Here is a 63,439-nt window from a genome sequence, read left to right on the forward strand (position 1 = left end):
AAAAAATGGCAACTGAAATTTTTTATTTTTTTTATTTTATATTTTCCATGAAAGTAGTATTAAAACTTTCCAAAAATAGTCCATTAAAAAATTTCTTAAGGGCACTCATTAATAGGACCATTATAATATTTAATTAATCTGAACCATTAAATGAATTCATTTCAAACATAGAAGTTCATTTTTTGGCAGTAGATGAGTTCCCTGTATATTGATATAAAAGAGGATTGTTAAAATAAAGGCATGGTAAAAAAGAGACGATGTTGAGAGCTTCCTCCCCTCAATTTTAAGAAGACAATTTAGTGCTCAATTTTTGTCTACTTTGAGGTGTCATCAATCAATCTTTACATATTCGATAATTTTAAAAGCATGAATGGTATAACTGTATAAGATAAAATCCTTTTGTTTTTTCTTCTTGAGGAGGAGCTATAGTTTTTGATAAAATGTGGAAACTTTTTATATCTTTTCATATTTATTTGTTGTTAGTGCAAAGGTACTTTCCTCAACCTATGAAAGGAGCAGTATACAACAAAAATCATGATTGAATGACTAATGCATTTCTAAATTTGTAATATTTTAGTATTTGTTTGGGATCCGTTTATTTTGCTAAAACTGAAATCTTTTTGCTGAAGGTACTGTAGATAAAGGTAAAAATTAGTTGAAATAGTAAAGCGGGACTCATAAATAGTATCAAAAAGTGCAGTAGGACCCATGAATATAGTAGCAAAAATAAACTGAATACTAAAAATAAGCTGGCAAAAATAATTTTTGCCAAATGCACCAAACCATAACCAATAGATTATTTGTTGTTACTCTAAACTTTAAAATAAATTCATTTCAAAGGTATAAGATTCTTCCATGAAAAATTAGTTGATGAATAATCTTCCACAAACCATACCCGATAGATAACGTAATGAATCTATGAAGCAAGTTTGTTATTTTATGGTCTGTTTGGATGTTAAAAAATGGAGGGGGAGTAGAGTAGAGGGAGGGAGAGTAGTCCAATTACCTTATTTGGAAGATTTTTAGGGAAGGAGGGGGAGGGATTTGGAGGGGTTTGGAGGGGTTTGGACTCCCTCTAACCCCTCATTTTTAATTCCTCCAAATTGGAGAGATTTGGAGGGAGAGTAAAGTAGATAAATTATTGTCCAAGTAAATTCCCTAATTTATCCTTTCTAAATTAACAAAATTACACACAGATTTTATAAATAATGTTTGATTGTTTCCTGAGAAAATTTAAGCATTGACTTCCTGTTCGTTTCCTGAGAAAAAAACCCACATCCGGTCCAAGTCTTCTCCTTCATCAATCGGAAAATCCAACCCCATTTACGTTTGTGCTAATTTAATCAAAAGAAAACGTCCTTTTCTTATTAAACCTCATCAGTGATTCCGATGCCACCATAACCACGCTCCTCCAAAACCAATTCCGATTCCATCTCCGATCCGAACGAGTCGGCGTTCATCTTCGTCGAAATCATGGGTGGAAGTTTACCTTTGTCTGACGTCCTCGACTTGAAGAAAAGAGAGAAAAGCGAGTGATTTGAGTTTTCGGTGATGGAACAAAGCATGGTGGCGCGTCGCTCCCATCGGGACCCGACACGAAGAAGCGGCGCGTGAGCCACTTCTATCAGTCCTCCGCCAGCGGGTCTATCGGTGCCGCCGTCAAGCTCAACAGTGGCGACGCCGATATCGCTTTCAACTGGGCCGGTGGGTTCCATCCACCATGCGAAGAAGCCTGAGGCTTCTGGGTTTTGCTACTTCAAAGATATCGTTCTGGGCTTTGCTGAGATTCAATGAATTTTTGAATTTATTTTTATTTTTGTTAGAATTTATTTTGAGGTAATAGAAATTATTTTATAATAATAGTTTTATACTTTTATAAGTAGTATATGATGGAATTAAAATGTTGATTAAATAATTATTTAATCTAATAAATTAATCATAAACTAATATTGTAAGTTCATTTTTAAAATAAGGGTAAATGTGTATATTTAAATTATTTCCTCTCCTCTCTCTCTATTAATTTTAAAAACATCCAAACAAGGTGAAAAATAATTATTTCCCTCTACTCTCCTCCCCACTACTCCCCTCTCTTCTACTCCCCTCTACTCTCCCCTCCCTCTAAACTTCCAAACAGGCCATTAAGGTGCATGCCAAATGAAGGCCTTGTAGCCACCATACAATGCCGGGACGCAAACGTTAGTACAAAAATTTAGCTTACAGATTTTCTGTAAACTTACTTAATCCCCATACCCCTTCAATTGTATATTTAATTATTTGTCTTAATTTCTTCTAAAACTTAAATCAACTTAATTTTTAAGTAGGAAATATTTCTTTTAGTTTTTATTATTTTGATCACTAGTTTCTTCTGAATCTCCTTAAATCAGTGTATATTTATTGGGAACTATCTCTTGGGAAAAGTTACCAAATGTCCTAAAAACATTGATTGATTTGGTTTAGGAAAAAAAAAATTAGAAGAAAAGAAAAAAACCAATTTATTTTTTTGAAAGCTTTTATATATACACCAAGAAAGTAGTATCAAAACTTTCTAAAACAGTTTATTAACAAATGCCTTAAAGCACCAACCCTTTCTTCCTTACTTTCTTTAAAGTCCAATTTAAAGCTTTAAAGTAAAATGCGTTTCCAACATTTACAAACATTTCAAACTCATATATGATCAGGGCTGGCCCTAGGCTTAGGCCAGTTAGGCCATTGCCTAGGGCTCCCTTACTACAGAAGGCCCCAAATTTGGGGGCAAATTTTTTTATTATTTTTTATTTTTTATATATAAATAATTTGGGAGATATTAAAACATTTTAGTTTACATAATTTTTTACTATTAAGAAGCTCAAAGAATTGAGTAATGCTAGAGATAGAAATAAGACAAATTTAAATAAATAGATCTTACAAATAGACATGTTACTAATCACAAGTAATTCAAATAGGAAAATGTTAAAAACACTATAAATTTTACTACATAACTTTTATTTATTTAATTATTTTTATATATGTGTGTGAAACTCTCTTCTAAAGACTTAAATTTCGGTCATTGCCCCCCACACCCCACAAGAACTTATACTTGTGGAGTGATCACTGTACTAAGAGTGCGTGGTGGTTTCCATAACTTTTATTATTTGATGTGACAATGAATATGATAGGTGGATTTCAACAAACTAATGAATATATTTTTAAATGAATATTTTGATTGATGATATATCTTTGTAATTCTCATGTTGTAAATTTTATAATATTTCTAGTATTTTTGTAAGTCTTATGTCATTGATCACATTCATTACAACACTAGTTTGTAGTAAAATTTGTTATAACTTTAGCATTTTCTATAAAAAAAAGAAATCACATTAAAAAGTAAAAAGAATAGATTTTAAAAAAAAATTATTACATAAAATACTAATTAAATATTATTTAAGTGATAACATAAAAGCCTCATTGAAAGATTTTGCTTTAGACCTCTGAAACACTTGGGCGGCCTGTACGTGATTAGCAATATAATAAAAAAAACTTATAGAAGCTAGTTCTATGGCCAACTTGTTTGGACCGAGTGGCAACACAAGCCCAGAGTAACTTGTCAAACATTCTAGGTATGGCAGCCACAGTTAAAATAGCGTAATTGACCTGCACGCTGTGCTGGAACAAGTTCTACATTTTAAAGGTATAAGAATCTTGTAAATATGTCCAAGTCTTGTAGTTCAAGCGGCACTTCTTGACCTTTTTAATTGAGATATTCGGGATTCGCTCATTATAATTATCGAATTGTAAAAAGATAAAAATAAAAATATGTAAATGTAGCCACCATTTGACGACACCAGAATGTTAGGGACTGTTTGGATTGGCAATTCTCATCACTCAATTCTCAGTTTCGATAACTCAATTTTCAAAAATGGTGGGACCCATCTCAATTCTCAAAAAAAAGTTTGTTTGGCAAGCCATAACTCAGTTTCCAATTTTTTGTTTACATCACTCAATTATCTGATTTTTGAGTTATGAGTTATGGAAACTGAAAACACCTTTTGGCTGTTTTCAGTTTCCATAACTCATAAGTCAATGACATTTTTGTAATTAAACACACATGAGGGACCCACTCAACAACAACTTTTGACCAACTGACTTTTTTTTTTTTTTCTTTTCCTTTCTTCTTCACTGGGTTCGGTCTTCACTGGTTTTTTTTTTTTTTTCCTTTCTTCTTCACTGGGTTCGGTTCTTCATTGAGTTTTTTTTTTTTTTTTCTTCACTGGGTTTGGGTTTCTGGGTACTGAAAAAAAAAAAAAAAAAAAAAAAAAAAAAAAAAAAAAAAAAAAAAAGCTGCACCGTGACAGGTGTGGGCCCCCAAATAGTGTGAAAAATAGTGAGTGATGGAAACTGAGTGATGAAGGCAAACAGATATGAAAAATTGAGTGATAAGTTATGAATGATGAGTTATGAGTGATGAGTGATGAGTGATGGAAATTGAGTGACGGAAATTAAGTGATCAAATTTTGTTGGCCAAACAGGCTGTTAGTATTTGGTGCAAAAATTTAGTTTCATGGCAGCGCCTTCAATCTATACTTCAAAGTTCTTCGACATTGCATAAGACTTTGACATTGATGAAGAAAATTCAAAGATCCCCTCTGCCCTTAAAAAGGTACACAACTTGGACTGGGTTGGCATAGACTAAAAACAATCATAGCCTAATACATCCAACTGGAACCAAGCATGAAATTTTAATTTGGGAAAGTCATAATACAGACCAATATCAACTCGGACAATCTGTCCTATCTTGTTTGCCGAAGACAATAGTGAAGTCTTAACCCAAGCCCAAATCAATATTTAGAACATTCAAGTTTGGTTCCTCTCCTATTAAATCAAAGTCATGACAGAAAGCACCAGTCAAGTTATACCTTATAATGCCATTCACATTGGCTGATAAAAATTCTGATAATATAAACTTCAAGATTACTCATCAATAGACAGTGAATCTCTCAATTAGATACAATATTTAACTTTCTTACATCTGCAAAACTCAAGAGGAGCCACCCGCCACGCCCAGTGGGCTGGCACCTAAAAACATCTATGGCCGGCCCTCTAGAAGTTCTTCCAAGTTCCCCATATTTGGCCCATTTGGCCATTTGGTCTGATTTTTTTTAATGCTTAAAAAATGGGTCTACATGTTTGACCAGCAAGTTGACCTAACTTGACCCGGATTTAAACATGTTGGGTTGGGTCGACCTGTTTTTATTTTGAGGAAAAAAAATCTTTAACCTGGATGGGAATTTCTTCGAGGTTTTGGTTGGGTTAATGGGTCTAGGTCCAATTTGGCAAGGTCTAACTATGGGTTTGAGGGTTGGTCAGGGTGGGATGGCTTGAAGGTATTTTTTCTATTCTTAATGAGGGAATTCAACATTAAATAAGGTATTTATGAGACCCCACGCGCGGGGTGGGGGGTGCGGGGGACGCTCATAAGAGTGCTATAAGAAATAGAAACCAAGTGTTTTGAGTAATGGTAACAGAAAATATACATAAAATAAATTGTAAATAAGTTATTTATTTAAAAAATTTATTGAATTATATTTATAAATTGTTGGAATATTCACGTGAGTAGTGCAGTTAGTAAAGTCCCTTAGTCCTATATTGGATACTAATTAAAAAAATAAATTGTTAATATAACATAATTGAACCCAAATTCATTAACTTAAACTTTTGAGTAAAGTAATGGTTAATATAATATACGAACCAATTGAAGTCTTCCCAACATATTATCTCCCCAACAAGTGGTATAAAAGCTCATGGAACAACTGGCCAAGTGTTTGTTAGAATAAGACTATAGGAGAGATACCCCAAATCGTTGTATTTGCGAGAGAAAACTATTTGGGTGTATTTGAGATTTGAGTTTTATGAGTGTCTTTACACTATCTTTTAATTCTCCAAATTTATTAGTAGAATTTTCTTGTTGTTGGCCCCCATATATATTGACATAGGCCAAAGGCATCCTTAATGTTCTCATTGTACGAATTTGTGTCTATTTTTTTAAGGATGAAGTTTACTTGCTATTTTGAGAAATTCGAAGATTGTGATGTAGCAAACTGTGAGTTGTGAAAAAAAAAGTGATGAGTCATGTGAAAGGGACATGGGTAGCTTCAATTGGAGTCCAGGGATGGGAACCCTGAATTGGACAAAAAAAATTATATATAATATTTAATTTTTTTCTTGTTTTGACCCCCTAGAATAAAAATTTGAGCACCCTGACCATAGATTTTTTTAAAGCCGAATTGAAATAAACTTGAACATAATCCTCTTAACAATATCTTGACATTAAAATAAAAAAAGAAAGCTTAATAACATACCAATTTGATCTAAAATTTGGGGAAAAAATTAATTAGCCTAGCAACAAAAGTAAAAATTTGTTAATATTAAAACTTAGAAAAGCTCATTTAAATCTTAATAAATTTGAAAAAAAAAATTAATCAAATAGGAGATTAGTGGATGAATGATTGCTTGGTTATGTATATAGAAAGAGATGTAACTCTTATGATTGATAATAAAGATATCATGCAACAATTTCAAAATATGAAATATCGTATAAGACAATTATAAAAATTGATGTATTTAGGATTTTTTATATTTATTTTTGTGATGTTGATATATTTAAGTGTTCATATTTTAAATTTTGCATAATTTATGTTTCTTATTGGCTATTGGAAAAAAAAAAAAAAAAAAAAAAAAAAAAAAAAACAACAACAACAACAACAACAATCTTGGAGTGGCCACTGAAAAGGGATAGACGACTCACAATCTACTACATCTGAAGTGTGGGAAAATTGTGACCAAAAAAAAAAAAAAAGTCTTGGTATTAAAATTACTCTGCCATTTTACGTAGTTCATGTACAAGCCCCAGGATATTTCATATTTTCACCAGAGAACTGAGTAAGATACTACGGAGTCCGCACTCCCTATCCGCAAACCCCACAAGTCTGACTCTTATTTCCACTATGAATTCTGCATGATGCAGACAGGTCGCAATGTACCAAAAAGAAACAAGCTTTGCACATAAATATGTAATCATGCATCCACTCACAGACTCACAGTGTTATTGTATGAGTTTATCTTTAAGGGGAGTAGGGACAACAATATTTATTAAATTTTAAAAAATTGCTATTATCTGTTGGGCCATTGGCTTTGGCTACGATTGTCTTCACTCCATTAAAGTCAGAAAATGCTATCTACAAGCTGTCATGCCACCATTGGTTGGTCCTATGTTCACCAAAAAAACTTTATTGTCATTAGTATATTTCATACAAAAATAAGCTACGTAAACATAGAGTTGTATCTAAAATTAGTAAAACTTTAAACATGAAAAAACAAATTGACCTTTTAAGCTAAAACAATTATATATGAAACTAGTGCCTCTTTCATATTTATAGAAAATTGTTTTCATATACTGTTACATGAAGAGATTAATTTATCTAGATTCTCTTATCTAGTATGAAAGCAAAATGATTTTTATTTTTTTTAAGCATGTGATGTTTGATTGTTTTAAACTATAATTTTTTTTCTCTCTTTCTTAGTAAGTAAAAGCTCTCATGTAAATGCAAGCTTTACTGCACATTTTAATTTATTTAACAATTTTTTCAGGGTGTTTTATTATACTTTACTGAAAATAATAAATGAAGGTTATTAAATCCACACCAATCTCCCCCCCCCCCCCCACCCCTAAAAAAAAGAAAAAGAAAAACAGGACTACTTATTTTATCATATAAAAAGCACTTTTTATGGCACAATGATCTACAAAGGAAACTATCTTCTTATTTAGAAGTCTAATGAAAAAATATAAATAAATCTTTAAATATTTTCATATAGTTTTTATTGATTTACAGAAGCATATGATACAATAGATACCTAAACGTAAAATTAATCAACATTAAGTGATCTATTTATACTAGCAATGGATGGGCTCATTATAGTGATTCAAAAATTTCATTGTTGTACGCTTTTTGCAAGTGATATAGTTTTAGTTAAACTAGACTTGAAATTAACATCATGTTAAAAATTTAGAGAAATACTTTATAATCTCAAAGTTTTTGGTTATATATAACTAAAACAAGATAGATGAAATCTAAAGTATAAACAAAGATTGTAAGACTTGATGATGAAGAGAGTCCAAATATCAAGATTATTTGATATTTTTTATTATTAATAATTCATAAAAATAGATAGATTGAAAATTATGTAAATCATACGATGAGTAACATGGTAGATGAAGTAGAGAAGCACAACAAGAATAATGTGATTGTAGAATACTTATTAAGTTTATGGATAAATTTTGTTTAGATTACTAAAAGACCAATTATAGTCTATAATACTAAATATTAGATTGTTAAAATGCAACATGTTCATAAAATGAGTGTAATTGATACGATAATGCTAACATAGATAAGTGGAAATATAAGGAAGATAAAATTTGAAATGAGAGTTTTCGTTCAAACATAGAGGTTGCCCATATTGAATACAAAAATGAGAGAAAGCCACCCCCGCTCTATTAATCTCACCTCTCAGCCCAACTTTTGCAGCAATGTTTTTGTGATTGTTTATATAACCAAAAAATAATAATAATATTAAAAAGAGGTAACAAAGAAAACTACTTTAGATATAGTAAAATGAAATAAATACATGTTCTCAACTTCTTCTATTTGAGAGTTTCAATTTATGACATTCACTCCTAATTATAACTCATTAATATTAAACTAAGACACCAATCAGTTTATGGTGTAAGTGAGGATTGAATCTTAGATCTCTTATTCAATCATCACAAATTTTACCAGTTGAGCTAACTAAAACTCACATATATTCTCAACCTTGATTAGTAGTTGAGGATCAATATTCAATCTAAACATTTTGGGGAAAAAAAAACCCTGTTACTATAACAAATTATCTTTTCCATCCTTGATATTTTAACAAATATATGAATAAATTATTTTTATTATTTGAAAGACAACAAATATACACATAACCATCTAATTTAAAGTAGCTATCAAATCACGATTTCAATTAAAAAAATCACGATTTTAATGCAAAAAGTGGGTCAAAATGGCCAAATACCACTATTTACTGAAATATATATCAATTTACTATTATTTCAGAAATATATAAGGATTTACCATTTTTTGGATACTTGAATTCATGGAACTCAAGTTTTCCATAGTAATCGAGTTTTATGAACTCGTGTTCTTTAAAAAAAATAGCCTTCATGTAACTTGAGTACCATAAAGAAATTTAAAAAATTTTCTAAGGAGCTTGAGTTCTATGGAAAACTCGAATTCTCCAAACTCGAGTACCCAAAAATAATAAATTTTTTACATATTTTTGAAACAATGATAAATTGATATATATCTGAGCAAACGATTTTATTGTGCTATTTTGGCTGCAAAAAAGTATGTGTAGGTTTTGTATATAGTAAGCATTGCGCACCATATTTACCCTAAAAAAATGGACAACTGAGTTGAAAAAAAAAAGGTTTCGAAAGTGATGAAGAACGTGGCAGGTTATAATTGATGGGTTGAAAACTCCACCCTGAACCACGCCGCACAAGATGAGTCCCTGTCGGGCATAGGTGGACGCGTGGCTCACGAGCAATGCCACGTTGCCACTTCTCTTCAGTGCCAAGCTTAAAAAGTAAAATAAAATAAAATAAAAAGCCAAAACCCATTAATTTCTTCTTTTCTCTCTCTCCTTCTTTCTTTCTTTTGCTGTCTGTGTCACTCTCTCTCTCTCTTCCACTTCGAAATCTCACTCATACATAATATCTTTCTTTCTATCAATCAATCTTCACCTCCTCGACTCTCTCTCTCTCTCTTAGAGAGAGAAAGTGCTCTTCATCCTGATTCTCATCACTTCCTCTTATCTCCTCTCAGATTCGGATCCATTCCACTTGCTCCGAACCCGACCCGCTTAACACCGATCCGGTTTCTTCGATCCGATCCGATCCGATCCATCCTTATCGGAGCCGTACCACGAGTCTTGTCCGTCCATAAACCCGTAATAATTCGGGTATCTTTATTGAAATTCAATCCAGTTCTAACTTATTTTTTAAATTTGTTACTGTTTTGCTTTTGAATTGTTTTCGTCGTTTCATGTTTGGTTGCTGAGAAACTGTTGGAAATTGTAGATAGACTGAGTGAAAATGCGGAGTGTTAATGTTTTATGCTGTTTTGCTTTTGTGTAATTCAGCTCAATAATGCTAGGTCGGTTTTATGAAGCTCAATTTAGTGAATGTTCAAAATGAACAAGTTTGAATGAAATATATATATATATATATATATATATATATTGCTGTTATTGTGCTCTAATGGAAAATTTAAAGTGCATGGATCATTTTTGAATTGAATTTTGTGGTTACATTTGTGGAGGTTTCGCCTTTTTGATCTCATTTCGTAGTTCGTTCGATGTTTATATTGGTGTTATTCTGCTCAAAGGAGATATTTTGATTGTAGTATTCTATGTTCAAGTGCATTAGAAGTGAAAGATTCAACCTTTTTGATAATATATTTTCGCGTGTACATTAGTTTTTCAATTTCACGATGAATTGTATGTGAACCAAAGCATGTACTTACATTGTAGTCGATTACTGTTCTGGGAGATAATATTAATAACATTTCGTAGTTGATTGAATGAAAGATCATTTTTTTGGGAGGATTGTCTGAATTGAATTTTGTGTGCGTGGATCATGTCTGAATTGAATTTTGTGTTACATTTTTGGAGTTTTTTCATTTTTGATCTCATTTCGTAGTTCATTCAATGTTTATTTTTCTGTTATTGGGCTTGAAGGCAATATTTTGATTGTATAATTTTATGTTCAAGTGTGTAAGAAATGAAAGATTCAATTTTTTTTTGATAATATATTTGCGTGTACATTACTTTTTCAATTACCCAACGAATTGTATGTGAACCAAAGCATGTACTTACATTGTAGTCAATTATTGTTTCGGGTGATTTGGTATATGATTTAGTAATGTTCATAATTTTATTGGCAGTGTACAAGAGAAATCTGGTGCTGGAGGCCAGATAGGTTGATTATGCAACTGTTGCATAGAAATGTGATTGCTCAAGCTGGGTGTATAGGAGTATTTTCCAAAAGCATAGTGCAATTGTGTTGTAGGAGGAGGAGTTTGCATGTGGGTCTTGGATTAAATTATTTGTGGAATCGCCAGTTTAGTACTAGTTTAAGAATGATGGTTGATGCGAGTGCAACGGAAGAACGGCGACCCATTATTGACGTGTTGCATGAGAAGGATGAAGATGGTGGATTTGCTACCGGAGGGTGGAAAAGGTTAATACTGGTCCTTCTTTATCATATGTGGTTTGTATGTACTTGTTTTGAATTATAGCGACAAACATTCTTTGTACTCATTGAGGTTAAGTAGAACCATTTGAGCATTGTTTTGGCATCATAGATTGCATATATTTTGCTAGTTAAGACCAAATATGTGCAGTGTTCTAATTGTATGCACTAGTGCATGTGCCTTTCTTGTTGACCTGTTTATTTTATTTATGGCATGTTTGAATGGCCAAATTTTTATTACAGAGCCAGGTGAGCCAGGCATTGAGTTGGTTACAATTTATTGCACTTTTAACTTGTACATATAAGAAAAGTGGAGATTTTAGTCCAATACCAACCTTTAATATTAGAAGTTGTAAGATTGGTGCCGTCCAAAGGGAAAAAAAAAAAAAAACTGAAAATAGCATTGCTTATATTAGCAAACAATGAGGTATTATTAGAATTTTGTGGAGAAAAGTTAATCTCAATCATAAGAATTTAAATGATTCTATTCCTTCTTTCTCTATCCTAAAACGGAATGAGAATTATTTTGTTATCTTTCCAGATCTCTATGTTTCGTTTTTATGAAATCACCTTCACTTTTCTCTCAGACTGACTGACCCTGAAGTGAATGGACACAAATATCTCATGTTCAGGGACAATTATTCTATTACTGATCAATCTAAATATGCTTGAGTGGTTGCATTCTGTGCTATCAGTGTACCTATTATCTTGTGAGACCAGAATGCACTAATCTTGAGTCTCTTGTCTAATTGACAGTGAAGATGCAAAACTGAGCTGTGGATATTCAAGTTTTAGAGGAAAGAGGGCAACCATGGAGGATTTCTATGACATTAAGACATCCCAGATTGATGGGCAAACAGTCTGCCTATTTGGAATATTTGATGGTTAGATTTTCTCTTATCATTCTTGCCTTAGAGAAGTACAACAATTTGTAGGAAATCATTGTCTAGCACATACGGAAGGTGTCCTGTGTGGTTCCATGTTAAAGGATGAGTACAAACTGCTACATTGGAGTTATTGTCTGAGTGTTTTCCCATATGCATGTTACCAACGAGGCAAATTATTGACATTATGTGTCTTGCTGTTCTTGTCTTGACTGATGCATATTGAATAATAATCTGAGCTCAGGATGTCTGGACATGTGGAGTGAACCTAGAGTTTTGGATCATGATTTGGTTATTCATTGGTTTTCACCTAGAAACTGCCTTTTATAAAACTTTGGCCAAGTCTGTCAGTTATTGTTTCTGTCTGAGTAGCCATGTATTTAATAAACTAGAATCATCCAAGAACCATAAAACCTAGATATTTTATCATTAGAATTGTCAAGCCACACTGATGTTTGGTCATGGACCTCAGAGTTTCTGCTTTATAAGGTATTGACTCTGGGTCTGTTCACATAATCCACTATCCCAACATTTCAGTTTATGTTTAATAACTTCCAGCTGGAGACTGAAGCCACTTTGTATATGAGTAGGATATAATTTCTCTAACAAATATGACATGTCTTACAGGTCATGGGGGTTCTCGTGCAGCTGAGTATTTAAAGGAGCATCTTTTTGAGAATCTCATGAAGCATCCAAAATTTATAATTGACACCAAATTGGCTATTAGTGAGTTCAAGTTCTCTGATTAGTGATCCCTCATTTTTATGTACCATTCTATGTGAAAGAACAGGGTTATGCAATTGTTGCATATCCCTTGTTGTTGGTGTTCTGTTGCAGGATCCCATGTGGCTGGAGATGTTAAGTTCAATTTCTGATTCAGACCAGATGAAGCAAATGGCTTCTTCTCTTTGTCAATGCCACTGGTTCACAGGGTTTGGGGTCCTGCATGGAATGCTTTTGCACCTTTTGGTTGTGGGTTTGTTTTATTCTAACTGGTAACTTGGTTAAGCTTGCAGGTGAAACATATCAACAGACTGATGCTGCTTTTTTGGATTCTGAAAGAGATACATACAGGGATGATGGTTCTACCGCATCAACAGCAGTGTTGGTTGGTAACCATCTATATGTTGCCAATGTTGGAGATTCAAGGACAGTAGTATCTAAGGCCGGCAAAGGTAATACTTACAACTCTGTCTGCATCACTTAATACATGTAAAATATTGATTGAAATTTTAATGGCAGCCAGTTTCTAGTTTGATGGTTGAGCCGTAACACTGATGATTTCTAGCAATTACTCCATGAACTGTACATCTAAATGAATATTAATAACTGTGGAGCCGTGAGGGGGACTTCTAAAGGAAGCTGCTTTTTTCCTTTTCAACAGCAATCCCTTTCTCTGAAGACCATAAACCAAATAGAATTGATGAGCGGAAGAGAATTGAAAGTGCTGGGGGCATGATAATGTGGGCAGGTAAGGTTATTTGCATATAATCTGTCTTATTGAAACAAAGAAACTGATATTCTGTGTGTATTAGCTGTGATGATAATTTTCACAGCACAGTATGTGCTTTAACTGATCTAGAAAACATGGGTTAATATTTTAATGGATCTTACCTTTGAGTTCCTTGGGTTTACCCCCAAAATTTTAGGACTAGGGCTTTTTTATTGTTTTTGTTGCTGCCATTGTTACCTCTAAGTTAGTTACTGCTGCAAAGAGTCAGGCTTGTCAAACAAATTGGAGATGTTGGTACTTTTACTGAATGGTCAGAGAAAAGTTCGGTAATCTGTAAATAGAAGCTTTTGCAGATTTCTAGGATAACTGGATTGACTAATGAATTGGTGCATTAACGTTTGGAGTGCAAATGACAAGCCTTTCTCCCCTATTAATTCTGTCTTGTTATTACTTATTTAGTCAATGGCCGTATCCTTTGGCTGACGGGCGCCTTAGCTGATGTAAGCTAATGCAGCTAGAGATGGAAGGTTTGATATGGTGATACTCAACCATGGCTTTATCTGATTTTATTTTCCTCTTCCCATACAAGTCTCAAATCAGAACCAGGCTGATAATCCCATCCATATCAAACCTGATCCATCATATATGCTACAAACTCTTAACAGGGATGAAATGGATTGAAGCTAGTAGTTTTCTCAACTAACCTGTTTATATAGGTAACTTGCATATAACTTATATCATAACCAAGAGCCTTATATTTCAATTGGAACCTCCTAGTGTTTCCAATGGAAGCAACTAGGGTTCAATTCCCCCCTCCCCATTTATCAAATTAAAAAAAAAAAAAAAAAAAAAAAAAAACTTAAATCATTAATATTAATATTTAAAAAAAAAATTGTTTCGTATTTGCATATAATGTGCATTAATAAATGAACTAGCATATATGCAAACCTCACTTATTAAGCTATGCATATTTGTATTAATAAATGAAGTAGCACTTACTTATGACTTTTGGACCAAATGGCATCTCCTCCTCCCTGGACTTAGGATGAAGTCTGCGGTCATTGTTTCCAAGTTCAAGTGAGACCATTGTGGTTAGAACAACAAAGCATTAGCCCCAAAATTAGGGGTAGGCAAGTGTGACCATTGTGTATACCTAACAATAAACAAATATATAAATAAATAAATGACGTAGCATTAACTTCTTTTTCCTTTTTTTTAGTACAATTTTGGCTTTTATGTAGGGTTTAGGGTTTGATTAAATGCAAAGGGGCACAACCCCTGTATACAAGATGTGTACAAAAGCTACACCAACATTAAGCACAGAAGGTACTGCTTCTCAAACGTATTGGTAAAAGAGAATAGACCGGAAGCAGTCATCCTCTCAAATTGAAATTTGAGGAATAAAAGTTTGAGATCTAGAACAGACTTTTCACATCCTTCAAAATTTTTATCATTTCTCTTACACCAAATGCACCACATGAGATAGTGAGGGATCACTTTCCAAATCACACTATTGTTGCATCTACCAAACCTGCCTTGCCAACTTGCTAAAAGCTTCACCACACCTCTTGACATAGCCCAATGGATCCCAAACAAAGTAAACACCATACTCCATAGCTCTTGAGCAACAAGGCCATGAAGAAGTAGGCAGTCTGTAGTTTCCCCAGCCAACTTACACATGCAACACCAATCTCTAACAACTACCCGTCACTTCTTAAGATTATCAATAGTTTGGATTTTCTCCAAAGTTGCTATCCAAAGAATAAAAGCTACCTTAGTTGGGACTTTAGGCTTCCATAAACTTTTCCTATATGATTTCTTTCTATTTTGTAAGATACTATGTGTTCATCATCTTGAATAAATAACTTTACTTATCAAAAGAAGTTTATAATAGGATTCGACTTTGAAAGCATTCCTTGGAGATTGATTCCAGCAAAGTGTATGCACTCTTCTGTTTTACATGATTGGAATAAATGAGATCCATAAATGATACAAAGGACTCTAGCTCCCAATCCTATACCATTCTAACAAAATTGATATACCAATGATGGGTCTCCCCTGAAAAAAAATCTAAATGATCTATAGTATCAGGTGCTATTTGAAATATTTAGGGAACGTCTCCCTCCCTCAACGGTTTCTCCCCACACCAAGAGTTGTGCCAAACTTTGTGGGAGCCATCACCCACCCTAAAACTAGTGAACCAGTCAAACTATACCAATTATGCCCTAATGTTCTTCTACAGGCTCACCCCGTGTGGCCCTTGAACCCTGGACATACTGCCATAATTGTGATTTACCACCCTCCTCCATAAAGTCTCCCTCTTAGTTGCATGCCTCGAAAGCCATATCCCTTGTAAAGCCTTATTGAACAAGACTAAATTTTTGATACCTAAACCAGGAGTGGTTCACAAACTTGCTCCAATTTACCAGGTGAAACCTAAACTCATCTCCAATGCCACCTACAAGAAATCCCTTTGTAGCTTCTATGTGTGACGAGCTACTCCCATAAGAATGGGAAATAAAGACAAGTATTAGGTAGGTAGGCTGGATAATGCGCCCCCCCCCCCCCACAAAAAAAAATATATATATATATATATATATAAATAAAAGACAAATTGCATTGTCAACCTTCTGATTGTCTTCTTATCATTTTCTGTTGCATGCTTGGGATACTTTTGGTGTTCAATATATATCAAAACTTCACACCAGAAGGAAAGGACATTCTTCAAATACTCAAGTGCATGTTGTGTTATTCTTTTCTAACTCTAGGCCAATAGAATGTATCTCAAGAATAGTCCAGTATAAAGATGCCATTTTATGTGTATAAATTTGTCTACTTTTTGTATATGGTGGTGTGATAATTCTTCTGAATAGCTGAACTTAATCTGCTGGATTGTGTTGTTAGGAACTTGGAGGGTAGGAGGCATATTAGCTATGTCTCGCGCTTTTGGTAACCGTATGTTGAAGCAATTTGTTGTTGCAGAGCCTGAAATTCAGGTGATCCTTGAAATTATCTGATTGATTTTTTACAGTTATCTTTTGGATAAATGATCTCATTGAATTCTTGCAGTTCTCTAGGGAACTGCCAATGACTCAACTGTTAGCAGTGATGCCTTTCTAGTTTTTCCAGGAATATCTCCTGGATGGGAAAATATTTTTTCATGCTCAAAATGACTGGCATCCACCTAAATCATAGAGTTTGTTATAATAATTTTGGATTTTGGGTTGATATCCTGATATAAAATATTTTAGCAATTCCTAATGTATATATGTTCTTTCCCCCAGGATCAAGAGATAGATGAAGAATTTGAATTGCTTGTGCTGGCAAGTGACGGACTATGGGATGTCGTACCCAATGATGTAAGTCCAGCTCTCTCTCTCTCTCTCTCTCTCTCTGTGTGGCATACCCACACACACAGGGCACATGAGTTTGCATGTGCATGGTTGCACATGCTTCTGTGACTGATGATTGACCTGATGGATATTAGATACCCAATCAGTGGTCCTGCATTTAATTTTCTACCTAAAATAAACAAAGAACAGGTCTTCTGGGTCTCCCAATAATGTGTAGTAGACACTGGCAAAAGGGAAAAATAAAAAGATAAGGGCTCTTGAAGTTTCTCAATTTCATTTCATAAGAGGGTGATAACTCGAAACTAGTTGACATGTCATGCTGTGTTCAGGATGCTGTATCTCTTGCCCTAACTGAAGAAGAACCTGAGGCAGCGGCTCGGAAGTTAACAGAGACTGCTTTTACCCGTGGCAGTGCAGACAATATAACATGCATTGTGGTTAAATTTCACCGTGACACAGCAGATCCAGCCAGCCCCCAAGCATGATTAGAAATTTTCTATTGCATGTGTAGATTAATTAGCATTTTAGATGATTAATTATTTGAAATCTGCACGTGCATATTGGCTGAATGTGCATATCAACAGAGGCAATTTGTTTATTCATTAGGTACATTTTCAAATCTGCTTGTATTGAGAACATGGTCTTTCCACATATTTGTATGTTGAACTGGTTTGGTTATTGTCTGTAGAGGTGTCATTTGGATATTTTAATTTTAATAACAAAGGCCTGATGCTTTGTCTTTTGTTAGAATCTAATAAAAAATAAGGAGATTTACGTTGTATGGTATTTTCTTGGGTACTAGGTGTAACAAACTGTCATGTCTTTACATATTACTTGGCTTCCAAGCATCAAGATGTCTGGTCAACCTACATTCCCCTTAATTGGGAAATATATACTGGTGACAAGGAGACAAAAGACTTGGAGCCTGGGCACGCAGGTTGCTGTTTATACTGTGACAAGTGTAGAAATTTCACTGCCTATAGATGCGGTCTGGGTATTTAACACTGGCCATTTAATGAGGCATACTTGAGAAAATGAATTTTACCCCAGTTAAAGGGAAGAAAGGATGTTGAGTATTTGGCAAATGTTATGCCTCTCTTTCTCACATGGGAGTAGACTCCATAAGCGTGAGATCTATTTTTACATCAGAGGAATGTTAAATATGTTTGTTACACCATATGCCCTCTCTTGTATGTGAAAGGTGAAAGGAGCGTTTTATATATATGTGCCCATTACACTATATGCCCTTCTGTCATTGGAAAGGGAGTGCTAGTTGTTGTAGGGTATTGGACTATAATGTGGAAGTAAAATTTTGCATTTTTACTAACAATTCATCTTTTATTTTTTGGGTAAAAAACATGTGTTACGAGTCTATTGCAGAAGATTTTTTTTTTTTTGTTTTTTTTTGTTTTTTGTTTTCTGAGAAGGATTGCAGAAGAAATTTGGGTGAAGTTGTTTAAGAAAAAAAAATTGTATTAAGGTTCATGATGCAAGTTCGTTCAAAGTGGACTACTACATATTTGTTTAGCTGAATACATGCAAGTCGTTAACTTTTTTACTTTTAACTAAAAATGTACTTGTCGTTTAGTAAAATGGTGCCAAATGCCAATGGTAGTCTCGTAGAATGTGTCAGCAGACTTAAAATCACCCTGTGGTGGCACAAGTGAGTTGAGTGGGGAGATTTTTTTTTTTTTTGGTTGAATTTTTCTCTCCATGCCTTTGTTCAATGTGCTAAATGTCAGGGTAGTGAAAATATAAGTGAATACTATCACTAATACAACTTCTACTATTGTCAGATTTACGATCTATATGTAACACATGTTTATATTCTACTTTGATACCAGTTACAGACAAAGAGGAAACTATGGAATATCTTTTTTTTTTTTTTTTTTTGTTCATCAAAAAAAGAGAGGAAAGTATGGAAATATGAAAGAGCTTTTATTATTCGTTGTTCTTCTTTACAAAGTATAGCGTCTCTTATATATCCAAAGAGCGATGCAAAGGGACAAAATACAAAAAAGAATGAGAAGACTAATAAGACTATAAGTGTTCTTAAAGTACAATGAATTATATGAAAGAATTTCTAACACCCCCCTTCTGACTAGGCCATCCAGCTGCAAAAGTCATTACTTTTGTGTGTTTTGAACACCTGTTTTTCTAAAAAATGTTTTTCACTGACACCGTGTAGAGCAACAATTCAACTCTCATTCACGCATGCAAGGCTTTCAAAATCGAGATCATACGTAGGATCGTAGGAGGTAAGTAGGATCGTGGATTGTAAGATCTTACATTATTTGAGAGGAAAAAAAAAAAAAAAAACCCACATTGGTATCTTAAATAATCATATAAATTATACATTCATTTATAAAAAAAAAAACCAAATATTTGCATTCATTTGATGTAATTACCATACATTATTATATTCATTTGTAAGCATCATTTAAAGAGGCCAAAAATCTCAAAACGTGACATTATTGAGAAGTTATTTTTTATTTGGGTCTAACTGACACTCTATCTCTCTACATTAGAATAGCAAAACTTGGTCTATTAGGATCTTATTTTTCATTTAGATTCAATTGAGCCTTTTGTCAAGTTAAAAAAGATTGCACAAAACCACGATTGTTTGAGATCATCAAAATCATACGATCCTAACCGATTGCAAAGATCTTTGAAAGATCTAGATCGTTTTGAGTAGATGCGATCGTAAAATCGTAGGATCGTAAGATCTAAATCAGGATTTTGACAACCATGCAGGCATGTAATTTATGCATATGACATGCACTTTATGGCTTATGCATTGAACAACTTAAGCCTCAAAATTTACATTGATTCATTAGTCAGACGCTAGCCAAGTACCTTATCTAAATGATGACAGGAAATGTAGTACTTTGACATTAATCCCACCTAATCCTCACTGAAAGGCTCAAATGTAGAAGAGTTTGCTTCAACTAAGGTTTTTTTTCCTCAGCTGAGAGCCAGGGTCAGCATACATTATGAAATCCTCAGCTGAAACAAGGAAAAGACCATCAGCATCAATGGAAGAGATCATATAAAAATAAAGGTTTATACATTCATTGAATCTTGGAAGTCGATCAAAAGCTCCGTATCATATATCTTGTTAGTTAATGCAAATAAAGTTATATAATACAATTTGGGGGTTGGAATTGACCTTGCAAATGATGGGATTTGCAATCTAACATTCCCCTTAATATTAACAAAAGAAATCCTACACTGGTAGTGTTTAAAACAAGCTAAAACAAGTTTGACTAAGTTGTCCTCTAGATTAACCAAAAGTAAGTGAAACCAAAGTTATTGTAATAATAAGCAACAATAATTAGGAATATAATCCTTAACAAAACCTAACATCATGCATAAATGATTACGATGACATTTTGCAGCGAAGAATGAAGATAAAAACAAGTTTCCTAGAATCCTAAAAATTAAATCTACAATCTTATTTAGACACTGCAGTACTGCACCAATTTTGCGTCTCTTTCTTGCAATGAAATAATCTGCCGCTTTCTCCAACATAAGATTCATGAAATTTTATTTTCTAAAAATTATAAAAGTTTCTTATCACTTTGAACAGATGAAAAACCAATTAATGACATGTATTAAGTACCCAACGACCATCTTGTGCTATATCGAGAGTCATCTGAAGGCTTTGAGGTTGGAAATACAAAAAAGTAATCTATAATTTAATAGCATGACAACTTGCACAGCTGGGAACAAAACAATTTATGCAAAGCTTTAGACAAAGATAACCACATCTCACCTTGTGAAAACCCCATTCATTTAGTGATGAAAAAAAGAAGGTAGTAAGATAGTTTCAAAATTTCAATTGGTTTAGCTACCAAAGCTTTAGAAAAGTGACTCCCGGAGAGAGGTTTGAACAATGCCAAAAGCCACAGGTTATAAAACAAGAAACCAAGTCAACTTCATCCAACCTTCTGCTTTACAAGTCACTAAAAATCTGTATAACAATTACTGCACTCCTGCCACAGTGTGATTTCACCACAAGCCAATTGCACAATTGCCTTAAAAACAATAATAGTAGCAGCTAGCTTACTAAGTAACATAGCTTGTCTTATGGCTAAAAAACAGGTTTTCATATCATTTATTATTTTCTAAATAACAGATAAACATCAGTCTGAAAGTAAAAGTCTTAGTTCCAAAGACCCAATATAGGGATCGTTACCCACTTGATTAATCTAGAACTGAATATCTTCTACTAATTCTAAGATAAGGGTAATAAAACCTTTAACGTGCTCATTTCACTTCAAAGCATCGGGATTGCTTCTTTATGTCTTGTTTCTTGATCCTCCTTGAAGCTGCCCAGGATGTATAACCAGGACTAAATAATTCGATGACAAAAACTTACAATCTCACAGCAAGTCAATTGTTACCTGAAATATTAGAAAAAAGATGATGAATTATGCCATTCAACCAAATTGTCCAAGAATAGACACCATGAACATAAGGATTGTCAGAACACACACATATTACCTTACACAGAAAGCTACTCAACTCAACTAAGCATCAGTGCCAAATATTGTTGGCTATACATAATATATTTTTCTTTTTAATCCACACATATTAATATGTGTGGATTAAAAAGAAAAATATATTAGTAAAATTGACAATCCCAAAAACACTACTTATGAAACATAAAGAATGGAAAGTTGAACAATCTAAAGAACATGACGTTTTCTTTCCCTTCTTTTGTGAGAGAAATTAAAGAGCACAAAGTCTCTAACAGGCTTTACCACATAATAGCAACATATACCAAAAGAGTAACATATTTTCCTATCTGAGATTTCAAATATGGATTATTAATTAGAAAACACCATCCACTGGAATTGGTAAATAAGCAAAATGGGTGACATGGAATCAAAATTATCATTGTGAAAGTTGGGCAGGAACCGCTATTACTTCTTTGGGCCTATCATCAAAGCACTCAAAAATATACCCCAAGAAAATATCCCTTCTATTTTCAGAGGAACTAATTTAAAATCCGATATGTTTGCAGTTGATCTCTTCTTGGCTGCCAATTAAATTAACTGATAGAAATATTCACATGGGCAAGTAATGCAATACGAAGGGACTCCCTTTTTTTTTGGGGGGGCGGGGGGAGATAAGTGAAATATAAAGGGATGCCTTAAAAGTGAATTGAATTTCACAACAAAAATGAATGGTTGCACTGTGCTTTATGAGAAAGTATACTATGTTTCGGTAATACCAACTCAGCATCTGTTTTAGTATTTCTTATCCAATAAATGAGTGACACCTATTTCAAAATACCACATCAGACTACTTCAATAAATGACTAATTTATCTTCTAGATAGTATAGAAGATTGTGATTAATTTATTGGAGTAGTTTGATGTGATTTTTTGATACATGTGTCATTTATTTATTAGATAGAAAATACCCAAACAGATATTGAGATGATATTACTGAAACATGATATACTTTCTCATGCTTTACACAGCACTAGAAGTCAACTGCCCATTGCTATGAATAAAACAATTATTAAAATGGCAGCATTTACATAAGACAACCTGCAATTAATCCTAAACCATCACCTGTATTAATGAATTGCACTCTCATCTATGCACCATTCTTGATGATGATGTACAATATTACACCTTCCAATGCAATGCAAAACACAAATTGGACCCATTCATTTTCCATGAGATACCAAACGACCCCAAAAGCTTTGAATTCAATTGGGTAGCTCGAAGAACAAAACTGTGAAGTTTCTATGCCAAGTCACACTGGCTAACCAAGAAAAATATTTTAAAATTTTTTTGCATCGCACAAAGTCACAAACTGCAACTTTATCAGCCTAGTCATGACAATAGCATATCAAACAATAAAATAATAATAATAAAAACACTAAATTTACGAATCTTATTCCTCAAAATTTAAAGTTGTAAGGATAATCTCATTGTGAATAACATAACTTCATACCTCATGCTCCCATCTAAAATTAAACAAGAAATAATAAAATAAAATAACAAAAATTAAAACCAAGATTTGTCTTGCCAGGAAATGTGATTTTTCTTTTCCTTTTCTTATTGTAAATAAGAAAATTCAACAATAACTTTAAAAAAAAAAAAAAATCAAAGAACTTCATACAGATAGCAAGCAACTAAACACAACCCATTAATAAAGACTCTAGGAAGAACTTCATAACCAATGGTTTGGTTCCCAAGAAACAAAAAAAAAAAAAAAAAAAGATCTTTTACTTTCTTTTCCCAAGCTTTTTTAATTATATAAGCAACTAAACACAGGCACACATCGAACTGAACACAGTCAAGAGAGAGAATGTACCAGCTCAGTGAAAAATGGGTTTGGGGTTGGAAATATTATCGAAAGTTCTGTTCTGGACTGTACTTGTTTCTTTGTTTCTCAGAACAAAAGCAAAGCAATGAAGGAGAAGAACTCAATGGCTGCTTTTACTTTCTTTCTCTCTTTGTTTCTTGGGTTTAATTTGTTTTTGGTTATGATTATGAATATGGAAGAACAGGTTTTGGTTTTTTGTTTACGAGTGGTCCAAGTGCGCAAGTGCAACACTGTCACTTCTGAAAAGTTTAAGCGGTTAGCGGTGTGAACTGTGAAGTCTGGTAAAGAATGAGAAAGTAATTAGAAAGTGAACGAAAGTTACATGTCCTTCACAGTATTTTTCCAATTTTATGGAATAAAAAAAAAAAACTTAAGGTTTATAACATAAATTAAGACTTAAAATTTTTCATAAATATAAAAAGAAAATTGCCAAAATTTAATTATTACAAATTTTACAACAAAATGTTATAATGTTACAATGAATATGATAAATATACTTTAATAACATAATAAATTAATATTTGAATTTATTTTTTGATAGGTTACCATGGTTACATATCAATTTGTAAAATTTATATAATAATATTTGTAATATCCTTGAACAAAGACCGGCAAAACTTTCTATCGAAATTTCAATTTTGCACAAGCGAGCCTTGATTTTTGATTGAGTGAGCTATTCAGTCTTGCACAATTTTATTTTATTATATATTTATATATATATTTTACTTTTGGTCAAATATTATATATATTTTAAGAATCATTCAGTCTTGCACAATGAAGAATAGTTTCACTCTTAATTAAACCCATTTTGGACCTATTTATAAATTCAAATCGAGTAACTCAAATCATTGGCAGAGTTAGGATTTGACTCTACTGGTAAAAGTAATTTACAAATATGTGCACGTGCATGTGAATATAATATGGTATTTGAGACAAATATGAAATATTTAAAATTATTTATGTGTATATTAAGTGATATTTTAATGTGAGAAAACCCACAAAAAAGATAACATATTCATTATTTTTTATTAAATTAATGTATCTTAATTAAACCCATTTTGCACCTATTTATAAATTCAAATCAAGTAACCCAAATCATTGGCAGAGTTAGAATTTGACTCTATTGGTAAAAGTAATTTACAAATATGTGCATGTGCATGTGAATATAATATGGTATTTGAGGCAAATATGAAATATTTAAAATTATTTATGTGTATATTAAGTGATATTTTAATGTAGAAAACCCACAAAAAAAAGATAACATATTCATTATTTTTTATTTGTTATTAAATTAATGTATCTTAATTAAACCCATTTTGCATCTATTTATAAATTCAAATTGAGTAACCCAAATCATTGGCAGAGTTAGGATTTGACTCTACTGATAAAAGTAATTTACAAATATGTGCATGTGCATGTGAATATAATATAGCATTTGAGACAAATATGAAATATTTAAAATTATTTATGTGTATATTAAGTGATATTTTAATGTAGAAAACCCACAAAAAAGATAACATATTCATTATTTTTTATTTGTTATTAAATTAATGTATCTTAATTAAACCCATTTTTCATCTATTTTTAAATTCAAATCGAGTAACCCAAATCATTGGCAGAGTTAAGATTTGACTCTACTGGTAAAGTAATTTACAAATATGTGCATGTGCATGTGAATATAATATGGTATTTGAGACAAATATGAAATATTTAAAATTAATTATGTGTATTGTGGGTTCCTTGGATGTACTGATTTATAGCCTTTGGCTTTTACACAGCATCCTTTGGAGTCCTTCACTTCTTACATAACATCCTTTGGAGACTGATGGTCCGCTATTCCTTCGCTTCAAAGCTTATAAGGCAGAAAGTGGGGGAATATTCTTTTGATGTGAGACTCTAATGGATGCTGTGTAAAAGCCAAAGGTTATAAATCAGTACATCCGAGAAACCCATATGTATATTAAGTGATATTTTAATGTAAGAAAACCCACAAATAAGATAACATATTCATTATTTTTTATTTGTTATTAAATTAATGTATCTTATTAATTGTTATGAATTGTGCATTTCATGTTAAATTTAATTAATGATATTCACTATTATGTGCACGGAGGAACATTATTCTCAAAATATTGAATAATTACTCTTTGAGAAATTCTTTCTTTTTGGCACATTCATTAAAATATTGAATTAATTACGTAGTTTCCTATTCAATTGAGATATATATATTTTTTGAGATAATTTTAACCAATGACTTTCAATTTTGATGATAAAGAGCTATCATTAAAGACATTATCATCAGACAAAGATGATAATGATAGCTTTTTATCATCAGATCAAGACATCAATTGATTTTTTCATATAGGTGGAGATTAAACCCTAGATATTTTATTCAACTATCAGAGACTTTACCTCTTATTTATTTTTTTTTTTAATGAAATCTTTACCAGTTGAGATAACTAGAAATTTTTGATATATCATATACTATAACTAGCCTCTGAGCACGCATCTTTTATTTTTTTGGGTAAAAGTTTAAGCTGCAGAAGTTATTAAGACTTAGAATTCGTATCATGATTGCCCCAAATAATTATCTTATCTTTATAATAAGCAACTATACTCTCATTAATCATTAAATTAAATTACTTTATTCTATTAATGATTATAATAGTTTAATTTAGATAAAATTCTATTACTTAAGTTTCAAGAAATTAAAAATTCCACCCCAACTAAATTTTAATTGTCTTATTAATTATTGAGACGGTTTAATTTAGTTAAAACTATATTATATGAGATAATTATCTAGTTTCAAAAAAATTATAATCCTACCCAGACTAAAGTTTTATTTTTACAAATTTCAAGAACTCTAAAATACAACTTAATATTTATTTTGATTACATTAATCATCAATCATAATATTTGCAAATATATAATTTTTCATTTCACATAATTTTTTAATTCATACTATTATTTCACATCTATACAAAACAAACATTCTTATTATCAATTTTTTTTTAAAAAATATAGTATCAGAACAGTATACACGTACTAAAAATGAAAAATTATATAACTTACTCAAGTGGTTTTTTTGGCTCATATACCTGCACAATATAACCATGACAAATATATTTAAAACGGTTCTTCTACGACCCCCACAATTTTCTATAACTTAATCAAGTGGTTTTTTTAGGTGAATGGTGAATTGGCATTTTTACATGGATTAATTATTTTTCTTTACAATTTATAATAGATAATTTTAGAGTTGTGATAAAAATTATGACATTAGATGTGTCTCTAAACATTCTTTGATTGGAATATATTTTTAAAGGCCCTACATGAGTATTGTATTATTATTTTAATAAAAAAATCTTAAAAATTCAAAAAATATAATTCTTCAAAAAGGAAAAAAAAAATTTATCAATTCAATTTCGTAAAAAAATTAACCTTGAATGCTTCACAATTTTTAGCATCCTCAAATTCAATCCCAGAGTTAAAATTTAACCCTAGTTAAGCATTTAGATTCAACACTACATAAAATAAACTTCATTAGGGTTAACCAAAAAAAAAATATTAAACCAAACCCATACTTACTTTATTTTTCTATTTATTGTTGTTATTATTAATATTATTATTTATTAAAAAACAAAAAAAAAGTTATTTGGGCATTTGAGAATTCCTTTCACTCTCCCATGTTCTCAACCGGTTTTGACAAATGGGTGACTCTGCATGGTTGATGGTCTTCTCAGATTCAAAATTTCTTCAAGACAGGTACTTTCTCCAAATGGGTATTTACTAAACTCTCTGTTTTTCCATTTTTGCCTCAAAGAACACATCTTTTTTGGCTTTTAAATTTGTGTGTACTGTCTGAGAATATCACAGAATCTAGGGTTTTCAGTTTTTTTGAAAAGCATTCAATGATTGGAATTCAAATTGTGTAACTGAAATTTGACCGTTAAGAGTATTCTGAATCCTCTGCTCCTGTAGATCCATGGCCAACATTTTTTTGTTCAATTTTGGAAAAAAAAAGTTTGAGTCTTTGAAGTTGGTGAATTGAGTCTGTGAAATGCTTTTTAGCTTTGTTTCTTTACTCTTCGGTTTTGTGTGGTTTTGGGGAGTACGTTGAAAAGGGTGTGTGGGAAAGTAAAATGGTGAAGAGAAAAAAGTGAGATTTGATTTGGTACATTTTGTGAGCATTTTGCATGGTTGCTATAATTCTGTATAAAATAATTATTTAGTTGTTTTTTGATATGATTCTCAGTCTTATCTGGGTTTTTTTTTTTGGTTGTAATTTCAAAAACTTTTTGGAGTTGAGGATTGAGTATTGAGTTTATAGGACTAAGGTAGTGAGCTGATTTATTAATCTTTATTTTCTGACTGGATTTGTGATCCAATTCTAAATATAACAAAGATTGAGAAAAATCCTGCAATGATGATAGATTTGTGTATGTGCCTATAAAACTAGAAGGGTCGTTTTGTGTATTTGTATGAATGAATTAATTTTTTCATATTCTCTCATAATTTAGATTGAATTTTGGGTTACTGTTGCCATTTTAAGTTTTGATGTGTTGGAGATTGGACATTTTGGTCCTTTTTTTTTTGATAAGTAAAAATAATGAGTAAAGTGAAATAGGTCCCACTTGGAGTCGAATCCAGGTCGCTGGATTCAAAGTCCAGATTGCTAACCACTACACCATGGAACCTTTCTTCGACTGGATATTTTAGTCTATTGGACTGTTGTGATCTTTAATGTATTTTGTGCAATGACGCTCCCAAGATTTAAACCAATCACAGTGAATACAATAACAAATCAACAAGCACATACATAGAGAACACAATAATTTATGTGGTTCGGCAAATTGCCTACATCCATAGATGGCAATGAGGAGAAAGTTTCACTAAGAAAATAGGAGATTACAAAGGCTCTTCAAAACTAAAGTTTGGCCTGGTATAAATAGATGATTAGAGTTGGCATTAGGGACTTCTATAAGTGAAAATAAATCAGCATTGTTGGGGAATCCTTATACAAATAGAATTGTAAAGCCTAACTGAATTCAAGGGCACGCACATGTCAACAATGAATTATCAGATTATCTTCTATAGAAGACATTGTGGAGGTGGATGATATAAGGTACTATTAGCAGAAAGTGAGTGTTTAAAATTTGATGCAGATTATTAACACTTGGTCATATGGTTCATGGCTATTGTTAAGCACATGAAACTTGGATTTCCAAAGACATAGTTTATTTTCATTTGTTCTTTCCCCCTTGTTAGCACTTGTCCAGGGGAGAGTTTTTAGTGTTCATTTTGTTTTTCCTTTTTAGTTGAGATTTCAGACTTGGCAAAGAAGAATCCTGCCAAGATTAGAAACACCTAAAAGTCGAGGGTGTAAATACTTTTTGAAAAGGCTAGTAGAAAACATTTCCTGTGGAATAGTATTTGGAGTGGCAAAGTGCCTAAGAATGTGGCCTTTTTTATGAGGATGGTTGCTTTGGATAGACATGGACTATAGACAAACTTATTAAGTGGATTATAGTTCTGATCAATTGCTGTTTTATGTACAAGGTTAGTGGTGAATTTGCAGACCATCTCTTGCTTTTTCTCAGTTGCTCCTGATTTGTGGTCCTTTTTTGTGTGACTTTTGGGGTGCATTGGGTATGCAAAAAGGATGATAGATGTCTAGTCTTGCTGGAAAGGGTTATATGGGTGGCATTATGTGGAATGTGGCTCATCATTGTCTTCTGTGGGTGATTTTGAGGGAGTAGAACAACCAAACTTTCAAAGGAGTTGAGAGATCTATCATTGAGATCAATTCTATCTTCTAGTGTCTTTTATATGAATGTTGTTCTATGCTTGGGGGTATCTTGTAACTCATTTAGCTCAAAGCTCACCATTTGAGCTTTCCTTTCTTTGATAAATTTCTTTGTTACTTATAAAAATGGAATGGAGATGGGCTGTTAAGAAGAAACATACTCATAAAATGAGTGTAGTTGAGATGAGAATGTTAAGATGGATGAGTGGAAATACAAGGAAAGATAGGATTTGAAATGAGGAAATCTGCTTAAAGATAGGGGTAGCCCCTATTGATGAAAAGTTGAGGGAGATTCGCTTGAGATGATTTATTCATGTTAGAGTGACTAATGCACGGGTAAGAAAGAGTAAGTTGATCCAAGTTGAGAAAACAAAAAGGAAGACCAAAAATAACATTAGTAGAATTAATAAAAAAATGACATGTCAATTAAAGAAGTAACGGAGTGTATGACTTCAAATAGAATAGAATGGAGGAAAAGATTACATACCTTAGCTAATCTAGTTAATCTATTGAGGATCTATAGCTGACCTCAAAATTTTGGGCCTAAGGCTTTTGTTGTTGTTGTTGTCGTCGTCGTTGTTGTTATTGTACTTATAAAAACAGGGTACAAATGTCATGAAATGCTACTTTATTTTTTCATTTCTACAAAAAAGGGGGTTCTCTTTGCCCCTTATATTATTTATTTGTAGCAATGATTACCAAATTTTTTAGATTTGTGATTTTTTCATATCTATTTTTGTGAGGATTGATAGGTGTGATATTTGCATGATTTTTTTTTTCTTGAAGTTCCCTTTGGTAAGTTATCATACATAAGGCACTTACCTTCAATTTACTATAATTAATTTGAAAATACAAGCAGTATGGTCGAGATATGAAACATGGTCATTTTTTTATAACTTGGTTTGATTATACATATAGATGGGAAGACTGATGGAAGACTGATGAGGATGTTTCTTATAGAACTAAGGGAAGGTGGATGAAATTGGGAGGTGCATTTGGGTTCTAGTTATCACAGGATCCATGTGAAACTAAAGGGAAAAAATTTATGGAATTCTCATAAGGCCATCTATGTTTTATGGGTCAGACTGTTTGACAATCAAGAAGCAACATGCCCTTAAAATGACTGTAGTGAGATGAATTTGTGGGGTTCGCATCATTGAGGATAAAATGAAGGGAGACTATTTGAGGTGGTACAACGGAGGCCTACAAATAGTCCCATAAGAAAGAATGATCATATTAAAGTTCAACGAGCAAAAAGAGTAAAAGGGAGGCAAAATATGATGTGGATTGGGGGTAATTGGGGACATGACCATAGATATAGCTGAGTGGTTAAGGGATCCAAGATTCCAAATAGCTGACCTGAATTAGTTGTGGCTACTGTTTAGTTGAGTTGAGTTGAAAATGCTTAGTATACAAGAGAGATTTGATGCATGCACTAGGCAGCATCCCTTCGATGTCTTATATAGATTTTATTGGATTTCCTTGTGATTTGCATTCTTTGAATTGGGCCTGTTCACATCTATATATGTGCCATTCCCTTCTCCCTTTCTAATTATATATTTTTTACTCATTAAAAAAAACAAGGAGAGAGATTGACCTTGCTGTATCCTGGTCCAACTTTCCAGGATGGGCTGTATTAGATTTATTGCATTAATGATTTATATGTGGGTGAGTTTACAACTGTAAACACATTGTTCTTTTCTTATCAATAAAATTCTTATTACCTATAAAAAAAAAAAGGGAAAATTTAACCAATAAACACTTATCCCCCCAATAAGAAAAACCTAACCAATAAACTGCTATGGTCTTGAACCCAAGTTCACCTTGAGGAAGGATATAGAGGTCTAATAAGAAGTGCTTAATTCTGTCAAGAAGTCAAAGGGAAAATTGTCATTGAGGAAGGATAGTGTGGTTTGTGGCTTACTCAAAATTTTCATTTAAATATTTGAATTTTACAAACTTGTATCACTACGTCATCTACTTGAATGAGAAGAATATTTGTACTTATCTCCCTGCTCAAAATGGTAAGCTTTTCTTGGGATTCAAAACATTAAATTTCATGGACCTCAAAGTCTAATTAAAAATAATGAGATCTGTATCCGATTATTCTTTTTGAAAGGATTTCAAATGCTGCATTCAAATACTGTTGGTCAAGAGTTAATATGAATATCTTGTTTTCTTACCTATCCAAAAAAAAAAAAAAAATATATCTTGGTTTCTTTATTAAATATGACAATGCTATACTTTTTATTTCTTTTTTTTGGTCAGGTTTATATCTATGAAGGTACTATCTTAAGCAAAAGAGTGCCAGGTTTTAGAATTTGATACTCGTGGTTGTTGGTTATATAGTTGCTAGCTGAAGAAGAAAGTGTTATGGAGTGCAATAAAGATGAGGCAGTCAGGTCTAAAGAAATTGCTGAGAGGAAGTTGACCGAAAAAAATTATTCAGGTGCAAAGAAATTTGCTTTGAAAGCCCAAAATTTGTATCCTGGGCTTGATGGGCTCCCCCAAATGTTGACCACACTTGATGTTTATATCGCTGCCGAAAATAAAATAAGTGGGGAAGTGGATTGGTATGGTGTACTTGGTGTAAATCCCATGGCTGACGAAGAGACTGTGAGGAAACAATATAGGAAGCTAGCTCTTGTTCTTCATCCTGATAAAAACAAGTGCTTAGGTGCAGAAGGTGCATTTAAGTTGGTTTCTGAGGCCTGGAGTTTGTTATCTGATAGGGTTCAGAGACTAGCATATAACCAGAAGAGGAATTTGAAAGGATCCCAGCAGCAGAAAGTTTCACACCGGAGTGGTCCATCAGTGCCACCCAGAGCGAATGGCTTTCATAATGTTGCTTCAACTACAAGGAATCCCCATAGCAATACTCGGGTTGGTCCCACCTCCATTCCGCCTCCTTCACAGGTCAAAGCAGATACTTTCTGGACTATTTGCAATCGATGCAAGACGCATTATGAGTATCTCAGGGTGTATTTAAATCACACTCTGCTTTGTCCTAATTGCCATCAGGCCTTTATGGCTTTAGAGAAGCCTCCACCTCCAAATGTTTTCAAGTCTTCCAATTGCTCTTCTCGCCAACAGCATCAGAATTCAAGACATCGTGCTGCAAGTAATGACCCTTATAGCACTGCAAGAAATTCCTCAGTTGCTCAAAATTCAGGACCTGGGGGTTCTGCAGGTATCAATTCATTCAATAACACAAATTACACCTGGAGACCTTTCCCCACAGCACCTAATATTGGTTGCACTGTTACATCAGCTTCTGCAGCTGCTCAAGCTGCATCTGTGGTTCAGCAGGCTAGTGAGAAAGTGAAGAGAGAACGTGAGGAAGCACAGTCGGCCACTACCGAATGGGGGAGGAGTCATATGTATCAGGGAATGGGTAATTCCTTGAAGAAGAGAAAACCAGATGATAATTGTATTGATGGTTATGGAGGTCACATGGGAAATGGACGAGCTGTCTTGGGAGGTGTATCTGAACCAGCAAAGGGTAATTTTGGAACAGAAAGGACTATTTCTGGTATGTTTAATAAGGCTAACAGTGTGAGAGAATTATCAATAGTTGAAATAAAACACATGCTGATGGGGAAGGCTCAGATTGAAATCCGCAAGAAACTTAAAGAATGGAGCTCACTAACTGAAGCAAAGGCTGCGAACAAAGAGAAACAGAAGGTGAAAGACAAAGAGACTAAGAAACAACCGGGTGTGGTGAATGGTGACACACATGATTTGCACAAGGATTGTGAGTCAGATGTTACCAACAATAGATGGCAAAAAAAGAAGTCTCTGTCTAACAATACGGACAATAATACAGTTCAAGGGGCTGTTGCACCAATGATAATCAATGTTCCAGATCCTGATTTTCACAATTTTGACCTGGACAGAACTGAAAGATCCTTTGGGGATGACCAGGTCTGGGCTGCGTATGATAATGATGATGGTATGCCTCGTTACTATGCTCGAGTTCACAAGGTGATCTCTTTAAAGCCATTTAAGATGCGGATTAGTTGGCTTAACTCAAGAAGTAACCGTGAATTGGGCCCACTAGACTGGATAGGTTCCGGTTTTTCTAAAACTTGTGGGGATTTCAGGATTGGCAAACAGGAAACTACTGAAACATTAAATTCTTTCTCTCACAAGGTTGCATGGACAAAAGGCACTCGTGGGGTCATATGCATATATCCTAGAAAGGGGGAAGTTTGGGCTCTTTATAGAAACTGGTCCCCGGATTGGAATGAGCATACGTCAGATGATGTGATACACAAATATGACATGGTGGAAGTGCTTGATGACTTTAATGTGGAACAAGGTGTGTCTGTTGTCCCCCTTATCAAGGTTGCTGGTTTCAGGACAGTGTTTAATAAGCACATGGACCCCAAGGAAGTTAGGAGGATTTCCAAAGAAGAAATGTTTCGTTTTTCTCATCAGGTCCCTAATTACTTGCTTACGGGCCAAGAAGCTCATAACGCTCCGAAGGGTTGTAGGGAGTTGGATCCTGCAGCTACCCCTTTGGAACTCCTCCAGGTTTTGACAGAAGCTAATGAGGAGCCTGCAAAGGAGAATTGTGGAAAACTTGAGGAAGAAATATTAAAGAGTACACCAATAATAGATTTAGATGAGATGGTGGAGATTGCTTCAACAGATAAACAAGAAGAGATGGTAGTAAAAGATGGTGAGCAAACCAAACATGATGACAAACATGATGATAGATAGTGGTGCTGGCAGGGTAGTCAAGGAAGCTGATGCGTAACTGATGCTTGAGAAAGCTAAGATTTAGGATGTGGATAGTGCTGGATACACCCCTTTTAGGTGAGGTTTTTTTTTTAAAAATATTTTGTAAACCTGTTGGAAATTGCAGAAATTGCTTCTTTGGCTATTGATGGATCTGAAATGGTCCAGATTTTTTTTTTTTTTTTTTTTTTTTTTGGTTTTGGTTTTTGTTAGCTGCATAATACTGTGGCAGTTAAATTTCATATAAAGCTCATGCATGACCATACTGAATACCAACATCAGATCTTTTCTGCAAGCCAAAGATAGTTTAGTAGACAATGGTACAGAGTTCTTGGGCATTTCATGAGCCAAAGGTGGGTGCTTCCCTCCAGTTTAGTATACTTTTTTTTTAATGTTACTTCATTTAATCACTTCTTATTATATTAATATTTTGAAAATACCATTGTTGGATTACATATGTTCTTACATATGTAATAAATTTCATGTCAATTGGATGCTATTTACCTTTTGATTTATAAAGTCATGTTTTGTACATAATTTTAAAGTCAAAAGCTTAAAAATCTAAAAATTTATAGATGACATAATTATTAATCTTTTATCATCTTGATATTTTGCATGCATATGTAGTATAAGAAGATAATGTATTCTAATGATGAATTTGTTAAAAAATTGCATTTAATAACTTAAATTCAAACTTGTATGCAGTGTGTGTGATAGATTATAGAGAGCTGATTTTCTGTTGCAACTTGGCAAGTTCTTGTACCATGAAACCAGATTTGATCAATATCTTGTTTCTCGAAAGCCTATTGAATGGGTTGAATAATATATGAGAAATGCTATATCCACAATATTTTCATAACATTTTCATAACAAATTATAGGGAGTAAGTTGTTATTGATTCTAATTTGAATCCACTACTTAAAATTACTTTTTTACCCACTAATAACAGCCAATAACAATCTACCTCTTAAGATTTGTTATGGAAATGTTGTGAAATATTGTGGACGTTGATTTTTCATAATATATAGACTTAAAAACAGGGAGATCATAATATATAGATTTAAAAATGGAGAGGAAATTACCGCATATCGTTAGTGTGATGGTTACTCCATAAATATAAGTGATTGTGGGGTGTAAGGGTAAGGGCTAGTGTTTAAGTCTCTAGGAGAGGCTTTACACATATATACTTAGATTAGACTAGAGTAAAATATCTATCTTATATTACAAAAAAGAAAAAAAAAAAAGAAAAAGAAAAAGGAGGAATTAAAAAAAAAGGAAAAGACGATTACTAGTTTAGGAACAGCTTTTATTTATTTATTGGGCCAGGCCCTTCCCCAACATATGTGAGGCCTTACACTTGTCTTGTTGATGTACCTTGCAACAACTGTTTGGATCAATATCTTAATTTTATGTTCAACTGTCAAAGGTGTTAGAAAAATGGCCGTGATTGAAGGGGTTTATTTTTTATTTTTATATTTAAAGTATATATATTTTTTGGTGTGTGCCGACCAGTTTAGCCAGAGTTCATTGGTGGCTGTAATTGAAAACTTTATGGACGGTTTGTACTTTGTACAATTAAAAAGTGGGAGAAATAAAAAGGAACGGGAAAAATGATTGTGAGGTCGTATTTCAATACTTTTCTTTTCCCTCTTTCCTCCCCCATAATAAGGTATTTTGTGTTTTGTCTATGCAGATTCTCTTACAATATATATGGTCTATATAGTTGTCGGCTCATATGTTTGAGAGAACTTTTATATATATATATATATATATATATATATGCATATATTAGATGTATGGGATAATTATTGCTCTCTAAAAAATAATGTTGAAAGGATTGTTGAATAGGAGAATGAATTAACTTTTGCCTAATATATATATTTTTTATAGATGACCTTTTCTTTGGTTTTGGGGACTATTGAATTTGGTCAAGGCACTCTTGTTCATCATGCGCTTATGGTGGTGTTGTTGTTGTTGTTGTTGGTGTTTTTTTTTTTTTTTTTTTTTCGCACCCTTCAATATACAATATTTTTAAGACCACCACAAAAAGGGAGAGAGGCAAGGAAGGAATCAAAATTTCATCTTTGGGGTTTAAAGTACGAAAAAAAAAATTCCTTAAAAACAAGAACTATACTAAGATTCAAGATTGAATTAGTAAATAAAAAATAAAAGTAACATAGACTTTGTATTAAAAATTAAATAAACAAAAGACTACTGATTATATTTTTTAAAAATATGAACAAAAGAAAAAGACACAAAAATAATTACTTATAAATACATTTTAACTCAATAATCTATCAAACTAGAATTAAGATTTAAGACTAAATTAATAAGTAGAAATTAAGATTTAGGGCCTCATGATATATATGAGGTTTTGGGTTCAAAACTTTTACCCAATATTTTGGGATCACCCTTAAGGGATTTTTCCTTGTAATAATCTGGTGCGTATGAAATTGGGGGAATGTGTATAGTTGTACACTCAAAAGAATAGTTAATTATTTGAAGAAGTCTAAATACGTTGCTTTAAAAAAAAATTAACATAAACTCATTACTAACAAAATATAAATGAAAGAAAAAGACATAAAGTAATTATTTTCAATACATTTTAACACAATCACCTATCAAAATGGAACTCTAATTTTTTTTTTTTTTTTTAATCCTAAAAAATCATATATGATTGATTTTGTATTAAATTTTGTAATACAAATTCAAAGAGTTTGTCGGAAAATGATCTTCGATTTATTATAAAGCATAGTTTTGAAAATATTTATAGCTAAAAATGTTCGTTTGAAACTAAAGTAGAATCTGGAAGAGTAAACACAAGTATAATTTCTCAATACATAAGTTGGAAGGCATTTCATTTTTTAGTCCTTAATCCTTATTAATAGATTTTTGTCTTTTTTTTTATAGCAACATCAAAATTGATTTCTAGTCATCCATGGGGGAGTATCATTTTCCAATCCAAGCTGCATCAATTTATTAACGGTATTTAACGTGTGACAAGTGCATGCATTTGAATGACACAAGTTGTGTTGGAGGTTTTCGATGGTCCCTATGATGTGAAAAGTAAGTTTGAATGAACATGAGTTGCGTCCGAGGTTTTCGATAGTGTTTAACACTTGGTTTTTATGTAAGGGCACGTTTGGTAGATTATAATAGGCATTGTAATGTAATAGTTATTCCTATGGTTTAGCTATTCAATAGTTTGGTTATGTTTTTATTACAAGAAATAGTCATTCCTTATGAATAGCTATTCTTTAAAATGAGGAATAACTATTTCTTTCTAAAAGGGTTGTAATAGCTATTCCTTAGTAGGTGTAATAATTTCTAACATTAATATATTTCCAAATAAATAAACTTTCCATATCCACCTAACAATTATAGAAATAAAAAATCATAAAAAAATAACTCATCTCTCTAAAATTTAAAATATATTGTTTTCTAAGAAATATAATTGTATGAGTGAAATATTTCCTAAAATAGATCATAAATTTTATTCTAATATTACAACTCACAACCAAACTAATGAATAATTTTAGTTATTCCATTACAACACATTTTATTCTTGGTAATAAAGATTACCATTCCTGTTATAATCTATATTCAGTGTACCAAATGTGCCCTAAAAGTTTTATGCAAACCTTAATGGGTGAAAAAAAGGGCTTTGAAAGACAAAAGTTTAGCGGAGGTTTTTGGTTATTGTCTCTAACATTTGGTTTGACTTAATTAGGGGGTTTTTTTGCAGTCCATAAGATGTGAAAGTGTGATTGAATGACACAAGTAAGATTAGAAGTTCTTGACAATCTTTGACATTTGTGGCTTGGTGAAGAACTTGCATTCCCCAAAATACCTTAGAAAATCATGGTCTCCCATTATTTTGGCTTATTGTTTTCTTATATAGGAAGTGGTTTTAGAGTTTTTTGCCCACAAATGCATACACAGTGTTTGGCCTAATAGGCAAGTAATTAACCATGAGAGTAGCCCAGTATAATTTAAAAAAAAAAAAAAAAACTTAGCTTTCATTCTCATTAAGAATTGTAAAAAATTTAGCATTTAGCATCTCAAAAAATTATTTTATTCATTTTAACATCTCACTTTACAATACACCAAATATCAAAGGTTCTATTATTTTACCACTTCATTTAAATATTTTTTTTTATTCTTTCTTTATGTTTTCAAATAACTACCATTCATATAATGATTTTTGTACCCAGCAACTACCATTAAACAAATCACTTTTTTTTTACAATCTTGCTTTAGCGGGCTGCTAGAGATAGCAGTCCACTATAACTAGATTGCAAACTAATAGGATTTACAATTCTTAATGGAATATACTTTTTACAAACTTGATGTTAAGATTTAGCATTTACAATTCATAATGAGAATGCTTAGAGCCTATTGTAAGCATACTATTCTAGACAAAAAGTAGTGTGCTAAGATAAGAGGGGGGCCTCCATTCCGTACATGACATTGCTCAATATTATAATGAAATCAAGGTGAGTTGTATCTAAACGTGGAATGATATGTGCTTGACTGTGTATATCTTGAATTTTCCACATTGCTTTTCTGATTGAGTTCTCTTGATGAGTCATTTTTGTTTTGGGCTTACTAAGAGTGATAATCCCTTTTCATTTTGAAAATAGATATAATTTCATCATTGTAGTTGTGGTTCTATGTCATTAGTCGTTACAAAATGAGATGTCTATGTAGAAATATTAAAGATAAATAATAATATTATGGCACAGAAAATTATGTTTGCTCATGCAATTGAGAAAGATGCTCATTCCATTTAAGAAAGTTTAAACTTATAAATTTTTATTAACCTTCAGGTTTTTCTTTAGCAGCAATGTTCCTTCCTAAACTAGAAATTTGCTCATTGCAAATATGGGACTTAATCAAGGCCACTTCACTTCAAAGGTCACATATCTTGGCTCTTACCTATCATATCCGGGAGGGTTAGTAAACAAGCATATTCACAAAGGTGATGTAGAGGGTTCAAAATCCATCACAAACTACTTGGATTCTTTGACTAGAAAATTGAAAATTCTGGTGAGGTTTTAAAGAATTTAATAAAAACCATTAATTAGTGGAGTTTGAAAGCTTGAATATATCTCAATTTTTCAAACCTAAATCATGTGGTGGATATTGGGTCTAAGGAAAGCAAGGGTGATGATGTAAATAAGAAAAATTCTAGACCACAAAATTTTTTATAACTTTTTGCCACGATTGTGACGTGACAAAATGTAATTGATGAAAAAAATAATAAGATCATGTGTAAATAATAGTTAACCACTCATAATCTGCCATATCAAAATTATAACAAAAAAATTATGAAATAATTTGTAATACTAGCCTATTATGTAAATAAATAAAGCCATGCACGGTTGCTATATTGTCTAGCTAGGCACTTGGCAGGTAGCAATGTTAAGATTATTTTCTGCATGCTCTTCTCTTTTCCGGTCACTGTTTTTATTACGGTTTCCTTGCACTTGCTTACATTTGTGCTTCGGCCAATGAACGTGGTGCTGGTGCATGGTCAAAGTCAAACAGTCAGTCCCAAATCCGAACGCTATATATATATATATATATATATATATATATATACTGGTCTTCTTCAACTAGTATTTTTTTTTAATTTTTAATTTTTTTTGTTTTAATTCTTCAACTTGTTCAAATATGCAAGAAAGAACAAAAGAGAAAAGAAATAGTAAAATCAACCTCACTCTTCCATCTATAACCTTTTAATTAATTAAGAGAGATGTTAGGTTAAATGATTAAATTCATAATTTCTTGGGACTATAATAATTAATTTATTGGAGTATTAAAAATAGGAGTTCTTGAATTCAAACCATCTCTCTATTTTACTTTCCATAAAAAAAAATAAAAAAAAACCGGACGTTGGATTCCACTTAATAAGGGTGGTTTAGACCGCCCACAAGTTAAGGAGGAGTGTTATATTAAATGATTAAATTTATAATTTTTTAATAATTAACCTTATGCTGAGACATGTGTAGCATGATTTTATGTTTGATTCTATTCGACTTGGAAGCATTATGTTTTTTCTAAGGCTTAATCTATGGTTAAGAGAGTTGGGTCAACAAGTCCAAGTCAGAGCTTTTAGCCTATTTGGATTTGCCATTCGAGAGATATATATATTATAAAAAATGCTAAAAATTATAAATTATTATATAAATTATTGATGTAATGAGTAATTATTAATAAATAAAAAAATTATATTAACAAGAAAACCAATAACCGATAAAAATTTTCTTCAACAACTATTAATATAAAATAGAATATTAAACCGACGTTACAAGTCTACAAATAACCCTTACCTTTTACCTTCACAAATTGAAACTTGTGCAAACTGACAGTCTCGAAACTACGATGCAAATTAAAGAAGAAGAAAAAATCTAAAGAAAGTGAGGGAAGATCTTTTGTTTTTTTTCTCCGCCATTGACCATCTATTCTTTCTACGTGGTTCAATTAATGTGAATGGGGTATATTTGTTAAAGCAAATATAATATTCTGATTCTGAGAGATACAAGTAAATTTTTTCTCACATTATTGTGCGTATGAAGACTGAAGAATAATAAGAGTCACTTTTTCCAGCAGCATGAACCCTCCAATTGTTGCTCACACTTTCTTGCAAGTTTCTTCGAAACTGTTCAATTTCCTTCCACCATAAGACATAAAGGCAATTTTCAGTCCACTTAATAATGTTGGACCTAACCTAGCTAGTGGAGGCTTTGAAAATGATAAGAAATGATCAAATTTCTTTTTCCTGGTCAGAGTAGAAAATCACTGACATGTTAGGACAATGGTGCATTCAATGGAGATGACTAGCCAGTGTTTTACTCTTTTTCGAAAAGGCAAGTTCCATTGCATTATTATTTATCTTTGTTGTTTTTTAATGACCAATAATTTTGTGATCTAATAATACTCCTGTCATTCAGTGAATAGGTTTAGAGTTGATCAAATAAGCAGGATGCGTTCTTTACTGTCCTACTGGTTCAGATTCAGCAGAAATAGAATAGTTTGTTTTTTGGTTCTTGCTCTCTTGCTCTTTATTTATTTATTTATTTATTTTTGGGTTGTGACATTTTGTCCTAATGGAACCATGTAACTCCTTTCAATAGATCAAGGGCTCATTCACGACCCAAGTAATTATTGAGTGCTCCGTTAATAATGTTTCTTCCTTCTACATAAATGAATGTTTTACTAATTAAGTATATGATGGAATTTACCATTTATCTAATATAAGAAAAAGTGTTACATTTGAAAATTCAATAATTCTTCATGTCCACTAAAGAGTCTAAGTAATTATTGAGTACTCCATTAATATGTTTCTTCCTCTCACATGAATGTATGTTTCTTTAATTAAGTATATGATGGAACTTGCTATTTATCTGATATGAGAGTAAGTATTACACTCGAAAATTCAATAATTCTTCATGCCCACCAAAGGATCAAGACTTTTTTTTTTTTTTTTCTTCTTCTTCAGTTAACGAGTGGCTTTAAAACATTTGTTAATTGACCATTAAAAAAAAATTGATATCATTTTCATGAAAAATATTAAAACTTGTAAAAAAAGAGTCAGATATTTTTTTTTTCTTTTCCCATCAAAAAGTTTTTAAAAATATTCCTTAAACCAATGTTATTAAAGTATCATAACTAGTTTTCTATTTTATAACTTATTTAGTTGATAAATTATAGTTTCTCAAAAAAAAAATGATAAATTATAGTTGGTACACCATCACTTTTAAATGATTTTTATTATGCACTAATAATCATAACGTGTTACCTCAAAAATTATAAAAAAATTTCTCACACCTGGTAGATGCTATAATGAAAAAAAAAAATAAATAACTTTCTCGTTTTGATTCCTTTCTGAAGACAAATTCTAGTTCATACCATAATTACCGACAATCTTGGCTTTTGTATTTTGGGATTGATATATGTTTTTATAATTTTTTTTATCGGAATTTGTTTCTGTAGTTAGTTAATTACCACGTAACTTCGCCGACGACATGCAAAGAGCCGTCAACAAGGGACAAAGAATCCTTAAGTATTGCTACACTATTAATTAATTTATTAAATGCATATGCATATGATGCCAAAGACTATGCAAGCTAATATAAAAGTCCTAAACGAAGTTTCATTGGCATTTCCCAATGGGTCAAATGCAAAGAATTGAAGAGAATTAAGAGACAGCCTTTTCAATATTTTTTCACTTCTAGAACAAAGACCAGCGCACGGTGGATTCTCTGTCATAGTGTTATGACAAAAAACACATTTGCTTCCCTGCACATTTGCTTCCTCAGTGAGACCCTACAGTGATAGGGCTGTTTGGGTCATTGACCCCTAAAGCCTAGCTAATTGCGTGTCTGTTGGTTTCATTTACCGACCCTCCACTTTACCTTGTATATTTTAATTGGGTTTTCAAGAATAATGACCAAAAAGCTAGTAACCCTAGCTACCTATAGTCAATATGCCAAATCTTGCAAATTATTATATATCATGTCAGCGTGCATTGATTTTTTTTTTTTTTTTTTTAAATTTTTAGAACCAGCAAAGATTGTTTTGAAAAGGGTTTTTTTTTTTTTTTTGGGTAATCTAAAAGGGTTATGTTTTGATTCATTGAATCTTTTTTGGTTGATTCGGGGTGTGACAACTTTCCTTTAAATTTCTTGGGGATGGAATATTTGGTGTTGTTAATTACCTTACCTTACCTTTATTATTATTATTTAAAAAAAAATTATTTCTTAACCCTCTTTAAAATATATAGTTCATTTGACATTATTGGTAGTCAAGGTTTTAATGGTTGATGAAAGACAGGTGGTGGTGGTTGAGTTTTCTGAGGGAGGGTAAAGTGCTTGAAAGAGAAAAATTATTCATAAAAAAATAAAGAGTGAAAGAAAAATTGTGCTTGAGAGAGAAAAATTATTCATAAAAAAATAAAGAGAGAAAGAAAAATTGTGCTTGATTTAGGCTCTTAAATTATATATTTGTTAGTGTCATGTCATCCATCAAGATACAAAGGAAAGAAATTAAATGAGTGGAAAGCTAAACCCTAATGCTTGTGTTCTGTTTGATTACAACTTTTGTTATTTCTGCTAATAGAAAATTAAGATGTTTGATGGAATTTAATTTATAAAAAAATTAGCCAGAGAGAATGAAGTCGAAAAATCAAGGAAAATGGCAGCCTAGATTGTATTCCTCAATTACAATAGATTTGTCTTTTGATGTCATACGAATTTTTGTGCTTGCTTTTTTGATTGAATATTTCAATTGGATTAATCTTAAAAATGAACTAAATATATAGATATATGCACATTTTTATCTCAAAAACCTAGATAATATGAAATTTTTTAAGCTGAAAAATTTTGTAAAAATATTTTTCTACCAAAATAAAAGATAGAATTTAACAAATTATTTTTGGATATATTTTAAGTGGGATAAAAGAGATTTAAAATCACTTTGAGCTTTCGATGTTTCTGTTGAAAATACAAATAAATGACATTGAACAAAAATGATATATATCATTGGCCATAAATAGAGACAAATTTAAATTATATTTGATGGAACTCTTTTCACTTACATCATTGGGCAACTTATATGTTTTATTTATTTATTTGAAAACCTGAGTAACTTATATAAAATTGAGTGAGTTTTAGTTAACTCAACTGGTAAAGTCTCTGATGGTTGAATAAAAAATCTGAAATTCAATCTCCCTTACTTCAAAAACTAATTGGAGTCTTGGTTTGATAATAAAGAGTTATCATCAGAAACAGATGCCATAAATTGAAACTCTAAAAAAAAAAAAAAAAAACCTCATATAAAATTGACATGTTTCCAGGTTTAGCGACATTTATATATATGTGCTCATTATGCTTGTCAAAATCTAAATTAAATAATTGAAAATTAAGATCTACCTCATCTAAAAAAGAATTCACTTTTTTTTTTTTTAATTGCAACATCTGCAAAACAAATAGCCATTTATATTGGATTAACGTGGAAGACATAATCTAACAATGGCTTAACAAAATATAAATCTAAGGGCTGTTGAAAAAGGTTTTTTTTTTTTTTTTTTTTTTTTTTTTTTTTTTTTGTTGTGGTTAGGTTCATTTTTCTTTGACTCCATATATAAAAATTACATCACATGATCCAAAATTGGGTGGTCTGTGTTAGACTTTGAAAACCATAGGGGACGTCGGTTAGAGTAGTTTTTTTGGGAACAAAAGGACAATAATTTGAGGAACAAAGGGCAATTTTTAAAGCCATTTCCACTGGCACACAGGTACATAGCCACAGGCCACAGGCCATGTTACACGACCGCTTAGATCTATTTTAGTCATTTCAATTATCTCCAGCAAATTTTGTCTCCACACACACAACAAATTATTTGTAGTAGGTTGTAATTAATATAATATAATATCATTTTTATATTCAATAATTATTAACATCAAATGATAAAGTCTCTTGTTCTTGAAAAAAAAAACCCGAAATTCGAATATTTCCTAGATCAAAAAAATCAATAAGTATCTTATTCTAATGATAAAGAATAATAATAATATATATAATTAAAGTCAAAACTTAAAAAAAATCTAATTGGATTCTAAATTGGATTCCAGTTGTATTTAATTTTGCACTATGTGTCCTATCTAAGTTTTTTTTTTTTTTTTTGGTGTGTGTGTGTGTGTGTGTGAGTTAATGTTGTGCAAAAGATGAAGAGTCTAATCTATATATAAGTAATGTTACCGACACAAATTATTTTATATCATTTTTACAAATTGCTAATGCGATTTTACCATTTTCTAAATAATTATTGGTAAATAAAAATGTGATGTTAGTGGTAAGCCTAGAATATAAATAGTAATAATTTATCACATCAATAGTTTGTAAAAATATTGTAAAATAATTTGTGTCTGTAGTATTACTCATCTCTCTCTCTCTCTATATATATATATATATAAAGTAAAATCTTAGAGAAAATTCAATTAGAATTCAATTGTGAGCTAATTTTGTGCCATGTGTCCATTTTTTTTTAATCTTTGTGCCAAGTGAGTTAATGAGTGCTGTAAGGACACGATTCGTAACGAACCGTAACAGTGTTGGGTTCGTACGTAAAAAGGCCCAAACAATATCATTTGTAGAGCGTGGGTTTGTAAGGCTAGGCCTTGGTCACCAGGCGGTGGGTTTTTCGTGGTGTTCATGCGTGGTTAAGTCGTCTTCACCCTTGGAGTCTTTCTCCTGGAGGTGGGCTGGGAGGCTCTGGTTTTTGGCTATTTTTCCCAGCCCCTTCTCTAGGTTACTTATTTTTCCTTTTATACTCGCCTGCGTTCACTGTCCTTCGTCCACGTATAGGGTCAACCTTTCCAAGACTGATACTTGTCCCATCAGCCCATACCCAAAGTCGTTGGGGGTGTTTGTAAAAGCCAAAGAATACGGCTCTGTCAGGTGCAGAGTATTGAATGGCAGTAAAGGCAGCCTGGATATTTTAGATTTTCCTTCAAGTTTAGTCCTATACCGCTTTTGCCCCTCTCTCCGGTGAGACTTTGGGTCTGCCGAGGACTGAACTGTCCTCGGCTGTATCCCAAGGCTATCTTGTGCTTTATATTATCGAGTTTGGGCCATAGCCCTCCTCGGCTTGGGCCTTTGGACTCCCCATGGGTAAATGGGCCTGGCCCATAAATTATTTGGGCCCCACAAGTGCAAAATACTAAGAGTCTAATATTAATAAACTATAAAATTAAAAAAAAAATCTCATATACCCAATAAAAATCACCACACAATAAAGATTACCATACGTTCTATCTTATTGAAAATTAGAAAAAAAAATTATCATAAGTAGTATTAAATTTAGGTAAGAATTTTAACATGTAACTAATTACATTTAATTTTTTTTTAAAATAATTTGATTAATTATTTATATTTTTACTGAGTTTAATTTTAAATGTATCCATGCGTATGAATGTGTTATATGCTATTTTTTTTTTTTAAATTGACTAATTATTTATATTTTTATGATAAAAATTGTGTTTAATTTTAAATGCATCCATACTTATGCATGGTTATATGCTAGTATGTATGTATGTATATATAAGTTTAAATTTTTTTTTTGTTCTAAATGAGTTAATGTTATGCAAAAAACGAGGAATATAATTTAAATAAACCATAAAAACCCAATAAAAAAAAAAAGTAAACTCATGTGTATATCTAACAAAAAAAAAAAGGAGTAAAATTCATGTATATATCTATGGCTTAAAAAATGTGTAACTCTTACACTAGATATAATTTGAACCCATATATATGTATAATTATGATTATTTTTAATTATATTGTACATATGTACGGGTTATACATCGGTTATTATAGGGCAAACGCCGTAGATTAAAATTTTATCGTATTTATAAAAAAAAATTATAATTAACATCAATTTTATTCTACACAAATTACAATTTTTTTTTAAAATAATTCCATAGTTACAATTATGGGAGGAAGAATCTAAATCCCAAATCTCCTAAAAAAGGAGGAGTTAATTACAAAATCATTTGATGATCACAAATTACAACTTATTGCCTCAATAATTGAAAAAAATTTATGAAATTTGTTAGGTAATTAGACTTATTGAATTTCAAATATGGTAAAAAGCTTAGAGGATCTTTTAATGCAATGAGATGCATGGCTTCATTGTGCATGTGGCACCTGGCCAACTTCCAATACATATCTAAAGTCCTAAACCCCTCACTTTCTTGCCTCTATAAATAAACCCCCTGACCTCTCTCGGTCACCATTTATATCTCCACAACCTTTACATTCACCACTCAAAACTTTTTCCTGCACACACAAAACTCTCTCTTTTGTTCCCAAAAGCTTCCCTAACTCATTTATTTTCCTTCTCAAGCACTGGGCAAAGCAATCAAGAATATTTCATATCAAGTTGCATCTAATTTGGTGAGTTCCTTTTTTATTTTCATTGCAATCTTTTGTTCTCTTAATTCTTGTTATGTTAGAACTTTTTTTGGAGCTTTTAGGCAGAGAATACTGTGTTTATGATAATACCCACTTTGAAAATTATCATTTTGTTTGTTCTCTTTCATGTTTCACAGTCATTCATGCATGCCTTTTTGACTCACCTAGCTAGCTAGAAACTGTGTTGAAGATGTTAAAGTTTTGGTTTATTTGCTATTTATAGAATCTACTTTAAAATGTGCGTTTCTAATAACTGACGAAATCGGCGGACAAGTTCTTCCATTCACGTCTCTCTTACTTAAATTGCCATAGTTTTCCTTTTTTGAACTTCGGTAAGCATATTTGAGAAGATAATACCATGTTATTGTACTTTAGGACGACCTAATAATTACTAATTTTCATTTTTTGGGGCGAAGGAATAGAAAAAGGTTTTCGGAAGATCTGTTTATGAATTGCTGTATCTTTTTCACGCGAGATTAAGTGCGTGATACAATATCCATGGTCATGACCCTACTCTCTGTTTGGTTGAATAGAAAGGGCAGAGGGAAGAAAAAAAGAAAGAAGAAATGGTAGGATGGTGTAATTGTTTTGATATGTTTGATAACTTCTCTAATTTAAAATTTCTTAAAATAATTTCACGATAATAGGCTTTAGCATTGAGCTCACTAAAACCGGCTTATAACTTTATAAAATCTTATTCTATATGAAAAGAGAATAAAAAATTATAGAGATTTAACTCTTACGGTTTTGTAGGTTCTAACTATTGGTAAAATTTCTTATAATCGAATAAGAAACTCTAGTTTGAATTTCACCTACCTTAAACCAATTAGTATATTGATGATAAGATGGGCTACCTCTCTCTATACCTTCTGTGTCTTTTCTCTTTCCCTCTTGCCAAACAAAACAAAGTAGAGTCCTCTGTCTCTGGTCAATTCCCTTGAGGTGAGTTTTTGAATAGTCTTTTCGGTTATTGAGTGGTCTTTTTCTATGTCTGTTTTTGAAGTTATGGTTAACGACCGAACACGTGCCTCTTCTTAGGGCCCATAAGTTGATTGGGCAAGAGGGCCAGTTGAGCCCACCGTACGTACAATATAGCATAAGCCCGTGATTTCAGTCAAAGACCTTGGGCCCAGATTTCATCACACAGCCAAGAAGCTGTCATATGTGGGAACTGGGAAGTGCCACGAATTAGATTCTAGGGTCCACCAAATTCCTTGGTAATTTTTATTTTGTGTGTGTTAAGAGAGGATTTAATTTAGGGATACAAATTTTGTGACAAAAGTTGTATTAAGAGTGTGAAAATATTTTTTGAAACAAATTTTAGTTCTACAAACTAAGTTACAACTTTGCCTCACAATTATGTACATGACAGATTGTGAGTAGTGGAGAAAAATTGGTGAGTTCATATGAAAGTGAGAGGTAGCCAATAACAGTATGCTATATAGGATAGTTGCGACAAAAGCTGTCTAAGTCTATGGATCTAAAATTTCTATTTCTGACATAAGCACCCCCCCTTGGAAGGTCACATTCCAGTTAAGGACTGCACTGGTACCTGAAAAGGGGTTAAAGGCTTAAAGCATATTGGAGCAGTATTATACTTGGGGAGTTGTTTGGTGGCAATGGAAAATTTTAGCACATGCATTTTCCTAGGCTGGCATTTTGCTAACTTCTTTGTTTTTAAAAGAGGCATTTACTAACTTTAGACATATATATATATATATATATATATATATTTTAATGGAAATTTCAGACTTTTCTTTTCCATCATGAAGCACATGTAATGACACGGGCAAAGAGGAAAGTGCTAGCCAATAGCCATGTATGTTTTGCTTACATCAAAATTTAATTGGTATTTTAGTCTAATAATAAAAAAGTATTCATTATAGAATGAATGCTATATATTTGAAATATTATTTTATTTATATATATAAAAAATAAAGTATATGAAAAAATGGACCGTTTGAAATCAAAACACCTAATAGGTTAAGGTAAATTCCTTCAAATCGATTTCGATAAAACCTTATCCTTCTTTATAAGCTTCTTAACAGATTGCTTATATGATAAACAAGCAAACGTTTAAGTTTAGCTCTTATAGCAATAATATTCAATTAATCAATCCCAATCTTGAAAATAATGATAAACAAGAAAAGGATTGCTTCTATGATCTGTTGGTTTTATCTTAATGGAGTGGAAAATTACCAAACTTTATTGAATATTATGTTGCGATTTTTTTGCTATTACTACCATAGCCATACATGTTTAAAGACTATAAGCTAATTTCTCATAATTTGATTGACATAATTATTACATTGGTTTGGATCAAAACTCTCTCATAAAAAATTACTTATTTTAAAAGTACTTACAGCATCATAACCTCCTAATCACTAATCAGCGGCTCTAAATCCGGTTTTCAAAATCAAAATCATTACCAAGTGGTGGTCACTATTTTTTTGAACTAAGAGACAAGCACATATACCAGGTATTGTACCTTATTCAAGCTTTCTTTTTTGTTCGCATATAATATTAAAATATTCAATGTTAGACTTTGCTTGGTCCATAATCAATTTCCACTTCATAGTTAGGTGTGAGTGAACACAAGAAGAATTAGTATAAAAAATTTTCATAACCCCACAAAAAAGTGACCAAAAAACAAAAGACAGGCATTGATCACCCTTTTGAATTATTAAATTAATAAGTAATGACTTAATACTTCCATAAACGTAATATTATTATTTAGATAGTCTTTCCTACGAATATTCAACATCACTTCCAGGTGGTTTCTTTGAAGTTGAACTGACACTTCGTCCTTTGTGTCCTGTATGGTTTCTTGGGGGCTTTGAGACTAGTTTTAAGACCATAAATTATTTCATAATTTTTTTATTATAATTTTGACGATGAAGATTATGAATAGTTAATTATCATTTATACATGAATTCATTATTTTTTCTTCATTAATCATAATCTCTTATGTTACAATTGTAATAAAAAATTGTGACAAATTTTGTGGATCTTAATTTTTGGGGCTTTTCTTATGAGTCTAAAACAGTGTCTAGACGTTTCCACCAAGGTAAACCCCTAGATGTCCAAAGCTTTTGGATTAGCCAAGTACCTCATTGACACGTGATTTGTGTCTTTTGTACTTTGTCTGCTAATTAAAACCTTTTTAATTGTCCAACAAGCCTTTAGCACTTTCGGTTTCAAAGTCAGGGTTACACTTTAACTTTTATTATTAGTTGGTTTAGATGGCAGTTGACAGTTGGATTTGTACGTGTTTTTCTGATACGTGTCACGTGTGGTGTGGGCTTTTCTGGGTTTCTGTCTGCCTTGGCTTTGTCCTTTGTGTTTTACTTTTGCGTTTTCTTCGTTGCTTTTTTAATTGAACAGGAGTTTGGTTTGTTGAACTTGTTTTGCGCCGTGTTTGGTTGTGTTGTTTGTGTTGTCAGTTCTTGATGTTTAAACAATGTAACACGTATTTTCACAACATATTTTCACTTATACATGTTTTCACGACACTTAAATAACTTTATTAAAATAATATTATCAAATGGGCCTAAGGTTAGTTTAGAAAAGTTTTCATGAGAAATTGAAAAAATTGTCAAAAAAATTAATTACTTTTTTTTTTTATAAAAAAAATTTCTAAAATAATTTACTAATGTATTCCCTAAGGCACACGTTAATAAATTCATATATATATATATATATATAAAAAGTAGAGAACCGTGTGCCTTGAAATTTCTTGATTCTTTCTCTTTCTTTCCAACCAATCTTTGGTTTCCTTCTAAACAATTGGAACTTCTTAATGGAAATATTAAAGAAGTCATAAGTGATTCATGGTGAAAATGGCAATAGCAAACCCAAAAAAACGCACACACATGTATATATAGAACTATTTTATACAACTTTAATCTGTACTTTTAAGAATATAATTACCTCCTATAACACCAGACATTTGGTCCAAGTGTTACCTCCCTAGCCTAGGTACTAAGTTGAAGGGGGGAGGGTGTTGGGGTAGCAGTAAAATCATTTCTAACCAGTGCATATATAAAGAATATAAAATAGAGTGCAATAGATCAGAGCACTTAAACTTGGAGCAGCGAGCTGTACATTCAGACCTGCCTACAGAAACAACTCACCATACAAAACTATTAGCTACACCTACACTACAAACAAACATTGCACACTAAAAACCGACTATAACTCAACAAAGGCTAAGATAGCACTACAGCTCTGTAGGTTTTTTCTTTAAAATAGTCACCCTCAATTCTCCATTTTTTTATCTCATTCTTAATGCCTTTTGCCATCTGGTCTTCAGTCAATAGAGAGTTTTAACAAAACTGACATTGTTTCTTTGTCTCCATAAATGATACACACCAGCAGCAATTAATTAACATTTTAATTTTTATCCACTCTAGATCAAACACAATTCCCTCCTAGCTGTTGACCACAATTGATTACCTCATGCCAGTGGACACTCACTGCTGAAGACAATCCTATTGTTAAATTACCTACCTCTTGCTTTGATATTATGTTAAATTACCAATTGTCCCGAAAGTTTAAACTATTGTGATATGGTAAATTTAATTATTTAACCACATAATTCTAACACCCATAAATACCACTCTCTTCCAGATCCCACCAGAGAATGAACATTCAAAGAATAAATTCTCTTGTTTCACACTGATTCTACAGAAAACACTCAATCACCCTGCCAGCCTCATTTTGCTAATATGACACAAGTAGAGAGTCTATCTTGTATGGCTAATTAAAAAAAAGAAAGCATGCTTAGGCATAATAGCTGCATCCCAGACCAACCTGTACCAATTTACCTCAGCACACATATATCTAATAGCTTCCTAGGCAGATTTACAAGAAAAACAACCATTGGCTGTAGGGACCCAAACCAAGGTGTCTTCCTCACGAGTCTGAACAAGCTTGCAATCTTGATGCAAAATCATTTGATCAAGAGTTCTAGGGACTCCCCAATGCTACTGCCCATCCACCAAGACACTAGATATCTTAGCAGAAGGATAACTACCTGCCGCGAAATAGCCTGAACATCAAATTTAAAGTTAAGCACCCCTGAAGGATGCCAATTGTCATACCAAAGATGAATTTTGCTACTATCACCAACCTTTATTTGTAAAAACCTATTACAGGTCCCTGAGTTTCAGAATTTGGCTGCAACTCCAGGAACAATTCTGGGGTATTTTAACCTCCCAGAGGTTTTTCCCTTTTAGGAGGTATTTATGAACCCAAGCCACCCATAAAGATCCTGCTTGAATTAGTAAATTCCAGATGTGACTTGTGACTGTAGATCTATTCCAGTCTGTGATTCTTTTTAACCCCAAACCTCCTTCAGATTTAGGCAAGCAAACTTGTTTCCAAGAAACCTTGGCCTTATGAACAGCTTGATCAAAACCACTCCACAAGTATGAATTAAAGAGCTTTTTCAATATCCTTAACTACCTTTACAGAGAGAATAAAGGAACTTGTCCAATAAACCTGAATCCTAAACAACACAGATTGAATAAGCTGGACTCAACCTATAAAATTTTCTATAATTTAAAGATGAAAAAGTTCTTAATCTCTAATTACCTTAATATGTGATAAGCATAGAGATTATAGGGAAATATGTAATTATTTTTTTATGAGGAAAATATGTAATCTAATAATAAGTTTGTCAAACAAATTTTATTATTGATTTCATATTGACAAAAATCATATTAGATGGAACTTGAACCTAACTCACATTTTAATAGTTTAATATTTATTTTCATACTTTTTAGATGCGTCAAGAGCCACTCAATGGCATAATCTACTTCTCCCATAAAAGAGAATTTGGATTCAAATTCATTCTAAGGGGGAAAAACTTTCTTAGATGCATGCACCCCATATAATTAAAAAAAAAAAAGTTGGGTTAATTTTGGAAGTAATATTTAGTTTTTATCACATGCCACATTCTGTTCTCCAACAACAGAGAACCTAAATTCAAATCTCTTATGAAGAAAAGACAAAAAAAAACTTTTTTAGATGCATGCACCCCATATAATTAAAAATTATTTTGGTCAATTTTGGAGGTAGTAATATTTTAGTTTTTATTACATATCATGTCCTAAATTTTATTAAAATAATGTTAATGCTCTTGTTATCTTTTTCCACAAACAATTTTTTCTTTATTTAGTGAGGGCTTAATTTGTCTCCATGAAAGTCTTTCCTTCAAATTAGACAATCTCTCTCTCTCTCTCTCTCTCTCTCATGTTAATGTCCCTCAAATGAAAAAACTCTTTGTAGTTATTATATTAAATTTAGATTGTCCAATGGCAGTTAAAGGTTGGATCTTAGTGCGATAATAAGTGTTTTCCCCCAAAATTGATATATTGTGGGGTTGAGCATGAGAATTAGTGTCTTAAATGTTAAAGATGCTTATTAATAACTTCTCTCATATTGTCTTGTTAAAGATATTGGGTTTTATGTTTATTGTGTATTGGCCCAAGGAATCCAATGATGTAATAAACCCATCCACATCTAACCCTAGACACTATTGCTACTCTATAAACCCTAATAAGGTCATTGCAATACACGCCCTATTATGCTTGAGCAACATATTCATGTACTGATCCTTTCACAAAATTAGAAAACCCTGGAGTCCTCAATGTTGAAATTGTCCTTGCTTGTCATGTAAACTAGCTCCATTGTTCATGGTTTTCTAGATTTTAAACCTTGTTCCTCATGCATATGTTTACTGTTATTCCCATGAACCCCCACTAGTCAATTTCTAGCTTCATTGTTCATGATTTTCTAGATTTTAAACTTTGTTCCTGCTTTGTTCCTCATACATATATGTTTACTGTTATTCCCATGAGCCTCCACTAGTCAATTTAAAATTTAATCTATTTAGTTAGTGCCCTTTAATCAGTCAAGTGGGAGTGATAATGAGAGAAATATTGTTAGGCTATGTTTATACAATTCATTAAATTCTAATTCAGTTGGCGGAAGGAGTTAGATTGAGGCATGGTGGTACTTAGTGTGGAGACAAACAAATCTACCATTCATTGTATATTAAGTTATTTCGATGTTAACTGAGAGCCTAAGACTCTTTTCACACTAGCAAATGTCATTGTCATCTGAATCAGCCTGATTGGAACCTTACTGTGAGACAAAACCTTTCAGTTGTCTGAAGTGTATAAAGTCAAGTCATAGGGTCTATAAAATTATGGTCAAAAATGAAATTTTCTCCCCTTGTTTTCCTACTGTTTCTGTGTGTTGCTCTTTTTAAAAATGTTATATTTGGAGAAGGACCTTTCTTTAACTCTATGATTCTAACGGAGCCCACTGAAACTAGTTATAATACATGTCACTTTATATATGGTTGGTTGCACTGAAATTGGCTTAAGGAGATTACTCCCCTAATAAATTAATTTGTGATTGGTGCTATTAAAAGAAATATTAGTAGTGGATTTATTTGAAAATAGTATTACTTTAATTGCTATTTGTTATGTCAGTGATTGTGATAAATTTTGTCAAAATGGTTGTGTTTTTAGATTTATTATTATTCCCTTACCAAAAGAAAAGAAAAAAAAAAGCTTAAATTTAGGTGAAAACGACCTTGATTTAAAAAAAAAAAAAAAAAACTTGTGTTAGTATAGTACTTTTTTTTTTTTTTTTTTTTGAGAAACGAAAAAGGGAACTCGCATGTGGTAATCATTGTCCCACATCTCATGGTACATTTGGGTAAGCCCATGGATACTTTGTTAAACTAATTCATGATATTCAATTAATTCTTACAACCACGTGTAATGGTATACCACCAACCTCCATTGAAATCTTAGCTTGAATATTTTCCTTACATGAGAGAGGGATTAAAATAAAATGTTTAAGAGAAGATTAGAGATTATTCTAAGCATGAATTATATTAGTATGTGAAAAGAGAATAATTTGAGTTTGTCTAATAGAGGTTGATTAACCAACTTATCGTAATTAGTTTTTATAAGGATGGGTAGAAGATTGAAGTTCAATTCTTAAGGGGTAAGATTTTTGTCTAGATTATTGGCCAAGACACTAAAACCGACACGTGAATATTTTTAAACATGTGTCGTGTTGTGTCTATGTCACATTTAATGAGCATCAGATACAAGTCAATCTAATTATTAAGAATGACCCGGGGAAACAATAGAGGCATTATAACACATGGAACATGCATGCAGAATTAGATTGATGAGACTTTTTAGTTTTTGTTATTAATTATACTCGACAATGAAATTAAAAAAAAAAAAAGTTTCTAGCTATTTCCTGGTTAGTTATAATGATAATGATAAGAAAAAGAAGAAGTAAGTTTCGTATATACTCTATGGGTTTTGAATTCATTGCTCAATTTTACTAGACTAGCGTTATTTGAAATAAAGCTTACCCAAATAGTGGAAAACATATATAATTGTTAATTTGGCTAGTTTATTTTTACTTAAAATATAAATTGAGTAAAAAATATAATTATATCAAATAAATGAAGTTAAAAAAATTGTACTAATTAATTAAACCAAGCTGTGCCAGATTAAACCACACATGCAATAGTGACATATTGAAAGCACAATTGTGTGGTTATTAAACTCTGATAAGTAAATTGTAATTATCTCCCATTCCCATCAGGGTAGTACTATTAATGATTAATATGATCCAAGTTTAACCAAAAAGAAACAAGAAAAAAAAAAGCATCAAGTGCGGGAACATCAAGTTGATCGATAGTAATGCACACCACCTCATACTGTGGGCCAATAAGATCTAATACAAATGGAAACGATGCCTATAAAAACAGCATGCGAGCTACACTCCAACTCGCTAAGTTTCAGTTCTATCATCTGGGTCATCATCAATCTTTCATATAAGGTTCTCATAGTATGGTATAGTAGCTAGAGATCATTGGCCATTTGAGTTGCCCTATGCTCATGACTAATAATCACTAACAAACCCAATTTAGTATTTCTTTTAGTTCTTTGATTTATTTATTTTTATTTTTCTGGTTTTGGACTTGCATTTTGCTTATTTGAAAATGGATTAAGTGTTTAATCTTTCTCCTTTTTCTTAGTTCTTTGATCTTTTGTTTTGATCTTGCATTTTGCTTATTTGAAAAGTTGATGATGGTTTTCCTTTTCCCTTTTGAAATTATGTATTAATAATTTGGGTTTTGTTGCAGGATTGGAGGTAATTATTAGTTTACAACATTGACCAGATCAGCCAGCGGTTTTTTTTTTTTGGATTACAGGTACCTATCAAATTCATTCTGGGCTGTATTTTCTCAGATTGGTTAGATGACATAGGCATATATGGATTATGGACTTTTGAGCTTGGGTTTTCTGGCTCCTAGACCCTAGGCTTTAATGGGCTTTAATTACATGAACTAACACCCACCAGGGCCACTACATTTTCGGCCCGATTGATTTGCATCAATAACAAAATTCAACAATTAATATTATAGTTCCTTTTAGTTTCTTCCTTTCAATTTTTCTATCGGTGATGATTAAGAGAAATTTTGGACACTTACACAGGCAATGGGATTGCAAAGATCACCTTCCTATAAACCAAAGGTCCAACCTAAACCTATTCCAGAAACAAAAAATGAAGAGAACAAAGTCAATGGCTATTCTACCACAAATGAAGCTATATTCTTGAATTCAAGTTATAATTCCTGGGTGGTAAGCTTCAATTGTGTACGTTATTAAAATTTTACTATATACTTGAACTTGGCATAGTTTATATGACCATGAAAGTTGTACTCCCTACACTCAAAAAAGAAGAAGAAAAAAAACTGAGTCTTATATTTAAATAATTAATTTGTTTTTGTTTTTTTGGTTGAATACAAAATATTAGGTGGAACACCCTTCTGCACTACGCTCATTTGACCGTATGATGAAAGCCACAAAAGGGAAGAGGATTGTCGTGTTTTTAGATTACGATGGGACCCTCTCTCCTATTGTAAATGATCCTGATCTCGCTATCATGTCTGATGAGGTAAATAACACTAAGAATTGAAACATTACAATTTACAAGTCTAATTTTGTACTTCACTCTATGTGACATAGATTTATCTTATCCTTTACCATAATATAAAAATTACAAGACTAATTTTTACTCTTTATCTTATTCTTTACCATAATATAAAAATTACAAGACCAATTTTTTACTATTTATCTTATCCTTTACTATAATTAATAACAGATGCGTAAAGCAGTGCGTAAAGTTGCAAAAAAATTTCCAACAGCCATTATTAGTGGAAGGTGCAGAGACAAGGTAATAATCTAATCACTACAAATACTTTAATTGTTTGCTAATCTAATTGTACACTCTTTGAGGTTTCTATAACTGTGTTTTTCTACTTGGATCTCTTTTGCTTAGGTAAAAGATTTTGTTAAGTTGAGTAATGTTTATTATGCTGGGAGCCATGGGATGGATATAATGGCTCCACCAAGAGTAGTTAAGTCCGGTGATGGCAAGAACCATAAAATAGCCCCTGACAAAAAGGTCAGTCTGCTTTTCTATTTTTTTTTTCCTTCTTCTACATATGCATTTCATGATTTTAGAAAGTAATAGGATTCTCAAGGTAACACCATGATTAAAGAAATACTTGGAGTGGTCACATGATAAAGGCCTTTCAACCAACATGTTCAATTTTCTAAAAACTTGTAACATGATATGATGAAAAAATTTCTATATCATTTTCATTTGAATAGTGTTTAATGGAGTAATAATTATTTTCTTATTTCCTTGAATAACATGAATTTCCCATCTTTTAGGGGGGTGAAGTTCTCTTCCAACCTGCTAAGAAATTCATGCCTGCAATTCAAAAGGTTAGCTAACTTTCTATGGTTATTTCTCCTAATCAATGAACCAACTGCAAAGAGGATTAATCACATCTAAGTAGATTTTATGCCATCGGGTCATTTTGTATGCAATATATGTGTGTCTATACATGTTTGAGCGTGTCTATATTTTTTGTTACATAGAAATAATTACACACCATCAAATCGTTCAAACTAGTAGTGTATTAGATATTCTGTTAAAAACCATCCCAAGTTTTTTTTTTTTTTTTTTCCTTTGCCAGACTCAGTTTCATATATAAGATCAGTTTCTTCTGTTCCTGACAGATATACAGAATTTTGGAGGAAAAAACGAAGACAATACAAGGTGCCAGGGTAGAGGATAATAGGTTCTGCATATCTGTACATTATCGGCAAGTGAGAGAAGAGGTGAAGATTCTTGGCTGTTATCCTCATAAATTTATTTTTATTTTTTAAAGATCACATGAATTACCTATTAATTTACCTATTACAAACCTAATTAATGTTTTTGAAGAGCATTGCTCTGTAACAATATTACTTGGGAAAGATAAAATGTAATGATACATAGACAAGTAACTTTCATTTGAATTTCAAGAATCATTTTTCAACGGGTCCATAAAAAGTGAACCCATTATTTTCATCAGGTCTGAGTAAAGACCAAAGGTCTTGATCAAAGGTTTTTTAATTAATTAATTTTATTTTTCATAATGTTACATTAAATTTAATAATATAAAAAATTTAAATGAAAGTAGCTTTCTTGTGTACGGTTCTATAATAGCAACGATAACAATGAAGTTATCACCGACTATGATTATCTAATAGTTTAATAACATTTGATATTGTTGAAGGTTAATCAAAATATATACTGGGACATTTACAAAATATGGATTATTTTTCCACGTGCAGGATTATGGCATGTTGGAAGAGACGGTCAAGTCTGTAGTTGAGACATACCAAGAATTTCACGTAACTGAGGGTAAAAAGGTAAGAGGATTAACCTTAAATCTTGAATTTTGCCTTGCTTGCCATAGATTTTCTTGTTCTCAATGTGGCATGTAATTTTATTTACAGGTTTTGGAGGTACGACCATCTATTGAATGGAACAAAGGTCATGCATTGGAATATTTACTTGACACTTTAGGCTTTAGCGACTCAAGTACTAATGTCCTCCCATTTTACATTGGGGATGATCGATCTGATGAAGATGCTTTCAAGGTTTCCTACATGATCCCACTTATTATATTTGATTGCATTATTAAGCAGGAAAATGTTGTTCTAAGAACTCAGGAAAAGTTGTATTCAGCTTAAAAACATTTCCTCCTTTTAAAACCATTTTCCTTTGCTTTGAAAGCTATTTTCACCGGTGCCCCAATCACACAGTTGTTCCAAGAGCCTCGTTTATTTATTTATTTTTTTGTAATTTTTAATATGATATATAGAAAAGCACTTTGGTGAACATTACTCTTTCCAACTAAAAATTTGTTGGAGAGGGTTTAGCTTGTAGGAACTCAAAAATTTTCTTCAAGAAATATCCATAGTGAAATGCTTTAGAGGAAATGTCACTTAAAAAAAAAAAAAAAAATTAATGGAAGTTTTTGCATATATACACAAAAAAAAAAAAAAAAGTTTCCATAATAATATAATAACTATATAAAAGTTTAAATTAGACTAGATGCAATTACTTGTTGGAACTTAGTTATAGTTCATGTAAATTCTTTCAGGTCATTCGAAGTAGAGGACATGGCTATCCAATTATTGTATCTTCCATTCCGAAGGATACAGGAGCTTTATACTCTCTGTGTGATCCCTCGGAAGTATTAACTTTCTTGAAAAAGCTAGCAGGATGGAGGGAAAAATCTTCTTCTTACAGGACACCTGCTCGATTCAGGGTTAAGGCAATTGAAAATTTGAAATAGCATTTTGGTTTTGTTGATAGAAATTCGAAAAAAAAAAGGTTCATATGTAGATAGATGGAGGACTCCGGAAAATACAAGTTTCACTGTTTTATTTAGTGCTTTGTGAAACAACCAGGTATTGGAGCTTCCACCTTATAAATGACCATCTTATGAAAGAAATGTACTTGCCCTTTGACAAGTGCAAAAATATTGTAAAATCTCTCTGTCTCTCTGTCTCTCTCTCTCTCTCTCTCTCATGCTAAGTTGTTTATTACGTTAAAGGAGTATCTTATATTTTGTTGCAAAGTCTTGTTTGACGACATTAAAGTTGAAAAATAAAAAATGCTTGCTTTGTATTTGTAGTAGAAACTATAGAAGAGTAGGTACAAGTATGATCACTTTATTAAATAAGTAGGTAAGTTCTTGATTCTCTATTTCTTACAACCCATTGGCAAATATCATAAATACTTGAAAATTTTTTGAAATTTGGATGTCAAATTAAATTATGCTCATATTGATGAAGTTCTGCTTCCAACACTTGTTTTTCATGATCTTCGAAATCTTACAAATAAAACGATTTATATTATAGAGCTATATATAATTAAATAATTCCATTACATTCCTACCAAATCAATGATTTAATTCCTGTAGTTGAGGAAAACAACCTTGTTGTTTAGTGCGATTGCCTACTTTCTTTTATGAGGAGAACAAGGATTTGAATCTAATAAGAACTCAATAGTTCTTAATCAAGTAATGGAAATAGCTATGGTATTTCTTCGAGGGAACTAGGCCTCCTAGAGTAGAATAGAGTAAAGAAGAGAATAAAGGGTAGTAAGAACAGCAAAGTGAAGGATATTTCATATTGTTAGGTTCTAAAAGTTTAAAACAATTGGCAAACTGTGAGCACAAACTTGTCTAGGTATAGATCTTAGAGTCTATAGAGTTTATTAGACAATGCTCAAGGTGTTACAAGTTAGAACACAAGAACATTCAAGTTGCAGAAATGAGAATTCAAATTCAGTGAAATCCGACCGATCGAAAATTAGATCTGACCGATCGAAAATCGCAGACATGAAATTTATGTAGAATTCTATTTCAGTCCGAACTTTGCTTAAATATTTTGGGTTTCAAGTGAAACACTTCTAGTATATAAGGAAAACCGTAACTATGTTTTCAGAGCTTTTTGATAGAGAAAAGAGTGCATCTTGTGCCTCTAATTTGTAGATCTAGGGATTTGCACCCAAAGTACTCTCAAGTCTTCTACCGGCAATATTCTTTGAAGAAACTCAAGATCTGGTGTTGTAGAAGTTGCTGCTACAAAAATCAGCAAGAAAAAGTGATCTGAAACCTTTGAGTGGAGTCTCAAAGTCACAAGCAAGGGTGCTTGTGTTGTGTAAATCCAAGAAGAGAAGGAGTTCGTGGATTCAGAGTTTGTACGTGGTCGTGTCAGTAAGTTACTACTGGAGGTAGCATTAGATTTAGGGTTAAATCTTTTGTAAAAACTTTGATTATCTTATAGTGGATTTGGTTTACCTTGAGGATAGCTAGGTCAAATCCTCATCAGGTTTTTATCTTGAAACAGTTCGTTTCATTGGTTTTCCTCATATCGTGGTGTTATTTACTTTTCCGCATCTTTGCATGATATGATTTATTTGTGTTTAACCTAGATCTGGAATTAATCTAAGTAATCACTTGACTAATTAATTAGATTAAACAATCTGTTTAAGGGGTCTAAACATAACTCTCAATTGGTATTAGAGCAAGTTAGCTCTCGTTTTTAGGTTTATATACCTAGAGTTGATCCTTGATCGCTGCTATCATGGATAATTTTAAGTATTTGTCTGCTCATATTTGTGATGATTTGAATAAAAAAGACGGGAATTCTAGCTTTTTGCCCTTAATTTTTTAAAAATTTAGCAATATGCCCATATTTTGAAACTATATAGGGATATGTCCCTGTTTCGATACTCGATTACCTTAAAATCGAGTTTCAATGAAATACTCGATTCGTAGAAAGTCGAGTTATGCCCAATAAAACTATAAAAAAAAAATAAAAAATAAATGCATGGAACTCGATTTTAGGGAAGTCAAGTTCCAAAACGCTGCTATAGGGCTTTAAAACGCCACTATAGGGCTTAAAAATGCCACTATAGGGTTCCCTGAACCTGGGTATTGGGCGATCACACTTTAAAAAAATTTTTGCGGGAAAACGCCGCTATAGAGATTAAAAATGTCACTATAGGGTTTAAAAACGCCACTATAAACCTCCCTGAACATGGGGCAATCACACTAATAAATAATTTGCATGTAAACGCCGCTATAGGGATTTAAAACGTCACTATAGGGCTTGAAAATGCCGCTATAGGGCTCCCTGAATATGCAGCTATCACACTCATGAAAATTTTCTTGCATGGAACTCAATTTCCTGAAAGTCAAGTTCAGTACAATTTTTTTTTTTTTTTTTTTTTTTAAAGTTTGATCGGGCATAACTCGATTTTCTACGAATCGAGTATTTAATTGAACTCGATTTTAGGGTAATCGAGTATCGAAACAGGAGCATGCTCCTATATAGTTTGCAAACAGGGACATATTGCCAATTTTTTTAAAAATTAAGGGTAAATTGCCAGAATCTCCTAAAAAAGACACTAATGCTTCTGTTGATCTTTTTGATGGTTGTGAAACTCTTTGTAGGGAATTAACTAAATCTATGAAAATTGCTAAGAAATTCAAGGAAGAGTTAAAATTAGCTAATCTTAAAAAAAAGAAATTGATTGTGAGATTAGATGAATCTAATAAAAAGAAAGAATTTTTAAGAAATCAATTTCCTCTCAAGATGAAAAGATGAAAATATGGAACAAAAGTTAGCTGAGTTTGAAGCTAAACTTGAAAATTTGTCTAATACCAAACTTGTTGTTGATAATAGATCTGTTTTTGTTTCTTTTCCTGTTCCTGTTAAGCCTAAAGACAAAATTTATATCCCTCCCTTCAAGTGGAATCATAAAGAAAAGGCTTATTTTGCTAGGTTAAACTAAGGTAAAAGTTCTGATGTAAACGCTGAAGTTTCTAAACCTATGTTTAAACCTTCTGTTAGAGTGCATAAGAAATCTGTTTTTGTGCCTATTTGTCATCTTTATGGTGTTGTTAGTTATATTAGACCAAATTGTTCTTTGTTGAGGCAAAAACCAAAATCTAAGACTAGATATGCTGTTAGGAATACTGATGTTCCTAAATTTGTTCTTGTTTGTCACTTTTGTGGTGTCTCCGATCACATTCATCCTAACTGTCATAAATTGAAAATTAAGCATTCTGTGTTTCAGTCTGGGATATGTGATGATATTTCTCCTGCCATAAGTCCAAATAAATTATTTCATATGCTTTTGAAAAATTTCTTGTTGGCTTGTGAAAGGAAATTGCAGGATTTTAGTCTCTCTCAGAAGAATGGTATAATCCCTTAAATACACACTGCTTCTCATGGTTTTTCACCTACAAAGCCAAAGATGTGTGCTATATGGATGAGAAAAGACTTGCTAATGTGAGTGTTATTCATTTGTCCTTGATATAATTCTTTCAATTATTTTTGGACATGTTTTTATTTTTGTTTTATGTTGTTTTGTTTTTAAAAAAAAACCCCAAAAACATTGAAAATTTTCAAAAATACAAAATTTTTTTATTTTGTGTCTAGTTTTATTTTTCTTGAGGATTACATGAATTATATCTCTCTCTTAATTTAGATCATGCTTGATATTGTGGAGAAACATAGAAAGTATGTATTGCATAACTAAGTGCATAACTATTTTGACATAAATACTATTTTGTATGAGTATGTAC

At 32.1% G+C, this 63,439-nt stretch overlaps 3 protein-coding genes and 1 non-coding gene across 7 annotated transcripts; 3 read left to right on the plus strand and 1 right to left on the minus strand.

Moving 5' to 3' along the window:
- The first annotated feature begins 9,708 nt into the window (after positions 1–9,708).
- Positions 9,709–17,763, plus strand: LOC115960006 (probable protein phosphatase 2C 76). Of its 2 annotated transcripts, none has more exons than XM_031078702.1 (9): positions 9,709–10,035; positions 11,019–11,314; positions 12,083–12,210; positions 12,838–12,936; positions 13,227–13,385; positions 13,595–13,681; positions 16,568–16,659; positions 16,948–17,022; positions 17,346–17,763. In XM_031078702.1, the coding sequence occupies exons 2-9, from the start codon at positions 11,061–11,063 to the stop codon at positions 17,499–17,501; spliced, it is 1,050 nt and encodes a 349-aa protein (XP_030934562.1). In that variant the 5' UTR covers positions 9,709–10,035; positions 11,019–11,060; the 3' UTR covers positions 17,502–17,763. The 2 variants fall into 2 exon arrangements, with proteins under 2 accessions (XP_030934562.1, XP_030934560.1); XM_031078700.1 differs by having other exon boundaries at positions 9,817–10,023.
- Positions 17,764–27,012: 9,249 nt separating this feature from the next.
- LOC115960172 lies at positions 27,013–34,297 on the plus strand. Of its 3 annotated transcripts, XM_031078931.1 has the most exons (3): positions 27,013–27,128; positions 31,438–32,359; positions 32,441–34,297. In XM_031078931.1, exons 2-3 carry the CDS (start codon positions 31,543–31,545, stop codon positions 33,892–33,894), a joined length of 2,271 nt encoding a protein of 756 aa, XP_030934791.1. In that variant the 5' UTR covers positions 27,013–27,128; positions 31,438–31,542; the 3' UTR covers positions 33,895–34,297. The 3 variants fall into 3 exon arrangements, with proteins under 3 accessions (XP_030934791.1, XP_030934790.1, XP_030934789.1); XM_031078930.1 differs by having other exon boundaries at positions 27,013–27,145; positions 31,438–34,296; XM_031078929.1 differs by having other exon boundaries at positions 31,438–34,296.
- Positions 27,989–28,060, minus strand: TRNAQ-UUG. The gene has a single exon. It is a non-coding gene; the product is annotated as a tRNA-Gln (tRNA).
- A 12,311-nt stretch (positions 34,298–46,608) lies between the features above and the next one.
- LOC115960729 (probable trehalose-phosphate phosphatase 2) lies at positions 46,609–59,795 on the plus strand. Its single transcript, XM_031079707.1, has 11 exons — positions 46,609–46,869; positions 56,075–56,143; positions 56,427–56,573; positions 56,749–56,889; positions 57,097–57,168; positions 57,274–57,399; positions 57,672–57,725; positions 58,023–58,124; positions 58,623–58,700; positions 58,788–58,931; positions 59,438–59,795. Exons 3-11 carry the CDS (start codon positions 56,430–56,432, stop codon positions 59,630–59,632), a joined length of 1,056 nt encoding a protein of 351 aa, XP_030935567.1. The 5' UTR covers positions 46,609–46,869; positions 56,075–56,143; positions 56,427–56,429; the 3' UTR covers positions 59,633–59,795.
- The last annotated feature ends 3,644 nt before the right edge of the window (positions 59,796–63,439 follow it).

The sequence above is a fragment of the Quercus lobata genome, chromosome 9 (assembly GCF_001633185.2).
Source record: "Quercus lobata isolate SW786 chromosome 9, ValleyOak3.0 Primary Assembly, whole genome shotgun sequence".
Classification (NCBI taxonomy): domain Eukaryota; kingdom Viridiplantae; phylum Streptophyta; class Magnoliopsida; order Fagales; family Fagaceae; genus Quercus; species Quercus lobata.

Excerpts from the sequence above, each read along its gene's own strand:
- LOC115960006 (XM_031078702.1), top strand. The coding sequence starts at position 11,061 with ATGCAACTGTTGCATAGAAATGTGATTGCTCAAGCTGGGTGTATAGGA. Across the intron at positions 12,211-12,837 it reads CCTATTTGGAATATTTGATG|GTCATGGGGGTTCTCGTGCA; the intron begins GTTAGATTTTCT and ends CATGTCTTACAG. Across the intron at positions 12,937-13,226 it reads TGACACCAAATTGGCTATTA|GTGAAACATATCAACAGACT; the intron begins GTGAGTTCAAGT and ends TTAAGCTTGCAG.
- LOC115960172 (XM_031078930.1), top strand. The coding sequence starts at position 31,543 with ATGGAGTGCAATAAAGATGAGGCAGTCAGGTCTAAAGAAATTGCTGAG.
- LOC115960729 (XM_031079707.1), top strand. The coding sequence starts at position 56,430 with ATGGGATTGCAAAGATCACCTTCCTATAAACCAAAGGTCCAACCTAAA. Across the intron at positions 57,726-58,022 it reads TCATGCCTGCAATTCAAAAG|ATATACAGAATTTTGGAGGA; the intron begins GTTAGCTAACTT and ends TGTTCCTGACAG. Across the intron at positions 58,125-58,622 it reads ATCGGCAAGTGAGAGAAGAG|GATTATGGCATGTTGGAAGA; the intron begins GTGAAGATTCTT and ends TTCCACGTGCAG.